General features: G+C 47.0%; 1 protein-coding gene and 1 long non-coding RNA gene across 3 annotated transcripts; both read left to right on the plus strand.

Annotated features, from left to right (window-relative positions):
* The first annotated feature begins 1,086 nt into the window (after positions 1-1,086).
* Positions 1,087-31,501, plus strand: PDE6D (phosphodiesterase 6D). Its single transcript, XM_061637540.1, has 5 exons — positions 1,087-1,362; positions 18,413-18,501; positions 24,014-24,139; positions 28,214-28,319; positions 30,803-31,501. The coding sequence occupies exons 1-5, from the start codon at positions 1,310-1,312 to the stop codon at positions 30,882-30,884; spliced, it is 456 nt and encodes a 151-aa protein (XP_061493524.1). The 5' UTR covers positions 1,087-1,309; the 3' UTR covers positions 30,885-31,501.
* LOC133389593 (uncharacterized) lies at positions 1,457-18,404 on the plus strand. 2 transcript variants are annotated; one of them, XR_009764140.1, is made up of 4 exons: positions 1,457-1,557; positions 16,068-16,271; positions 16,776-16,919; positions 18,304-18,404. It is a non-coding gene; the product is annotated as an uncharacterized LOC133389593 (long non-coding RNA). The 2 variants fall into 2 exon arrangements; XR_009764139.1 differs by lacking the exon at positions 18,304-18,404 and having other exon boundaries at positions 16,776-17,323.
* Positions 31,502-71,326: the final 39,825 nt, after the last annotated feature.

Below are 71,326 nucleotides of genomic sequence, written 5' to 3' on the forward strand. Positions count from 1 at the left end.
AGCCTCTTGTCCAGAGTACAGGTTCCGCATCAGGACAATCAGATGCTGTGGCATCCCCATTTCTCACATTCCATGTTCCTATTGTGTGCATTGTACAACTCCGGACTCTTCTTTCGCATCTGTGCACATCAGCCTCTAGGCTGAGCTACTGGGGAAGAACAACGGACACGTACTAGTAGTGCTGTCATTAATGACGCAGCTGGGTCAAAGCCGAAAGGAAGCCCAGAGGCTGATTTATTTGTGAAACCAAGATTATTGTGTGCCTGTCAAAGAGCTTGCAAAAAAATTAAATGCAAAGATGCATCACTGAACACTAAAGTCAGGATCATTCAGACCATGGTATTCCCAATCTCTATGTATGGATGTAAAAGTTGGACAGTGAAAAAAGTGGAGAAGAGAAAAATAAACTCATTTGAAATCTGCTGTTGGAGAAGAGCCTTGCAGATACCATGGACTGCAAAAAAGACAAATATTTGGGTGTTAGAACAAATTAAACCAATCATTAGAAGCTAAAATGATGAGGTGATCATACTTTGGACATATATTGAGAAGACCATAATGCTGGGAAAAACAGAAGGAAGTAGAAAAAGAGGAACGCCAAACAAGAGATGGATTGATTCCATAAAGGAAGCCACAGACCAGAATTTACAAGATCTGAACAGGGTGGTTTATAACAGATGCTACTGGAGATTCATAGGGTCGCCATAAGTCGTGATCGACTTGAAGGCACATAACAACAAACTCTGAGTAGGGCTTAGCCGAATTACAACCAACATAAGGGCACACTCAAGACCGGCCAAGATGAGGGTTCTCGGCATAAAGTGTGGACGACGCCCACATGTCTAGCGGCGCCCGAGCGTTGGGATACTCTTCTTCAGCCACCAGGGGGCGCTCCAAGCTGCAGGCACCAGCCGCTAGCCTATTCCTCCTCACCCGCTTTTTCGCCTTTCGGCGAAGATTGTCCTGCGGTGACACCCGACGCCCGTCGCCAGGGGTCCGTTGCGGGGAGGGCGTCTCACCCTTAGCGACCAGCGGAGCGCTGTTGCCGCCGCCTATTCCTCAGCCGCGCTCTCCCTTGGATTGGTCGCCGGCGCTGCCAATCGGGCGCGGGGAGGCAGGAGCGGCGGGCGGCGATTGGTTGGCTCTGCCGGGCCAGCCGGGACCTCCCCGGGTGGTTGGTTCGGCTGGGGAGCGGCGGGCGCGCTCTCGCCTCCTCTAGACGACCCCCTCAGGCCTGCGAGCGAGCGAGCGAGCGAGGGAGGTAGCCCGGGCCGGGGGGCCGCCGCGCCCTGACGTGAGGAGCGGGACCATGTCGGGCCAGGAGGAGGAGCGGGCCAAGGAAATCCTGAGGGGATTCAAGCTGTATCCAGCCTTGCTGGCGGCGCCCGAGGGCGGGGGGGAGGAGAGGGGGAAATACGGTAGCGAGCGAGGGAGGGAGCGGCAGTCGGGGAAATACGGTAACAGCGACACAACCGGTAGTTGAGGTGGTGGGGTTTGTGGCTGAGCGCGAGAGCAGTAACTACGGTAATGGGAGTGCGCGCGGGTGTGAGAAATACGGTATGTCTACTGTGTTTGGAGGAGAAAGATGCCTCTTAAGGCTTGATCGGTTAAACACGGTATCGTTACTTGGAGGCTGGGGAAGGGACGTGTGGGCGTGTTCTCTAATTTCTATAGGTGCAATATTGGGGTAAATATGGTATCTGTGGGGGTAGAGTTCAGTGAGTCTAATAGAGTGTATTTGGGTGTAATTGTGGGGGTGGTTGGCATGGGAAGTTGGGGAGAGCAGAAGTTCTTGTTCTCTGGAGAGCTCTTGGGGTGGCAGTGGAGCCCTTCTGAGTGATCTTGTGTCTGTAGCGCGTCTTCCTTTTCATGCCAGCCCTGCATATTTATTTTGAGCAGTGTGAGATGGAGACTTAACGTTTTCCCTCTGTCGTAGATGAGCCTCAGTTTGAGTCTGCTAGAAAGGGGTCTGCAGTAAGCACAAGGCACGTATTAGCATCTGCTTGCGGCCAGCATGCCCTGTGGCTTGGCAGGTTTGCCAGGCTTCTAGATAGGAGGGGAATTGTAGAGTTGGAAAGAGCTGGAAACTCTGCAGTTCCAGCCCTCTCCCCTCCTAAACTCAGGGCAAGGATTCTATAGATGTGAGCCTCTACAGGATTAACCCACATAACCCAGATCATAGTGTGCCAAGACCAGGAGTGGGTGCATTGCAGTGAAGGGCTTGCAAAGAAATAGCTTGAAAGCACATGAGCAAATAGCCTGACTGCAGATCGCTGGGGGGGGAGTCGCTAAGCAGCCTGATCTGGGCAGGAGGGACTAAATCCTGCTCTGAGAAGTGATGATTCATTAACCCCAAAATGTGTAGGTCTAATTAATACTGGCCTTGGGCTGCAGTTCTAGGTATACTTTTTTAGGAGTAAGCCTTAGCAAACTCACCAGAACTGACTTTGGAGTAAGCAAGGACAGGATTGACCTGTTAGTACTTACGGTCTCTTCTCTTCCTGCCCTGTGCTTGTTGACCTTATCATACACCAATGAGAGAAATGCAGAAAACAGCCTGTATGATAATTGGCTGATTATTGGGGCTTGCAAGAAGCTGTGTAAGCAGTGACAATCAGCTGATTGTCGGCGCTTGGTAACTGCTGCACACAGGGCTTTCTAGGTACTGCCGATCAGCCGGTTGGTGATAGCTGCAACCCTCCCCCTTTGTCCCAGCCACATCTTTACTTGCCCCACATATATTACAGCAGGTGGGTGTGGCTTGGCCAAATGGGGGACCTGGTGGGCCTAATTAGGGTTGTGGGCTGGAGGGTCCCCATTCCTGCTGTATGAGGTGCCACTTGTTTTGGATGGCAGTGAAGTAAAACTTCCAGCTCAAGGAGGTGCCATGCGATAGAACGAAGTGTCTGTAATTGGGAGAGCACTTGTAGGGATCAGTACTTCATCTCATGGGAACACTAGTCAGCGTGGTTTGTGCTGCCAAGAACGCTGGAGATAGACTAGTTTGCTTTTAAGTATGGACGCCGCACTTTAGGGCAGCCTGGGAGACTGTTATCACATGCAAAGTGGACTTAAATTATCTTACTAAACTGGGGGAAGGTTCAAATGCAGGTTTCCTGGCTGAGGGGAAAAATATGATGCCCGTTTGAGAACTCCTGGACTTAATTGGCATGCTTTGCACAACTTGCTGTCTAGCCCAATTGTGTTTGTAGTGGTGTGTCTTTGTTTGGTGTTCGTGATTAGAAAAAAGGCAGCTGGAGCAGTGGAAATAGTTCTTCTGTAAGGGCAGAGATCAGTATCCATAGGGAATGGCTCAGCAATGCTGGATTAAGAACTTTCCTGAGAAACTCACACAGCCCTTCACTTAAGGCTAAGAGTTTTTATGCACTTCCAGTTCGATGCTCTCTCTCTCTCTACATATATATATGTATAATATATAATATGTATATATTTGTTTGAACACTAGCAATCCCACATTTCATTGAAACTGTTTGAGAAATTGGCCTGTTTTTTCAATAGTGGCTTCCATTTGTAGTATGTGTTCTAAAACAACTTGGTTGAGTACATGAAGGCAACTAGGCTTCTAAATAGCCACTTGTCTGGCTCCTTGTGATGAATTAGAATTGCTTGCAGGTGACCAAGCAGAAAAATGTCTCAGGAGATCTTCGTTTTTTAAAAGTAAAATGATCTAGGTATATGTTGGTTGATGGACCAGTAAAATGTTAGTGCATTCTAGCAACTCTTGACTTTATCTGCAAGGGCATCCCTCAGTTTTTAGTAGAAGTGGTTTACCCATATTCTTATCTGATTATAAGGACTAAATGCTAGCTTTTAAAGGAAAAGGGCTGTATCTATCCATGTAATCCCCTGGATTCTACATAACAGGCTGCAGTATGGTTGCCAATTTCTAGAGCCATTGTTTCTAGGTGTTTTTCAGAGATTACAGGTTAGAGATCAGTAGCTACGAAGGCGGTGTGGCAAGACAGGCTGAGATGATTCATGGTTGGCAAGAATTAGAGATTTGATGAAGGTTTAAGGACAGTGTCTGAGGTTCCTCGTGAGCAAAGTGCCTTGAAAATAAGCAGCTCCAGGGGAACCTTCTGTATCGGGTCATTGGGGGAAACTTCTTGCATCTGGGCTCCTGCTGGGAGGAAGGGAGAGATATAAATCAAATAATAAATAAACAAATCTGCCACCCCCTTTCTGACAGTGAGAGTTGCTAAAGCCCAAACCTTACAAATGCTTTGTTTCCAGGTTTGATTCCTTCTCTGTGATTTTAATATCGGAGAATACCACAGTTTTTCCTAGGCCAGGATCAGTGTCGTTCTTGCAGTATGCGCACCTTGGTACTTTTAGTTGTGGTGGAGCTGTCCAGCAAAGGTGTTTCTGATAGGGAGCCTCGGTCTGAAGCCAAGAGGTAGCTGTGCTCTTGAAGAGCTGGTCATATTTCAAACACTCAGCTTCTTTGCTCTGAGAGAAGGGATAGAGCCACATGTATATTTTCCATAGTTCAGCTGTATTGAACCAGGGCTCTCACTGGGCTTTCCCATATTCCCTTCGATCAGGGGTGGGGAACCTGCAGCCCTCCAGCAGTTGCTGGACTGCAGCTGCCATCTCCCCTGACCATTGGGCCGCGCTGGCTGAGGCTAATGGGAGTTAGCATCCAGCAACATTTGGGAAGCCACAGGTTGCTCACCCCAACTGTGGATCTTTGTGCTGGTCCATCCATCTTCTTCCCTTATTGGTGACAGAGCTCATTGCTGGGAAATGTGAAGTTGTGAGAAGAGCATAGGCAGAGCGCCACTGCACAACCACACACCACACATCTGACATAAGAGCTTCCAGGTCACAGGGTGCAAGTTTCAAGCAGGTATGATTCTCAACAACTCTCTCTAGAAATTCAGTGATGTCAGCCAGCCTTCATTTATTCGTTCTCACCCAGTTTCTTTGGAAGCAAGTTGCTTCAGCAAGCTGGGCTTGAGGGAGGAAGATTTCTGCTGTTTCTCCTCAGCCCTCACTGGAGCCTTTTTCAAAGCAGGGGATTTCAGGAAAGGTGGGTGGGAGACTGCAAAGAGGGCACATTATTGGACTGCCCTCCCCAGCTCTGCGATTTCACCAGGATCATAGCTTCTCTTTGTGTAGATGAGGCCACAGAAATGGCTCTCTGTAGCTGTCTTACATTTCTTCCTGCTGACCAATCTTCCCTGCAAAATCTGGGGCAAGTTTGCACTTTTACATCTAGCCAGGCAGGGCTGTGGAGATGGAGTTGGAGTCTGAGTCGGAAGCAATTTTGGGTGGAGTCGGAGTCGGTAGAAATGTACTGACTCCGACTTCAAAATAAAATTAATATTTTAATATTAATATTAATTTATTAATATTAATACATTAATATATATTTGCCATTTATGAAGGAGTCGGAGTCGGACAGTAGAAAAATGAAGGAGTCGGAGTCGAAGGTTTGACATACCGACTCCACAGCCCGGTAGCCAGGATCCTCTGGTGGTTGATTTGGCCACCTTCTGTGAGATCTGTTGGTTCTGTAGCCAGTTGGCTGATGCATAATCCTCGTACTTCTGTTTTGTACTGTGTGGAAATCCTGAATTATTTTCAAAGTATAGCCATAAGCTGTGCATGCTACAGATGTTAAACAAGACTGACAACTGAAAAGATTCCTAAAAATGAATTTGTCAGCCAACAGCCTCAGGTGGGCAACCGCTTGCATGTGTTTATCTTTCCAAGTAACTTTGTGTTTAGCTTCTGACTTGCATTTGGGCAACCTCCAGTATGAGCAGCAGTAGTAGTCATAATAATATTTAGTTTTTATAGAGCATGTTGGAGTATTGAGTGTCATGTAAGTTGTATTATGGTTAGCCTTACAACAACCCTACAAGATAGTTTGTTGTTATCCCCACATGGCAGCTAGAAGGTGAGGCTGACCACACGTGGCTTGCAAATGAGCTGATGACAGAGGCAAGAGTCAACGTGGATTTGCAGCTCAGCCTCTTTGGGCCCAAATGGCAAGTGTTGGCAATGGACCCACATGGCAGAATTTGGTTGCCACTGAAAATCCCTTCCAAGTGGAGGGTGGGAGCGAGAGTTTGAGTGCAGTGTGGGCAGATGGGAGGAGGAGTACTGAGCCTTCCCCCTGAAACTGCCTCTCCCCATCTCCCCAGCCTCTTCCCCAGGGTGGGCCTCCCACGTCTGGCAGTAGCTCCTGCTGGGAGGAAGCCAACTGGGGAGAAGTGATTTTGGGAAGAAAAGGATGTCAAAAGTCTATTACTAATGTGCTTTAGGTTCCCCAAACACGGAAAAAGGGGGATGGCAACTGCACCAATGGGTATGTTCCTCATGCTTTTGGGGGGTGGCTTATGGGGACACACACCCTATCAATGGATTTTCAGCTGTGCTTCTTAGACTTCAGATGTGCAGCAAGAAGAGGTGCCTCAACCCAAGCAGTGAAAGAAATCCCTTTTGCTTTTGCAAAAAGTCCTCAAATTTGGGGCAACTTTTAAGTAGAGCAGGCAGAAGCTTGTCATGTCCACGTGGGGAGTCTTAATTGAAAAGCATGGGGGTTTCATGGATTTTTTTTCCCCAAGGGGGCATTTGGGTCTCTGCAGGATTGAGCCTTTTAAATGAACTTTTTTATTATTTGAAAAGGAGAGGATCCGACCACGGTTGAGTTCAAGGCAAGCCCTCCCTAAAAAGCAGCTCATAGGAAAGCTGAGCCCTTAATCTGACATAAGTCATCCACTAAAGTGCCCAACGGAGATGCTGCTACTGACTGCTATGAGCATATGCTTGGTAAATAAAGCAGATAGTGCTGTTTCCTAAAATATTCGCAAAAACTGGATTAAGCAGATTGTGCCAACTCCTTGTTCCCAAGCACAGATGCACCCAGAGTTGCTCACTAGAGTTGCTTGAGGAGGTTTAAGGCCGCGTACTCCAGAAGAATGGCAAAGGCAGACAAGGAAATGGCTTGATGACATGGGGAGGTAGAGACTGGCTTCGAGCAGAGTCTTTTGAATGTAGGGTTTTGGCAGCTAGCATGGGATATTTGACTGGCACTTTGTTTCTGCACTTGGCCCGTGCAGTGTGGTTCTTTGACCACACAGACGGAGGCCCCCATCTTGTGCTTTTCAGTGAATCCTGGCAGGCTGCTCTTTGCTCTTCCATGCCTCTCATCTGACTGCAGGGGACTCCCACTGTTGCCAGGATCTTTTGACCTGTACCTTCTTTCTGTCATACTGTTGCCTCAGGTCCCATCCTCCCTTCTTTCATCCTCTACATTCCTGAGCAGCAGAAATGAAGGTGTGCCCACTTTGCTGGGAAATGAGGCCCATGCGCTCCTCCAGCCAATGTGCTGCTTCTGGAGAGATCAGCAGCGCAGAGGAGCGGGCCCCCATTTTTCAAGAAGATAATCTTTCCTGCTGGGAGGAAGAGCGGGATATAAATAAAAAAATAAATAAAATAAGAACTTTTTGCAAGGCTACACTCGCTTCTTTGTGTAGGGCAAAAACACTAGTGCCACCATAGAGGTAGCCTGGACCGGCAGGCTGATTTGTCATGATGCTAGACCTGCATGTACTTTGGGGATGGGGAAGGAGATGTACACAGGTGCTATTTGAAACAGTTTGTGGCATCTGTAAGCTATCTACCAGATGAATAATTATTTTGATCACAGTTATGGTAAAAGGTATAAATAATATTTTCTCAAGTGCACTTCCAAATGGGCATGCTTGCTGTTTGACTGACTTGTAAATCGAATCTGTGTTGCGAGAGAAGGGAGAGCATAAATGACTCTGTAGGCTACGCAGAATAACACTTGTTCAGTGGCAGTACCTTGAGATTCCCTGTGGAATGATGGATAAACAGATGGTTTGTGTGAGAAGCATAAGCGAGCGCAACAGTCGCTCCCACCTGCAAGTGTCTTGCTCTTTCACATAGGATATTGCAAGGGTGGATGAGGGTAGAGCAACAGAGCATTCTTGGATGGACTTGTCATGTAGGGCTAGGAACATGTGGAGGGCTGCAGCTCCTGCCATCTCTGACCATTTGCCATGCTGGCTGGGGCTGCTGGGAGTTGTAGTCCAACAGTAGCTGTAGGACCACAGATTTCCCACCCCTGCCTTTCCATGTGTGGCTGTCATTTACACATGGCAAACCTTGTTGCTATACGGATAAGACTTGGAGTGAGGCAGTGAGAGCTAGGGTGTGAAAGCCTGATAGCGTCACTCCCCTCTGCCCCCTTTACTCTAGGGCAGGAAGGCCTGCAAAATGGGTCTTTTCTTCCTATAGGTGCTGTCTGCTCAAGGAGACTGTTGGCAGAGGGGGACTCTCTTGGGCTGTAGTTTCCTTCACAACTCTCAGTGTCTGGTACGTAAAACAAGAGGCCACGCTGTTCAGGAATGTGTAAGGCAGCCGTGTTGGCCTGGCACCAGAAACAGCTGACATGGGCCGGTTCATAAATAAGTACTACAGTGCTCTGTCGCCTTCTTGGGAACAGTCTTGCTATTGACGTGTTGTTTTTCCTCTCACAGAAATACTTAGCACCTGCAGCTGTTAACCTTGCAAGAGCTAAATGTCTCTGTGTGTGCCATTAGTTTTAAGGACAAGATAAGCCTGCCTTCTTGATTGTGATGGCTCACTACATCAATGCCTGGCAGATGACCTTTGTCCGTGGTGTACTTTAGCAGCAATGTTTGCTTGAACTAACTCCTTTGGAGCACCACTTGAGAGGCAAAATCCTGATCTCCCCTACCTCACGTTTAAATATCTGTAAAAGCATAGAGTTGTCAGTACATTAAACTGAAACAACTTAAGTAAACAAGACCTGAGACAGGGAGGTTTGAGGGTTTTTTTTAGTGTAATGTGGGGCTATGTAGGTTTCTTGCAGTGCCACAAGGAGGCTCCAGAAGTTGTATGAAAAATTAAGACTAGTGTGCAACAGCGTAGACCAGCCCTGAGTTCTGATCATTCTGTGCCTTAAAGTGTGTGTTTGTCCGTAAAATATCCTACCTTGCAGGGAGAGTTCTCGGTTCTTTTCTGATAAAAGGCTCAGATACAAATGATCTGTGCTTATAAAGTCTATGGGGTACTGCCATAGGAGAGTGACAGGTGGTTAAATTTCATATGGACTTCAGTTTCTAGTTTTCTCCCTAAGCTCTAAAGACTGGCCAGATTCTTTGACATCAGCTGAGCCAATGGCAGCAGGTGGGCCTGTGACATCAGATGCAAAGCCAACTACCTGATGCGCTTGCAAGAATAACCCAGGCACCCTGTGACACCCCAACAGATCAGGCCACGGTATCGAGACAGTCACAGAGATCAGAGGGCCAGGCTGCAGTCACAACAGTGATTACATTAATAAGAAATTACGTTGTGCTTTGATTTGTGATTTCCACCCGGCCTTTCTGCACAAATTGCCTAACATGGCTCACAAAATGCATCTGCATGCAAAGTAGATGTTCTGCCACAGAACGTACAGTCCTTCCTTGAACAAGCCTTTTAAGTGGAGACCTTATCCCAGTCTGCGTCTGTGTTGGAATTGCTTTTTGAGATGTTTTTAAAGGTTGTTTTTTTTTTAAGATTTTTTTTGAAGATGTTGGTTTTACTATGTTTTTAAAGATGTTGTGTTTTAATATGTTTTAAAATCTTTTGTTTTTAAGATGTTTTAGAGTGCTCTTAGTGTTTTTGTTTGCCGCCCTGAACTCCTTCTGGGAGGAAGGGTGGGATATAAATTTAATATAAATTAATAAATAATAAAGTAGTGTGGGTTATTCTCCTGTAGAATTTTAATATTTTTAAGTGCAAAGTATGCCCAGCCCTGCCATACTATCCAGGTTGATAGTCTTCCTTGACAATGTTAGGCGGTAAAGCTGGGAGAGACAGCTTGTCGTGCCTTGCTGCTTCATCAGCAAATAGAAGCCAGTTCCGACATTGGCCAAGATTTTCCTGGAGTGCTTGCCTCAGTCCTGATCAGAATTTTTATTTTGCTCGTTAGATGCTGCAGCAGCCAGGGCCCAGTGTGAGTCCGCTGTGAAATTTCAATAAGATTAAATCTGTAAGAGACCCATCTGCATTCTGTGGGCTTCCCGATTTATTGTGGGTAATTGATTGAAGGTGCGTGTTGAATGTATGTAAGTTCCATCCTCTTGGAATTATCCTTCTAATACACTGGTTTAGCAAGATGAAGTGTCAGACTTTATCCACTCTGCCTTACTAACTGTCAGTATGAATGGCCAGTCTGTCCCTGGAAGTGGGGCGAGGGGGGAGAGAGGCAGACATCAAAGCTGGGGGGAAGGAAGTGTGATCCGATCCATGCAGGCTTAATAGCTACTCTGCTGCAGCGTCACCACTCTTTTTGGCGTGCTTCCAGAAGGCTATCCTGGCATTTTCACAGAGAAAAGCAACTCCAGATGTCAGGCCCTCACAGGATATTTTAAACTTCTTGTTTCATCATTTGTAAGGGGGGAAAATCATCTCTACCTGGTGATGTAGTGGCTCTTTGGCCTGTGTTTACCCAGATGATTATTATTATTTTATGATGCAGATCCTCCTCTGGCACCTCTTCCCATGGTAGCAACGTGCCACTCTTCAGTGACACAAGCAGCTGTCTCTGGTGAGACTGGCTTTTGCCTTGCTTTCTCTCCCAGGCGCACTGAAGATCCCGTGAAGGAGGCTATACGCTTGCTTTGCTGTTCAGGAGCAGGGGAGCCATTGCATTTATGCCGCCCTGGGCTCCTGCCAGGACGAAAGACGGGATATAAATCAAATAATAAGCATAAATAAATAAATAAAATCATAATGGAAGATCCTGCTAAATAGTGGCAGAGACAAAATTGTACCCGAATGCCATATGATGAGAACAAAAGGATGAGGATTGGCTGGTGATGGTCTGTCTCTACTGGGGGAGATGGTGATTTGGTCCTTGATGTGGAACACAGGGAGCTGTTCTAGGCAGAGTCAGGCCATTGGTTCATCTAGCTCAATATTGTCTACACTGACTGGCAGTGGCTCTCCAGGGTTTCAGAGAGGAGTCTGTCCCAGCCCTACCTGGAGATGCTGGGGGTTAAACCTGGGTCCTTTTGCATGCAAAACATGGGCTGTACTACTGAGTCATGGCCCTTCCTGAAAGGGCTTAGGACTAACTTGTATATGCCCCGAGACGACAGGTGACCCAGTGCAGGTTAGCCGTGCTACGCTAGGGAAATCTCTTGGTGTTTTCTAAAATCAGCAGAGGGTATTGTGGCACTTCACAGACTGGCAGACTTATTGTGGCATACTTTTTTTTTTGTGGGCTGTAGTCCTCTTCATCAGATGTATGAAGTGTTTTCCTCGGTTGGCAGGCTAATGTACAGAGAAAAGAATGCGAAGCAGTGAGTTCCATTTTGATGATATTTCCAGGAAATGTCAGAAGCTGCAGTCGCAAGCATACACAAGATAAGCACGGTGACAGCAATAATTGGTGGTAATACCGTCTTTCTAGTTATGCTTTGATAATTTAACACTGTAGTGTGAAAGAAACCCCTGCTCTATAAAGCCTAAATCTGATTTGCTGATAATCGTTAGCTGGAAAGGGAGTATAACTGTCAATTACTACTGTTGGGAGTGAGTCTTGTATACATTTGGGTTCTGGAGATCTACTGCCGCTATTAACATTTCCTAGTCCAGAGGGAGAGGGAGAGAACCAGCTGAGGGCAGCACTTTACATGTCTGGCAAAGTCGCTTCTAGTCCACAGAAGGTTATATGACCATAAATATCTTAATATTTCAAGATGCCACGAGTCTGTTGTAGAAAGATCAACACAGAATTTAACAGAGCTATCCTTCTGGAATTGGCCTTGTGTTTTCTGGCATCTTCTGGACAGCCATAACCTAGCAGCTTATAGGCTGCTTTTACCTTTGTGGTAAAAACTTTCTCCACAATTTCCTTTGGTAGTAAAGTAGGAGAATTTTTTTCAAATTGGAAGCAATAAAGACTTCTTCCTTCAAAGTCTCTCTCTCTCTCTCACGCACGCACGCGCACGCGCGAGAGTGAAATAGAGAGAGAGAGTGAGAGTGTGTGTGTGTGGGGGGGGGATTTGGTGTATAATGTCCCAGCTCTACCCAAGAGCACATACTCCATGCTTGTGAAGTCCCCACTGCTAGGTGAAGTGCCAGCTTCATCATACAATGAGAAGTGGCTGGTTTGAGTGGCAAAAGCGATGCTACACCTGCCTGCAGAATAGAGTAGGCCTCCTCAGGTCTCAGCAGTTGCCTGTCCCTCTTCAAGGCCCAGCTAGATGCTGTCTCCTTCACTGGGAAAAACTTGCCATTTTGGTACAGTATTCCTTTCTGCAGCAAACTCTACCTTGTGTTTGACTGCCTTCCAAAATGTGCACACACTTCTTTGCCATCACTTTCCAGTGGTGTCACTGGAGCAAAATGCTTTCCTGTTTCCTGGCCTTCCACATGATTAATTCCTGGGAAGAATGCAATGCCTTTCATTCCCTAGAAGTGCCACCTCTTCCTGGTCTGATTGTAACCTTTGAACTCCCCTGGAGGGACGTGGCTGATGAGATCCAGCTAGGATTGCTGCAACTTTCTGGAGTAGCTTTCTTGGCTGCAGATGGCTACCCAAAGAAACTCTCCCCTGCCAGAGTCTCTAATTGGGCTCTTTGATGCCAGGAACGTTGAAGTTTTGAAATGGGTTGGAAACAGCTTTGGAAAAACTCTTCTCTCGAACTGCAGGGAGGAAATGCTGAGAAACTCACCCAGCTAGGGTTGGGTCTGGCTGTCTTGTTGCTAACACTGCTTACAAAGAGGACTGGGGGGGAACACACGGGTGGGTGTGCTGTTGAGTGCATGGTGAAAAAAATTAGTAGGGGAGAACAGTCCTGAAAACCGAGGAGGTGGGTAATAGTGACTTTCTGGATTTTGATGCATAGCCAGAGCTGGAAACTGGTGCCCTAGAAATTAGAGTCTGGCACTGAGAAAATTGCGAGCGTTTTACTCCATGCACTGAGGAACCTGTATCTCAAAATTCCGATGCTGGCTCTCAGAAAATTGAGGGTGGCACCTTAAGGCTTGGAAGACATAGTCCTCTTATGTCATCTCCTTTCCACTTCTAATATGCAAGGTTGGAAAAATCCCAGGCATCCAGTCACCTAGGCCTCTTATAAACATCTTTGGTTTTTCTCTCTTCCCCCCCCCCATCCCTAGCTCTGCTAACATGCATGTTGTATTTTCTCTGTATCCATCTAGGTTGGGTTGTACCGGGATTAATGGTCAGCCTTTAAAGGGCCTGGTTGAGGGGCTAGCTGGGAATCTGTTGCTCTGGTTTTGGCTGAGTATTAAGGGCACACTGGTTGACTCTGACCTAGATGCAGAGGACTTTAACTCTTATTTTTTGAGCCCAACGGGGCTTTTGCTTATATTTCTTACTTTCAGCAACAGTCCTTGCCCTCTCCCCATAGGACCCCCATGAAAAGGGATTTCAGAAGCAGCTTGCATAGTCCTGTGTAGATTCTAGCCTCTGTGAAGTTCCAGTAAATAAAGAATGCAGAAGAGAACCTTTCCTTCTAACATTGAGCAGTTGCTTTTATTTATTAAATTGAAAGTTCTCATGCTTCCTTCAAGCACTCATGTTACATTTTTGGAAACTGGTAGATCCAGCATGGTGTAGCTGTGGATAAGGGAGAAATTGAGTTTGCTTCACATTTTAATATGAACATCCCTCGTTGAGACCTGGAACAATATGTGAACAGGTCTCCTTCAAAGTTCCCACTTCTCTAAATTTTACTGCGCAGTTCTCTAAACCCAGAAATCTGTACACAAATAAGTGATTAAAGTACAATTAATGTGTTTAGAGCTGTTCCAATTTCCTTCTGAAATTCAGCGTTTGCAGCATTTACTATTTCTCTCTGCTTGGTCTCCTCTTACACTCTAATAGTGGGTTAATAATGACGACTGTAAAAACTGCTTTGCAGGTTAGGGACTGGGTACAAATGATTACTGGCCAGAAGGACATTTTCTCTTCTCTTCCATCCAACTTCATGCCCTGGGCTTTCTGAAAAAAATTGTAATTCTCCAGACTTAAATGTAAGAAGAGAGAGGCTATTAGTTTTTCCAAGGCTCATGTGATCTCAGCTTTTTCCATCTTCCTCTCCGAAATTACACAACTCTGCCTCAAGCCCATTGAAGACACAGTTTGACTGACTCCCTGCAGTTGTGCTGTAGGCTTTCATACACACTGTGATTTCATAGGAGCAAACACCTGTGCACACTAACTTGAGGGTAAGTCCCGTTGAACTCAGTGAGAGTTATGTCTGAATAGACAGGTACAGGATGTCACTGTTAAAAGGTTTTGGTCCATGCCTCTGAAATCTTGATCTCAAGCTGCATACTATGCAGAATTATGTGATTCTTTCTTCCACCTTTTTTATACCCAAAGAAACCTAGGTGTCCTGTGTCCAAATGGAAGAAGTAAGGGGACTGCTTAACCTTTTCTGTCTCAAAATCTCCCTCCCCAACCTGTGTTGCCCTTTCACGGTGGGAAGGAGAGATGGACCCCCCATCTCTTCCCCTGAAAGTGCACCTTGGGGAGAATGACTTTGAGCTGGGAAATGGCTAAGCCATCTCTCCCCACTTGTCCTCCTTCTGTTTGGACACAGCCTGCCCAGGTTGCTTTGGGCTTAAATTAACACAGCAGAAAGAATTGCAGAGTGCTGCGTAATGTGAGTTTGAACTGAGTTGGAGTTTGAGATTATTGGAATAGGTCCTTGTCCCTGCCTATGACTAGAAAAAACAGAATACATTGTGTATAATAGGGTAAAATTGCAAAGCAAAATTAATTGAAATAAACAAAATTAATTAAATTAACAATTTGATAATTAACACAGTTAAACAGAATTAATCAAAATAAACTTGCTTAGTTTGGATCACAGAATTAAGCTCTTCTTGCCCCAGAATGTGAACTGTCTGGATGCAGAACTGAATGCAGGTTACAACACAACCCTAGTCATCCTGCATTAAAAGGGAGTAGGAATGGAGCCTTCATAGACCAGGAACATAAGGCTTGTTTGGGAAAGTGCAATCAAGTGTGTCACAGAGCAAGTTTGTATTTTTTAATCAATTTGTCCCATGTGGAGATTAAAATATCTGAACAGATGAAGCTACCTTATCTCGCCTACTGCTATCCACTTTGACTAGCAACATTTCTCCAACCTCCGGGGCAGGGGTATTTCCCAGCACTGCCTCCAGGGTCCTCAGAGATGACTGGGATTGATGTGCTCTACCCCCTGAGCTATGTCCCCTTGGCAAGTTTTCTGGTGCACGTTCCAGATCTTCAGCCAGAGAGAATGTGGGGCTTGAAACCATGACTCCTCATCCCTGCAAACATAGCCAGAGTGGTAAGCCTCAACCACTGACCCATGGGGTTTAGGGCCTTTTTTGTTTTGAAGGAGAAGATGCTGCTAAACCTAGGCCACTGATGATCGTGTGGCTGTGGCTGCTCCAAGGACTTAGGTCCATTTGCCTTTGCCTTCATTGCATTTCACAGACACCGTTCTGTGCTTCAGCGACAGCAGGCCAGGTCAAATCAGGCTGCCAGATGTTACAGCCTAAGCTTGTACAACTGTAGCATTGGATCACATGAGGCAACATCTGTGTTTGAAGAATATATAGACATCTGTATCATTACTGTAAAAAACCCCACAAAAACCCCTGTCCTTAATATTTCTTTGCATGATCTGATCTCTCTTTGCTCTGGTTTCTCTTCTGTTGCTTCATCTTTTCACCATTGTTTTTTTAAATTAAGGAGTTCTTTGTCATAATTTTTTTTTAAAAATGCTGTAAGCAACGTTTCTTGGAGAATTAAAGGCCTGGAAATTCTTTTGTCCTCCCTGATGAAGCTTTCAGATCCTTGCAGAATTATTCAGACTGTTGTATTGGACAACTATTTGTATTGGGAAGCTGCTTGTAGGTTATTGTGTGAAAGGGACCACAGCAGTGAAGTCTATGGCCAGAGGAATGAAAATAGGATATCATCCTCCCCCGAACCTTCATGTTATCATCTCTGCCCCGTCCAGGAAGCTCCAGGAGCTGCAGACTCTCCAGCTGCCCTGGTAGGGAGATGCCCCACCCCCTAGAAGCCAAGCCACCTGGCGCTACTTGCCCCCTAGCTGTTAGGAAGCACCTTTTGGTAGGGAGGCGCTTTTCCCCCCTGTGGTCACCGTGGCACCTCCAAGGAGCAACTGTAGGAAGAGTCACACCTGCAACATCTGAGGCCAAAGGTGGGGACTTTTCCTGTAATTCTCTCCTCCCCACCCCTCCTGAGCATTCCTCAAACACTGCTGCCCTTTAGAGTAATAATAAAAATGGCTTATTGACAACTGTTTGGAGGCAGCATAAAAAGTGTTTTAAATGCAGCACCTGCTTTGCATGCAAGAAGGTCTCTTGCCCAGTTCCTGGAATCTCCAGTTAGCTGATGCCCTCCACCTCTTGAAGGGCTGCCTGTTACCAAACAAACTTGCCCAGCAATTAATACATGCAGACTCTGAAGCGAGGTGGTTGTCAACAAGAGATGAGACTGTGTTGGTCCTGGGGCCTAACCTCTGGAGCTCTCCCCCGCTGCCTGTTCATTGGGTCCCCTGCTGGTGACTTCTAGGAAGGCACTGGAGAAGCTGTTTACTTCTTTAGCTTTTAATGGGACCTGATGATGCTGCAGAACTGATTTGACTGTTTTTCTTGTTTAAACTTTTGCTGTGTTTTGTATTGCTTTTATGTCTTTTCTATAGTTAGCCACCTTGGGAATCCCTGTGATTGAGGCTGGGATTTTAAAATGTGCGTATTGCATTAAATGTCAGCCTGGAAGGCACCACAGCAAGACATTTCCCACTGCCTTCTGCTGCTCATCCCTGCCTGGGCTTGAAGAATTGGAGGTGACTTGACCTTTTTCTACAGACACCTTTTCTCTGTTGGATGCTGCTTTTACTGTGTCCCCTGAAGGAGGCTTTCATACCCAGACTTGCTTCCTTTCTTGACTCCCAGGTGCAATTTTTGTCCTCCTCCTCCATACTCCTCTGACAGTCTTCTTTAAAACAGAGCACTTGCGGTCAAGCCATATCAGTGTGGCCTCTGTGACTTAATGGTACTTAATGCCCTCTGGATTCTACCTGCAGGTAGGTCCCTGCTGCTCTTCTGCAGATAAGAATCTGTTTTTAACAGCAGCCTTTCTCCTACTCAGATAGAGGAATCCCTAAGCCAATTAAACACATTAGGGGAGGCATGTGGCTCTGGTTCAAGATGTCTGATGTCTGCATTGCAGGGCATATCCAAGTGCCCAGCCTTCCTCCAAGTTAGGTAAGCTGCTACCTAGATCTGCTAGGTGTCGCCTGCTCTGTCTGCCATTCCTAGCCACTAGCTTTTGAGGGTTTTCTTCCTTTTCCACACATTGTCATTGGTCACTTGTATGCCCCCAAATCCCCTTTTGCTTCTGGTCTTCTCAGCTGCCATAGTCTTCTTTTTCAAAATAATTGCAGCCATTGAGAGATGTTTCTCCTGTCAAAGAGAGAGCAGTGGTGTAAATCCTCTTCACTAAACACTGGTGCTTTCCTTAAAAAACAATCTTCGACTGAACTTTTGGGAGGCAGCACAGTTTGGTAGTGGAACCCCTGCTTTGTATGCAGAAGACGCCAGGTTTGTTCCCTCATCTCCAGCTACAACAATTTCGGGTTTGGAAAGCAGCTGTTACTTGGAGTTGAATCATATTGGGCTGTATGGATTCATAGTCAGACTTGGTGTAAGGTGGCTCCATATAAATACTTCATACATTTTTCTGTTGCAAAAAAAAAGGACTTGTCATTTGAGGGACAGGAGAGTTGCTGAACTTTGCAGTGACTGTCTTATTTGGCTGCTATGGGAGAGCACTCTCCAAAAGTCACAGTGTCCATGACTGGGAGGAAGGGCTTTGCTCAGTGACAGAGCACATCCCTTTGCACGCAGAAGGTCCCAAGTTCTGGCATGTCTTCAGTGGGGGGGGGGAGAAGAAGAGCTGGGCAGTGAATGGAGGGCCCTTCTCTGCCTGGAGATCTAGAGCCAGTCAGATAATGCTGGGCCAGATGGATAAATGGCCTGAGGCTTCCTGCTGCTGCTGCTATTATTATTATTATTATTTATTACTACTGCTAGCAGTAGTAGTAGTAGTATATTCCACCCCTCCTCACAGAAGGAGCCCAGGGTGGCAAACAAAAACATTTTTAAAGCATCTTATGAAGAAGCTTCCTATGTTCATAGGAGCTGAATATTGCCATCCGTTTTCAACAGGATGCCAGTTGCTGCTTGGTACCGCAAGAGACCTTGGTTCCTAGAATAAGGGTGTGCTGGGTAGAGTTCTGCAGTGCTGCTGCTTTTTCCTTAATTGCCTTACAAACAGAAATTGGATGAATCTCCGCGATGCAGAAACAGGGAAAATTCTGTGGCAAGGAACAGAAGACCTCTCCGTCCCTGGAGTAGAACATGAAGGTACTGTTGGGCCTTGATGTGTGACTGGAGTTCTTGGTATATGTATGTGTGTGTTGGAGAGTGTGTGTGTGTGTCTAAAGGATGCTGAAATACGAAGCAGTTTCACCACTGCTTCATGGGGTGCTGCTAGTCCTTTATATAGCACCATTAGCGTGCAGGATGATTCACAAAAGCAGTGCAAATCTTTTTTTAAAAAAACCAAAGCCTTACAAAACTTATAGACCTGAACTCAGAAACGCTTGCTTAACAACCCTCTAAGTTTTCATGGCGATACACAGAATAGTCAGAGAGAATAGACAGTTCAAAGTGTAAAAAGAGAGAGAGAGAAGGAAACTGGATCCCTTTGGGACTTTTTTCTGTCAGAGTTCTCATAATCTGTTGAAATTCATTAAAAATCAGCCATATTCACAGAGTACCTGTAATCCTATTACTGACCTTGCCCCATACTCTGACCTTCATCTTCTGAAGTTTAAAAGTTTTAAAAAATGCCTAGCTGATTTTTTAATTAATTTTAAGAAATTTAGCATTGAACCCAGTGATGTCAGGCATGCTCAGTAAGAACCAACTGTCAGTGTTGTAAAAGCCAGACTCAGAGCGGCTGGGCTTGCCTAATTGGGGGATCACACCCACGCCAGACCTTTATTTCACTTTAAACAGTAATGGCTTCCCCCAAAGAATCCTGGGAGGTGTAGTTTATGAAGGGTGCTGAGAGGAGGCTTCTATTCCACTGACAGAGCTCCAGTGGCGAGAGGGTTTAACAGCTGCTCTGATTGAAGGCCTGTGAGGGGATGCTAGAGTTGGTGGAAAGAGAGCCTTGGGAGAGTTACTGGCCTAGCAGGCATATCGCTTATGCCTTGTAATGTGCAGTTGCAGAGAATTCTCTTGGAGCAGATGATCCTATTCGGTTGCTAAACCAAGCCAGGCTCAGACTGGTCATTAGTTGATTGGAGGCTTGCCGCTGAGTTAAGAATGGCCTGCTCACTTCCCACCTGGAGATAAAACATAGTTCAGCATCACCATTTCCTTTTGGGGCTTTCCTTTTTTGATAGTTGCTGAAATAGGTGCTGTTTAAATGAACCGTTAATGTATTATCTCAGCGGCAGAGCATCTGCCTTGCATGTAGAAGGCCCCAGATTCAATCTCTGACATCTCCAGTTGGGACTGGGGAAAAACCCCACCTGAAACCCTGGAGAGTCACTGCCTGTCAGAGTAGACAGTTCTGAGCTAGAGGGACTGGTTGACTCAGTATAAGGCAGCTTTCTATGTTCCTATTGGTTTTAAAACAACAACAACAACAGAGTATAATATGGGTGTGTGTGAGCAGTGCTTTAAATTCAGTTTGAAAGAGTTGGGATTCTTAAATTTGAGTTTTGGATGTTGAAAACGCAGCCAGGCTTGAAATGATTTATTCAAAACTTTGCCTGGGGCTTTAGCCGTTACTTTTCCCTCCCACTTTCCTACCCATTGTGATGTAAAACTGTAGCAGCAAGAATTCTCTGGGTAGAGTTCTGGATATATTCTGGAGCTTTTGAAGATACCCATCTTCACATGAAAGGAAGGAAAGGTATGAAGCGGGGGCAGGGAGAAGGATAGGAGGACTGTAGAGGCACAGATGGGGTCAGAACTTTTGGGAGGCAGCCCAGATTTGTGGTTGTTGCTGATGTTGCACCTTCTCCGACTTGCTCGCCCTCAGCTTGTCAGGCACTTGGAAGTAGCAAACGTCTCGCCTCCAAAGTCCAGAGCACAAGATCAGAGCAGAACCTAGCCTCTTTCATACCAGGCTAAGGATCCTACTTGGTGTTGATTGTGGCTTAAAGGAGGAGTGGCGGAATGTGCTGCAGGAGTTAAGCAGCCAGACCTGTTGCATCTGCTTCAGTCCTGCTTGAGAATAAAGCTATATCTTGCTTCACTAGAAAAGGATGGCTGAGTTGAAGTTTTGGCAATGTGCTTATTTACATTTAGTTGTTTGATTAATCATTAGCTTGAAAGGCAGGTGATTTATCAACTAAAATTCTGTCATTAGCAGACAGCCTTGGTATGACCAGCTTCACAAACAGCTCTTTCTCATCCTTAAACGTTAGTGGCCCAATAGACAAGGAAGCTTTCCTCTACAAGCCCCATTGAAATGAAAGCAAGCTGTGCAAAGATGCATTTCAGTGGGACACATGCAGGGCACAGTCCTTGGGAATTGTGCTCTACATAGTATCCTTATGAAAAGGCTTTTCTGGGGTTGATTATTGAGTGGGAAGAGCGCAGGAGCTAGTTCTAGTGCAGCCTTTCCCAACTTTTGGGTCCCCAGATGTTGCTGGACTACAGTTCCCATCGTTCTTGACCATTGGCCATGCTGGTTGGGGCTGATGGGAGTTGTAGTCCAACAATATCTGGAGATCCAAAGGTTGGGAAAGGCTGTGCTAGTGTGTCACAAAGCACAGTGGGGAAATCAGATATGGCTATCTAGCATTCAGTCCAGCTGTGTCCCAAGCAAAATGAGTGTATCACATTAGCATCTCAGGTAATAAAGATGGTGTGGCGGAGTTAGCCTGGTTTAACAACCATATGAAGAAGCCTAGGCTGAGAGAAGAGTGATGAGCTCAGGGTCAGTTGCTGAACTTTGTAGATGAGTGGAGATTTGGACCCAGGCCCTCCTGACGCAGACCCAACCTTCAATCCGCCACTACCTGGGGTGGGCTGAAGGCAGGCTTCCATCTGCTGTTGTGCAATTGGCCAACTTCTGGTGGACTGGCCAGTGTCTGCTGTGGCCGCAAGGATTCTTGTAAAAAAAATACTGGGATTTAATGGACCTTGAGCTGACCCTGCAGTTCTTGAGCAAGGGTGTGTCTCCAGGAACACACACTGCAGGTCCCCAAGAGAGGCCTGAACTGTGACGAGATCTTGAGTCTGCACTCTTGCTTTGTATGCTTGGCACATGTTGGTAGACCAAGGGACTGTCAGCCAGTTACCATCCACCACTGAAGTAATCCTGGCCACTGTACCAATCACATTAGGAAGAGCTGGCTTCTCCAGTTTTCCAGTGACTTGTCTCCTCCTCCTGTGCAGCCAGTATTAGCATTTTGATCCCTACTTAGGATATTTGTGGGTATGTCTGGAAATGTGAAGCCAGATGGGAGGCAATGCACTGACAAGCCATTAATCTGCCTTTCTGCCTTCTTTTTCAAGATCCACTTTAGCGGATCCCTTGGCCTTTTTTGCACAGTGGTTTTTTTGCAGAAAATCACTGTGTTAACCTGCTTAGTGAAAAAATGGACAGTGAAAAAAGAGGATAAAAAAATCAACTCATTTGAAATGTGGTGTTGGAGGAGAGCTTTGCGCATTCCATGGACTGTGAAAAAGACAAATAATTGGGTGTTAGAACAAATTAAACTGGAACTATCACTAGAAGCTAAAATGATGAAACTGAGGTTATCATACTTTGGACACATCATGTGAAGACCTGATTCACTAGAAAAGACAATCATGCTGGGAAAAACAGAAGAGAGTAGAAAAAGAGGAAGGCCAAACAAGGGGTGGATTGACTCCATAAAGGAAGCCACAGACCTGAACTTACAAGATCTGAGCAGGGTGGTTCACGACAGATGCTCTTGGAGGTCGCTGATGCATAGGGTCACCATAAGTCGTGATCGACTTGAAGGCACATAACAACAACAACCTGCTTAATAACTTAACATGGGTTTGATACTTTCCGAATTGTACTTCTGCCAAAAAGCCATTAAACGACATGGGAACAGACTCGGCAACAAAAATAACTCAGTAATACTTTTTGCCCATACCGGGTGGGAAGCACTGTGCTTCAGACAGTTCCATCCCTTGTTTCTGAAATGCTTCCCCTTTCAGAACTTGATAGTCTGAATCTCCCATCTCCTCCTCTTCCCACATTCCTGTAGTTAAAACTGCAGTTGATGTAATGTTCATCAAAAGCACATCACTGAGACCCCAGGTGGGTAGCTCTGGCGGACAGTGGCCTGGCTCCGACTGACACCGAGGCATTCTGAGTGACAAAGCTGAAAACATCTTGTGTGCTGGTTTCCAGGGCTTGGACTGACACAACTCCTTGCCTGTCCTTTCAACATGTACTCAGAATGGAAAGGCTCATTTTGCAGCCCAGACCACATGCCCTGGAAGTGTTGCATGTGCGGTTGTCAGACATGGTGACCTGTTTTTGTGGAGGGAAACCCATGCTGATAACAGTGGCTTTCATCATTTCTGCCCTCAGGGACCCCTGTCTGCATCCATTTGTCTGGCATTGGAGCTGTCTGTTGCAGAGGATTTGTGGGAGGGATCTAGAGGGCATGCAGTTTGTCTGGAGGGGCTGACCAGACCTTTGGGGCCTCGCTATCACCCGCAACTGAGAAAGGGGCCCTGGAACAGGCAGCAGTTGCAACTGTCAGACTTGCAGGATCTGCTTGGGTTGTGACTGGAATCCTCAGGTCCACCAACCCACGTGCAAAATTGTTGTGGGAGAAGGGAAAGAGCCAGATGCGAAATGGTGGCAGAGCCAAAATGACTACACACCATGAGCCATGAACTCAGTGACTTACATATAAGAGTATAAGTCCATCTCTCAGTTTCTACAGATCAGGGGTTATAATAACCTTGAGCGTAGAAAATGGGGAGCAGTTTGTTGCTGTTTTTAAGCAGCTGGAAATCAAAAATCCCTGGTGATCTACTGCAAATAAATTCCAACAGTCTTATCAGTAGATCTGGATTCTTCTTCGGCACCAACCCTGCCCTAGAACACATTCGGCGTCCCCCACAGAGGCTGCATGTTGCAGAGGACACTAATGGCAAGCCACCTGCCATTCAGGGAAGTTTGTCTGCCGTGATTGATCTTCTCATTTGTAAGTTTCCAAGGGGCCTTCAGGTTGCTCCAAACACACTCTGATAGGGGACCTTGTGACTCTCCAGCTAGTTGGACTCCAACTCCCATCAGCCTCAGCCAGCATGCCCAATGGCCAGGGATCATGGGTGCTGTAGTCCAGCAGTAGCTGGAGGGCCGCAGATTCCCCATCCCTGATATAGGGCAAAAGCCTCAAGTGGATCCTTTCAGGTTTTTGCATTGGTTAATAGCCTGCTTGGCCAACATACTTTTATTTAGTCATTTGTGGCACTTCAGTGGCTTTCTTTCAGCTTGCATGTGCTTCCTTTCTTGGACACCTCAAGGTGTTTCTTTCCTGACACAAGAGACCAGATGAGTGGCCTGTCTGAATGTGCTTGGGATTACCACTAGGGTGGTTGCATGTAAAAGAGGCCAGGGCTCCTGCACCTTTAATTGCTGCAGATGTAGCAAGCCAAAAAGAAACCCTAAACTCTGGTCTACCCAACAATTAAAGGTGCAGGAGCCTGGCCTCTTTTGTGTCTGACCACTCTAGTTACATGTGGTTGCTTCACGGAAGTGGGAAGTTCATTTTTGTCTGTGTGTGGACCCCAGCACCTTTGGCAGCAGTGGGGTTTGTCTTAACTGCTTGAAATGATGATCTAATCTTCTCTCTGCCAGCTCGAGTTCCTAAGAAAATTCTGAAATGCAAAGCTGTATCTCGGGAGCTAAACTTTTCCTCAACGGAGCAGATGGAGAAGTTCCGGCTGGAACAGAAAGTGTATTTCAAAGGACAGTGTCTGGAAGGTACTGTACTGCTCTGACGGTAGCAGTAGGTGAAATCTAGCACAGGGAGGGGAAAGCAGACAAGAGTCTGGGTGAAAATGCTTCCCTGTAACAGATAAAGTTGTCCTTGGAGCAACTCAGCAGGCAAAATATCTGCCCGCCTTTCCATAGGTCTCCATTTAGCATATTCTTTGGACCACTTTTGATGGGTTGGCATCTCAGCAGGCCACTAATCCCTGTATATATGTGTACATATATATATATGAACGTAATTGTGATTAACCAAACAGAGGTTTTTATTGTATTAACAAAACGTTTCAGCTTCCGCCTTCATCAGCTGCCGACATACAGATGCTGTTACCAAGGTGGCAGTTACAGAGCTTTGAGGATGGAATGCTCAGAGGGGCTTCATTGGCAGAAGCTAAGTAGTGGTGGTACTGTCCTCCAGGTTCAGGCCATGTGGTGCCAATGTGTCCAGAGAGTATATCCAAAAGTTCTCCCTTTTGGTCAGTGCTGCTGGATCTGCTGGCATCTCTATCGCTGTAATGGAAAAGTCCAACAGGCTGTGACCCTCAAAGCTCTATAACTGCCACCTTGGTAACAGCATTTGTATGTTGGCAGCTGATGAAGGCGGAAGCTGAAACGTTTTGTTAATATAATAAAAACCTCTGTTTGGTTAATCACAATTATGTTGATATATATATATATTAGGTGATTAACGGAATTCTTATAGGGATCCAGAGCAAGCTTGAGTGAAGTTCTGTTTGTTGCTTTCAAAACTGTCTTATGTGTACATATATATATATATATATATATATATATATATATATTCTATTTTATGTATTTTAATTGTATTTTATGTATTTGTGATTTTACTGCTTACAATTTTATTATGTACATTTATTTTTGTAAGCTGCCCTGAGTGCCCTATTACAGGGTAGAAGGGCGGGACAGAAATAGAAATGTTTTAAATAAATAAATAATGAATAGGTGATCTTACCGAGTGGGCACCATGGCCTTCTCTGCTCCTCTCTCAAGACTGGAAACTGAGCCATATGGATGACCAGTCCGACAGGTCATAGCCACTCTGCAAATTTCCATATGCACGGCATTTCACATGGGATCACATCAAGACACTGCTCCGAGGAACTTGCAAGTCCAAATGTCAGCTGCGCGGCAGATGCCGAAAGGAACAGGTGGGGGTAGGGGGCAGAGTGCCTGGGCCCCATGACCTCGGATGGCTTGTGGTGGCTAGCCGAAATGGATCCCTGCCATCAACCTTGCCTCTCCCTCCCCCAGACCTGGGGACCCTTGTCTTTGATATTCTGGAGGCGAGTCAACCAGCAGGGCTTTGTGCTGGGGCAAGCAGTTGCCAGTTCAAAAGGAATAGTCACCACTGGCAATCTGGCGAATTCACCGAGGAAGGGCCATAGTTCAGTGCTTCTGCTTTGCGCGCAGGTCGGAGGTTCCATCCTGGCATCTCCAGCTAGGACCGGGAGACTCCTGTCTGAAACCCTGGAGAGCTGCTGCCAGTCAGTGTAGACAAGACTGAACTGGATGGATCAGTAGTCTGACTCGGTATAAGGTAGCTTCCTATGTGGATCCTTGCCGTAAAGGTTTCTTCCTAGCCTGTTTGCCCTCTGTGTTAGTCGTTTATATCACCCAGATCGCTTTCAAAGGCAGGGAGTAAATATACCGTATATTCCGGCGTATAAGACGACTTTTTAACCCTGGAAAATCTTCTCCAAAGTCGGGGGTCGTCTTATACGCCGGGTGTGGTCTTATTAGGGTTGCCATATTGCCCGGATAGCCGGGTTTTACCCGGATTCTAAGCATGCCACCCGGTGCCCAGCTAGCCCCTTAGGTGGCACAGATTCTCAGCTTTCATTTAAAAAAAAAATTAAGTTTCTAGGTGATGCGGTTCTCGAGATATATATAAAAACGTCTGGCACCCCCCCCCGGTTAAATCTTTTTTTAAACTACTGTATAGCACTTCGTAGCTTTAACCCCGCCCGTTCAGGATTTCAGCCAATCAGTGAAGTGTTTGTTTGGTGGCAGTGTCTGCAAAACATTGCGAGGCCAGAAAATGGTGGTTTCCCCTCCTGTTTATCTGAAAATCTCATAAATTGGGTCGGTATATACATTTCAGTTTTTCCCCCTGTTGTGTGTAGGAGTCAGATCCTGGGCAGTGTTTTGAAAACCTTCCCAATAGTTGCTTTTGGGGGTAAAAACAGTGCTAATCCCATATGTCCAGAGTAAATCCTATTGAATTCAGTAGGAATTACTTTTGAGTAGACATGATTATGAATGTGCTGAAAATCAATGGGACTTTGGAGTGAATGTAAAAAAGAATTGTGTTTTCTCTTTCTGCCCCCCCCCCCAGTCCTATTTTAAAGCAAGTAGGCAGGGCTTACTTAGGTATTGCAGTTTTATTCTGTAGGAAACTAATACTGATTTTTAAAAAACTAATACTGATTTTTCTGCAATGACCAATTGGTTTGACAATAAACTATTATATGGGCTGTATGTATTTATACATCTGCAGTGTGTGCGTGTGTGTATGGAGTCTTTCCAACACCCCTGTGAGGTTGGAAACCAAGGCAGCTCACAACAAGAAATAAAGCCATTTAAAATCCAATAACCATAAAAACAAGTATAAACAGTTGCAAAACTGTGTAAAGTGGCATGATTCTGAATTTTGGGTTGTGTGAATGAAGTTGCTTATCACTTGAGGTTGCATTTCTGTCCCTGTTTGAGTAAGCCCCATTGAATACGCTGGGACTTGCTTCTGAATAAATAAATTTAGGATTGCACTATAAATATCTTTACAGTTTGTGTAAATAATAAATATATTTGATAGTTATGCTTATATAAATATTTCTTCATTTATCATATTTTTGGTTTTTGGTTAGGAATCCTGACTGGTTGTGAGATGCTTAGTTTTTTGCCTTATAGGAATCTTCTTGTGGTTGGTATGGTATTACATTTAGGAAAGTGTTACTGCCTTCTGTATTTTTTTTTCCTATTTGCATTTCACTTATCTTTAACCTCACTCCGTTACAGCCATAGAAGCAACAGCAGCATATGCAAGATAATTAACTCCCATTAGTGATAAGAACAAGAATTTATAATTATTATTTCAATTAAAACAAGAGGCTTATCAATACTTTGAAGAGGACCAGATATTTATTTTCTTTCTGAGCCCAGGACTGGGTCTTTCATGATGCCCGGTGGGGGGGGGGGGAGCAGGAGAGTAGTCGATAAGACAGACATCCTGGCATTGGTAATCTAATTAGCAAGGTATGTGTGGGGTTGTTGCACACTTCCAGGCTCAGTTTCATTTTGAGTATGGAGGTGGAACCTGTGTAGATGTGGTTATCAAAGGGAGAAGAAATTTTGAGTTAAGCAAAGCTCTGCTTTTATAAAACCTAAGAAACATACAGTACTTTGAATGTCTGAGTGCCTGCACCAGTGGAATACTGGAGGAACTTGTAAAACTTGCTGCAACAGTATTTAGAACTGAGCATGTGGTGTGAAAGACTCCTTTTCCTAACATTTTGGCTTGTTTTTCTCTGATTGTGTATTTTTATTGTTTTATTATATTTGTAAGCTGTGCTGAGCTCTGTTTTTAACAGCAAAAGGGCAGGATATAAATTCTCTTAATCAATCAATAAATACTCCATAATGTTGGAAACTAGAGTCTAGGCATTTAATGTTGCTTTTAAAAAAAAGATTTCTCACATCTTTCCCCAGTTTTTGGTGATAATTCCTAGGCACAAAAACAAAACAACTGGACAATCCAAATATTAATATTTATAAGTTTATAAGTGACAGTTTTCCTGCTAAGTACCTGCATGTCATAAGCAGGGGTAGTCTTATACGACGAGTATATCCCAAACTCTATATTTTAACTGGAAAAGTTGGGGGTCGTCTTATACGCCCAGTCGTCTTATACGCCGGAATATATGGTGTGTGTGTGTGTGTGTGTATATATATATATATATATTTAGGCTGCTTCTCTGGGCAAAGGCCTGCCTTATGGTTTGCATGATAGAGATCTTAAACGCAGAACTGTCCCCTTCCTTCTCTTTGCAGAATGGTTCTTTGAGTTTGGCTTTGTGATCCCCAACTCAACAAACACTTGGCAGTCCTTGATAGAAGCCGCTCCAGAGTCGCAGATGATGCCCGCTAATGTCCTAACGTGAGTTGTCGCATGTAACCACCACCACCCGCCCTGGGAAAGATGGATCCAAGAACTGCCCTAGAGTATGCCTGGGCGATTGTGCCAGGTGGGGGGGAGGAGGGGTCTGCTTCTGACATAGTCAACGTCAGCACTGCTAGTGTTGAGGCTGTGTCTGTTCCATGGCTAAAGGGGGCAAAATATGCCACAAGTGATTGAGTCTAGTGCTCTGTGCCACAGAAGAATCTTCTTCTGCTAAGTCTAGGTCGAGGCAAGGATCTGTGCAGGGTATGGAGCACCTCCATCCGCCCCCTGGAAATCTTGCCAATCTGAGAGTTCCCCAGGTGTTGCTCTTGCACTCCTAATCATAGGATTTTTTCCCCAACGTTAAGGCCTACAAACTTGCTTCTTAAAACAAAAACCTTATACATAGGACTGATATGTTGCTTCTTCACATAAATTATCCCAGAAATCCTTACAACAGTCTTGTGAGGTAGATCAGTGCTGAGTTGTGGAAGTGGAGGCTGGGGTGAGAGAAGGCCACCTGGTGAGCTCATCAGACCCACGGTGAGACTTGAACCAGGGGCTTCACAACTCCAGCTGCTGGCCATCATGTTACACCCACTCTTTGAGGGTACTAAACATATGCTGAGTTCTGTGCTCAGTACATAGTATGTTGCATTGATTCTGTGTCAATGAAGTACGCTTCCAAACAACCTGTCCCACTCATCCTGATTTGTTTTCAGGGAGATTAAACAACATCAACTATTTAATGAGCATTCACTCTGATTGATTATCAGGGAGGCTAGGTGATATTGTGACAAAGGAAGTGTTGTACCACACTTCCCAGGGCATTTTCCTGCTACTTTTGTTATTGCAAAAAACTTGAATTTTTCAATATGTGATTGAATCCCAACCGGAAACAGCAACAGCCTGGTAGTGCCCAAAGTGTGGTGGAGCTCAACCTTTTCTTGCCCAGAAGATCTTTCTAGCTAAATGTCACCCAAGTGTGGGAATATTGCTTCAAATGGTGGTGAGAACTATGGATTATATGCAAAGCTTAAAATCCGCATGGCCCTGTCTACAAAGCTTGGGCTTCAGGAGGATGTATCCATGTGCCTCTCCAAACATGGCTGAGAGGAAACGAAGTGGATCCTGTCTGTGCGAAGCTCCAGGTTGCTCCTTGGAGACCTCTTGCAAGCCACAGGTGATGGGTGGGCTGTGCTCAGGTCCTGCTTGTGGGTTTCCCATGGGCGACTGGTTGGCCACTGTGAGAACAGGATGCTGGATTAGATGGGCCACCGGCCTGATCCAGCTACAGGGCTTTTCTTATGTGAGTGGAAACTAGAACATAGTATCGGGGGGGGGGGGTCCTGACATCAAGGAATTGGACAGATGGGGGAAAATACTGTTTGTTTGTTCTTTTTTATTAAAATTTACATCCTTCCCTCTCCTCCCAAAGGAGCCAGGGCAGCAAGCACATTAGTGATAAAACAATACAATTAAAAGTAAAATAAAGACATATTTAAAACATTTAAAACAATTACAAACATAACAGAGGCTCAGAAAAGTTGTGGTGTAGATATAATGTGATGTGTTGGCCTGTTTCAGCATATAATATCCTTGAAATCCTGCATGTCCATAACTGAGCTTAATCAGCCATATCCCAAAGGGCAACGCAGCCTTCAGCTGCAAGCAGGACCTCCGTGGGTCTCTCAGGGCTGAAGGAGTCATGTTGAAGAGAGCTGTATAGGTTGTTATTTTGTGTCTGTCCCATTCCTGTATAAAATGAGGGCTGGAGGGGGGAAATTGGTTGTGTTGAGGAAAATGACACCTCCCTGCACCTTTCCTGTTCTGGATGTGTGTGGGCCACGTGCTTGAAACCACAACATTTGCTACCACCATCCTGTTGAGGGTGGCTCTTCGAAACTAGGGAAGGGGCCACACCTCGAGGGGAGAGCGCAGTTAAAAGAGTCAGATGGCAGGTGAGGGGGAAGGCTTATCACTCCCTGAGCCCCTAGAGGTCTGCTGCCCCTTGGAGTAGGCCAGCCTTTGGCCTGGGCTCCTACTGGGAGGAAGGGCGGGATATAAATTTAATAAATAATAAATAAATAAATAGTAAATTTGTAGTCCAAAACACATGGAGGGCACCATCTCCCATCAGCTCCCGGGCTGGAGGTTGATGGGAGTTGTAGTCCAGAACCTACATAGGGCACCAGGGTGGAATAGGCCGGCTAGCCTGACCAGGCATAAGACGTCTTTGGCGTTTCCTGTGTTCCACACAGGGGGATCTGCATAGGTCTTTTTGTTCGGTTCCAAGTAATTTCCACCTACCCCAGTTAACCCTGCTGGGCGTACTTTCGCCTGGGCAACCCTCAGTAGCAATGGCTCTAGCGGGGCGTTCAGTCACGGGTGCAGTCAGTGCATGCTCTTGTGCGCAGTGGCCCTCTTCTTCTTTGTCTTGTGTTCCTCTGACCCCTCTCCCTTTTCTTTTCCTTCTGCAGCGGGAATGTTATCATAGAAACCAAGTTTTATGACGACGACCTCCTTGTCAGCACGTCCAGAGTAAGACTGTTCTACGTTTGAGAGAAGGCCGGGGCAGGGCTTGCACCCGGTGTAGTCCACCCCACCCCACTGCTGAATCCCCAGCCCACCCAAAAAGTGTCCCTTGGAAGACTCTTCCTCTCTCTTTCTTCCTGGAGGCACTGAGCCCGGGGACCAGCTCAGTGAGAGTTGTGACCTTCGCCCATTCTCTCTGCTCTCCCCTCCTGACTGGATGAGGCTGAGCTGCAAGACTCGTCACCATCTGCTCAGGACTGGGGGTGGGGGCAGAGGAGGGATGAGGACTTGTTTTATTAGAGACCCAAACGGGCATGAAGGATCAAGACTGTAAATTATGTTTAGGTTTTTTAAAAAAATCCTGTTTCTTTGTACCCAGAATCCCCTCCTTGGCTGGCAGCATCACTCCTCCTTTCTCCCTTCCGTTTGTTGCTTTGGTTTTAAGTTAACTCACTTCTTCTCCCTGCCTCTTCTCCCCCCCTTTTTCTAAAATTCATTCCATCTCTCATTTCTGTGCAGTTGGTCCAAACTCCATCTTGCCCCTAGCCATCCCTTTGCTCCTTAAACTTGTAAAATAGACTGATATTATTACATAATGTAATTAAAATAAAAATTTCTGAATTAAAAAGCAAACATTCCTACTATTCTAATGGCCAGGTGAGATTTTGATCCTCTCTGGCTCGTACTCTCATTGTGCCCAACTGCACCCAAGCGCAAGGACGTGGAAGATGCCTCATGGTCTGGAGGCTTGTTTCGGATGGCAGGGTGTGAGGAGAGGTGGTGGGTTTTCTGCTAAGGGCAATGTCAGGGGCGGAGCCCAAAGGAGGAGAGAACTGCCCTTCTAGAGCTCAGGGCAGTACAGATGTTCTCCTCGTTGTACCTTTGTTACTTTGGGGTTTTGTCGCTGTTGCCTCTCATCTCCTGAACCAGGCAGCAGGCCAGGAGAGGCAGGAAGGAGTGACTTTTTGCAAGCCCTGCTGCTTCTCTCTCTGCATCCCCACTTCCTGTTCACCTGTGTCCACAGGTTGCTTCCAGCTGTGTATGGGAGGCAAAGAGCGGGCAGTTGTGGTGACAAAGATGCCTAGGAAGGATTCCCGCTGCTAGCAGGATTGAACCCATGAAGTTCTCCCAGCTCTGACTTTGTGTGTAGATTCCCACACTACAGACGGTGTGTGCATGTACTAGGGATGGGATCCATTGGCTGGTGCCACTTTGGGAGTATTCCGTTGACCTAACAGGTCGGTATCAAGTCGACTTTGTCCACTAGCAGCTGCTTTTACTGACCTGCTTTTCCCCACTCGCAAAAAATGCTGATAACAATATTTTGAAAGGAAATACAGATGAAAGAAAGGAATTGTCAGTAAAATCACCATTCTTAATATTGATATTTTAGAGGCGGATTTTTTAAAAGCAAATCTATTTTCGAAAATAGCCATAGAAAGTCACTACCTAAAAATCCGATCTGCAGCGGTAGAGAATAAGTTAAACAATGGAAAGTCCAGATTGGGCTGAACTCTAGCCCATCCCTAGTGCACGCCCCTACCCTTCCTCCCTCCCTCGGTTGTGTGGAGAAGGCTCAGCATTCATCGGACTGCAGGAGAACAGCCCAGAGCACGTTCACAGAGTTAGCTACGGCCTGTGCAGAGCTTAGCTCCTCCGTGCAATCCTTCCGTGGTGTGATGTGGTGGAGAGGGAACAGTTTTGAATGTGCTGACTCGGCCTTGTGATCCTGTGTTGTGAAAATGAGAATGTCAGGGCATGTGGCTTTTGTATAGCATTACGGAAACCCTTTCCTTGTCACACCGTAAGCCTTGGGAAGTGGCCTGCACATCCATCTGCTTTGCAAAGTGCATATGGGGTAAAAACATGCACTGGTATGGCCATTCCCACATGGTGACATCTCCATGGGCCTGAATCTGGCAGGGAGTGTAGCATTGGTTCATTTTCGATATAGCCCTAGCCTTGCACTCCAGGTATCCTTCCCCCACCACATGTATTTTCTGATGTCCTCCCAGTCTGTGCCTTTCTTCTGAGAGACTAAATGTGTGCCAGTAGAGTCCTTGCACCCTCAGGCAAGAGATGGCTGGCCCTGCTTTTTTGCTGAATTGGGAGGGGTGTTTCCCTTGGCTTCCTTGACACACTTCAGAGAGTTCAGAAATAAAGCTGGATGTGTCATATGCTCTCAGAGCAGAATTCCTGGGAACTCTACGCCAGTCAGCACCTTAATTGCTGAGGTTTATGTGTTTAGGGAACAGGAGAGGGAGGTGTTGCTGTAGAGTTACTGTGAGATGGCTCAGACTGAAGAGGCAAGCCATTCCTACAGTTGAGACCCAGGCAAGTGCCACAGAGAGACCACCTGACGCATCCCTTGAACCCAGTTTCTAGTTTGGTTCTCTCACTCTATCACATGGAGACATCTGGGTAAAATGCGAGGTTGCCGGAGGACAGGCCACCCCCAGTGCAGGAATTTGGGAGCCTGCTTGCCCCATTTTGTTTTGTCCGTTTCCTTCCCCAAAAACTTCCACCCCCCTTTCTCATGCACTCAGAGTCCCACACCATGTCTCTATCTGCACCAGGCAGCTTTCTAAAATGGGTGAGACTGGCAGTATACTTTTATCCAAGCGAAGTGGAGACACCCTTCAGCTCCTTTACCTGAACACTTTAAATGACTCACTCCTGAAGGTGTGCACCCGTTGTGTCTCTGTATGCTGCTGTAAGAAGCCAGGCCTGGAACAGTGACAACTGGCCTCCTGTGAAGGCTTCTTTCCCTGAATCGGAAGTGGCTGAATAATCAGATCCCAACCACATCTGCCGCAGGGAGACTATGGAATTCTTCAGGAGAGAAGAATGTGCCCTATCCCAGCATTGCAACAGGATAAATATGCAACTCGCCCAACATTCTCCACCCCACAAATAAAGTCTACATCTCAGGTGGTGCAATGACAAAGTGGGGCCAGGTGGGCTGTGTGTGTGTGGGGGGGCACTTTCTCCTTGAGTAGGCCAGAAGTAGTTGAAGCACTTCAGTTGGTGGCTAGAGGGCAGCTGCGTTGGGAGTATTGATCAGAGTGCCCGGGGCCAACATCTGGGGAAAAGCTATTCTTGTGAGACCCACTGAGCTGTTTGGGGGAGCGCACAAGGGCAGCCCTGCCTCTAGCCAGCCCCCATCCCATTGCACAGAGGGTTTCTTGAAGGCCCCTGTTACACAAATGGAGGGGAGGGGGCAGTTCCTTAGCAGCAGGGCATGGGGGTGTGTGCGGTGCATTGCGCCCTCAGCCCTCTGAATGCTGGTTATTCCACAGCAGCAGGGTGGATGGTGCCCTCCTCTGTGGCTTCTGATAGGCATCTGCGTAAGTCTTCCGTGCTCTCATCGGTTCCTATAGAAACTGCCTCTGGCGCGACTTGCATCCTTAGAGGGCTGCATTCTTTCCACACACCTGCCGTTGCCATGACGCTGCTGTTGCAATAGTCCCCTAAGAGGTTTGGGCAGGAGCAGCTGTTTGTAGGCCTGGGTCACTGGCTGAGCTCCAGAAATAACAGCGGGGGAGGAGGAGGGAGGGGGGCCATAGCTAGGGACAGTTTCCTCAATTGTGCCACCTTTGTGAATTTCTCCGGGGCATCTGGCCGGCCACAACTTCCCAGACTGGGTAATCCGCAAGGTAGTTGTCGCCAACAGCAATCACATTGGTCTACTTTGCAGAGGTGTTGTTAAGTATGACTAACATACCTCAAAGCACTTCTCTTAAATGAATGTTAAGAAGAAAAGGATCTAGCTTTGCCTGCCTGCCTGATTTCTCGCCCAGGCAAAGGCTGCTTTGGAGGAGGAAGCTCACACAGCCTCAAGCGCACCCAGAGCCATCACTTCACTTGTGGGCAAAGGCCCCCCACTCTTTTTTAAAATCCCTCTGGGGAAGTGGGCCAAGTAAGTTCTTCCTCACACTGAGTGTCCCTGCATGTGCTTGCACCCCTGAGAGACATCTGGCTTCTCTGCCAAGTGGGTGATGAAAAATTACTGCAGCGGGGTCGACTCCGCTTTTGGCTTGCAGAGGGTGCTTGCAGCTCAGCTTGCTTGCAGCATGCATGCCTGGCTTCCTGGAATCGAGTCTTTCTTGAGGCCTCTCCAGAGCAAAATTAACCCTCTTTCCTAAACTGAATCTGAGGTGCAGGCTATCCTAGCAAGAGCTGGGGTTTTTAGCCTGGCTGGGAGTCCAGAGTCTGTGAGTTCAAATCCCCGCTCATGTCTCCTGGGTGTCAAGGGCCAGCTGAAAATCACCCCCACAGTGAGTGGCTCAGGGGCTATGTGCCCTGCCAGCTGTGCAGCCATGGGCAAGCTGCAGAGTCCCAAGGAGCCCGGTTGCCCCCCAGCTGGCAGTTGCAGACAAGGAAGGGGCTGGCTTGTGCAGCTGTGGCAAGCTGAGCAGGCCCTCGCCAGCTGAGGAGGACTAGCCTGAGAGGGAGGCAATGGGAAACCCCCTCTGAATGCCACTTGCCATGAAATCCCTATTCATAGGGTTGCCATAAGTCGGGATCGACGTGAAGGCAGCTCATTTCCATTTTTCCGTTTTGGAAATAGCAGGAAGGCCAGCGATTGCAGCCGGCTGACAAGGGTGCTGCCCGCTAGTTCTGCCTCCCCTCTGCTAAGTCCAGGGAAGGGGCTGTGTTTCTAAGGGCTCTCCTTTAACTCTGCCAGCCATTTGGCTTCTTCCCCTTTTGGATTTCATGGCAATTGACTCACGGTCCCTTGGACACGGATCCCAGTTGTGGTGTGTTTCTCCTGCCCTCTTGCGGCAACCGGGGAAATGGCTTGTGCCTAGTAGAAGTGAGTTTTGCCCTGTCCTTTGGGGACGACGGAAGTAACTGGACATAGCGAATTAAAGCTTTGATGATAGAATTGTTGCCATGTAGGACCACCCAGGAAGAGCCCTTGAAAGCATCTGCAGCATGGGCCAGTCTAGCCTCCCCCAACCTGGCGCCCTCCAGATGTTTTGGACCAAAACATCTGGAAGGCACCAGGTTGGGGAAGGCTGCCCTAGAGGCTTTGGGCAAAGACAAACTTTGCCCAGAGTCAAAGCCCCAAGAATCCTCTGGCTGGCAATCTCAAGACTTAAATTGTGCCTCCTAATTAATATAATGATCCACAATGCAAAGATCTGTGCTGAACAAAAGGTGTCAACAACCCTACCTATGGGCACATTATATCCACAGCAGCAGCTGCTGCTGTAGCCGCTTGGCAGTCTCCAGTGCAGTGCGCTGGCAAGGAGAAGCACCTGGAGGAATGCACAAGGGAAAAGGTCAGCGCCTGTGGGACATCAACCCACCTGACTCAGCCAAGACACACCAAGGATTAGTCCTGGAGCCTATTGGCACTCACTTATGGAACATGCAATGGCCACAATGATACTATACATTTATTACAGCGACCCACAGTGATGTGCTTTCAATGGTTACATCATTACGATTTTGACTACAGGAATGTGGGAAGGGGAGGAGACAGGGGAATCAGACTTATCAAGTTCTGAAAGGGGAAGCATTTTAGAGACCTACAATTCCCAGAGTTCTTTGAGAAGGCGGAATGCCTGTTAAACCACTCGGAGAACTGTAGCTCTGTGAGGACGATAGGGGTCTCCTAACAGCTCTCGGAACCCTTCGCAAACTACACTTCACAGGATTCCTTGGGGGGAAGCCATGACTGTTTAAAGTGGAATAATAGTGGAATAAACGTACAGTGTGAATGTGGCCCGAGTGATACATAATATGGGTATCATTATTTATTTATTTATTTATTAAATTTATTAGTCGCCCATCTGGCTGGTTGTCCAGCCACTCTGGGCGACGTACAAGATAAAAAACAATACATTAAAACGTTAAAATTTAAAACCATAACAGTAAAAACCTAACCCACCCCAAAAGCCTGCCTGAAGAGCCAGGTCTTCAAGGCCCGGCGGAAGCTCATCATAGAAGGGGCATGGCGGAGGTCATTTGGGAGAGAGTTCCACAGGGTGGGGGCCACTATTGAAAAAGCCCTCTCTCTAGTCCTCACCAGTCTAGCTGTTTTAACCGGTGGGATCTTCTGAGGTCTTCTGAGGCTGATCTTGTTGAGCGGCATCCCTGACGATGCTGGAGGCGCTCCTTCAGATAGACTGGGCTAAAACCGTGTAGGGTTTTAAAGGTCAAAACCAACACCTTGAATTGGGCCCGGTAAACAACCGGTAGCCAGTGCAACTCCTTCAGCACTGGAGTGATGTGATATTGCCGGCGGCTGCCTTTAATCAGACGAGCCGCCGCATTCTGTACCAGTTGCAGCTTCTGGACCGTTTTCAAGGGTAACCCCATGTAGAGCGCATTACAGTACTCTAGGCGAGAGGTGACCAGGGCATGTACCACCGGTGGGAGCAGATGGTTGGGAAGGTAGGGGCGCAGCCTCCGTATCAGATGGAGTTGATACAGCGCCACCTGGCTCACAGCCGAGACTTGAGCCTCCATGGACAGCTGGGAGTCAAGAATGACCCCCAGGCTGCGGACCTGGTCTTTCAGGGGCAATCGTACCCCATTGAGCACCAGGTCCACATCCCCCAGCCTTCCCTTGTCTCCCACAAACAGTACCTCGGTTTTGTCAGGGTTCAGCTTCAGCTTATTCCTTCCCATCCAGCCACTCACCGACTCCAGGCACTTGGACAGGGTTTCTACAACCAACCTCGGTGAAGATTTAAATGAGAGATAGAGCTGCGTGTCATCCGCATACTGATGACATTGCAGCCCAAATCTCCTGATGATTGCCCCCAGCGGCTTTATATAGATGTTGAACAGCATCGGGGAGAGGATGGAACCCTGTGGCACCCCACAAGTGAGAGGCCAAGGATCCGAGACCTCATCCTCCAATGCCACTGTTTGGTACCTACCAGAGAGGAAGGAATGGAACCACTGCAATACAGTGCCCCCCATGCCTAACCTCTTCAGGCGATCCAAGAGGATAACATGGTCAATGGTATCAAAAGCCGCTGAGAGATCAAGGAGGACAAGGAAGGAGCATTCGCCCCTATCCCACGCCCTCCTCATATCATCCACCAAGGCGACCAAGGCTGTTTCAGTCCCATGTCCAGGCCTGAAGCCCGATTGAAATGGATCCAGATAATCATGCAAGACTTACAGCTTGTCTCTTCCTCTTTTCATTTTTGTAAAAGGTGAGTTTTCTCAGGATGTAAATAGGAAGGTTCTCTTCCATGGTTGAAGCACCACACGCCCTTGGTCAACTCATACCAACTTCAAAGAGAAAAGGACAATGTTTACCTAAACACACATAAAAGAATTGCATAATGCATATATAGGAACGCAAGCAGCTTCCTTGTATTGAGTCAGCCAGTTGTCCATCTCGCTGAGTACTGTTGACACTGACAGCACAGCCAGGGTTTCATACAAGGGACATCCTCAGCCTTGCTTAGAGATCCTGCCAGGGATTGAAACTGGGACCTTCTGTATGCAAAGAGGATGCTCTGCCACGGCACTATGGGAGAGCTAGCACTCAAATGCCCTGCTTGAGCTCTGCAGAAGCCAGGATGGTGGCCTCAACTGACCTTGTCACCTGAGGCACCAGAGCTGCTCTGCCTTTCACAGGCAGGCATCAGAGAGCATTTTGGCAGGTGCCACTCTCCTCACCCTGGTTGGGATGCTGCATCCCCCCAAAATGCCTCTTTCTACATTTTTTTTAAAAAAAGGCTGCTCTCTTTTGCATCTGGAGAGAAACCTGCTGACCTCTTTTGCATCTGGTCCGCCTGATATTCCCCTTCAATTGGCTGGCTGAGTTGCCCCAGCAATGCCTTGTCCTTGCCTCCAAAGTCGTCCAAGTCCTTTCTTAATTGTTATTTAATTAATATTACATTGAAATCCTACCTTTCTGCCAAGGAGCTCAAGGTGGTGTTCTCCCCCACTTGTTATCCTCACAACAGCCCTGTGAGGAAGGTTAGCCGCAGAGGCTGCTCTTTTTCCTAGATACAGTCTCTGCCCATGATCTTTCTCCAAGGCTGCCATCCTCTCTCCCCTTGCATCCTGCATGCCTGGAACCACCTCCCAGGATCCTGGCATGATACAACCTTCCTTCTTCAAAATCCATCTGAGGCCCACTGTAATGAATTTGTTAGGCACTTCTAGGGTAAAATCTTTAGCATCTGCCAGGACTTAGACTCCAGTGTTATAGCAGGTGAATCAAGCGAGGTATCCAGAGCACAGCCTTGTTCTGATTTCTTGGATGAGTTTCAGTTGGTGCAGCTTGAGGACATTGACAAGGTGCTTGGACAGGTTCGTGCAACCACTTCTGTGCTGGATCTTTGCCCTTCTTGGCTAATAAACTAGCAGGGATGGAACAGCCGGCTGGGCCAGGGAAGTGAGTAATGCTTCTCTGTGAGAGGGGGTGGTCCCTGGCTGCCTGAAAGAGGTGGTAGTGAGACCACTCCTGAAGAGACCCTCCCTGGACCCAGCAAATCTTAATAACTATAGGCTGGTGGCAAATGTTCCATTCCTGGGCAAGGTCCTTGAACAAGTGGTGGCAAGCCAGCTCCAGACACTCTTGGATGAGACCGATTATCTGGATCAATTTCAGTTGGGTTTCAGGCCTGGTTTTGGCACAGAAACAGCCTTGGTCACCCTGTATGATGACCTTTGTCAGGAGAGAGACAGGGGGAGTGTGACTCTGTTGATTCTCCTTGTTATCTCAGCGGCTTTCGATACCATCGACCACGGTATCCTTCTGGGGAGACTGGCTGAGTTGGGAGTGGGAGCGACTGCATGGCAATGGCTCCACTCCTACTTGACGGGTCGGCTCCAGAAGGTGATGCTTGGGGAACATTGCTGGGCACCCTGGACTCTCCAGTATGGGGTTCCGCAGGGATCAGTTCTGTCCCCCATGCTGTTCAACATGTACATGAAACTGTTGGGTGAGGTCATCCGGAGCTTTGGAGTGCGTTGCCATCAGTATGCTGATGACACACAGCTCTATTTCTCCTTTTCATCTTCTTCAGGGGAGGCTGTCAATGTGCTGAACCAGTGCCTGGCTGCGACAATAGACTGGAAGAGGGCTAATAAACTGAGGCTCAATCGAGACAAGACTGAGATGCTGTTAGTGGGTGGTTCTGATCGGATGGTGGATGTCCAACCTGTCCTGGATGGGGTTACACTCCCCCTGAAGGAGCAGGTTTATAGCTTGGGGGTTCTCCTAGAACTCTCTCTGTCACTTGAGGCTCAGGTAGCCTCAGTGGCATGGAGTGCCTTCTACCAACTCCGGTTGGTGGCCCAGCTACACCCCTATCTGGACAGGGATAACCTGGCTTCAGTTGTCCATGCTCTGGTAACCTGCAAGCTAGATTACTGCAATACGCTGTATGTTGGGCTGCCTTTGAAGACGGTTTGGAAACTGCAGCTTGTGCAAAATGCAGCAGCCAGATCGGTAACAGGGACCAGACGGTCCAAACATATAAAACCGATTCTGGCCCGCTTGCATTGGCTGCCTGTATGTTTCCGAGCTCGATTCAAGGTGCTGGTTTTAACCTATAAAGCCTTACACGGCTTGGGACCACAATACCTGATGGAACGCTTCTCTAGAACCCACCCGTACACCACGTTCAAGATCAAAGGCCCTCCTCCGGGTGCCTACTCGGAGGGAAGCTGGGAGTCTGGCAACAAGGGAGAGGGCCTTCTCAGTGGTGGCCCCCAAATTATGGAATGATTTCCCTGACAAGGTGTGCCTGGCGCCAACACTGTTATTTTTTCGGCGCCAGGTCAAGACTTTCCTCTTCTCCCAGACATTTTTTAAACAGCATTTGAATAGCATGTGTTTTAACTTGCCTATCGGTTTTTACGGGTTTTAATTTGGTATGGTTTAAATTTGTATACTTGTTTTTAATGTTTTTAATTGTTGTAAACCACTCAGAAAGCTTCAGCTATGAGGCGGTATATAAATGCAATAAATAAATAATAAAATCCTCCTCAGAAATCCATCTTTTCTGCGAAGCTTGGCACAAGCCGCTAGTTCCTCTGCCTGGCTGCAACTCAGCCTAGGCCCCATCTAGACTGTACAATTAAAGCACTACCATTAAAGTGGCATGATCCTCCCAAAGAATCCCGGTAAGTGTCGTTTGTCAAGGGTGCTGAGAACTGAGAGTCCTGTTCCCCTCGTGGAGTTACAATTTCCAGAGTGGTTTAAGAAACAATCCTCCTTCTGAACTCTGGGAATTGTAGCTCTGTGAGGGGAATAGGGGTCTCCTGGCAACTGTCAGTTCCCGTGATCCTGTGGGGGAAGCCAGGACGGTTGTAATTTACTGCTTTACAGACAGAGTGCAGACGGGGCCTCAGCACATTTATCTGATACAACTTTGTCTCTTTGTCCCAGCGGAGTGAGTACAACACCACATCACCTGAAGCAGGTTGCAGTTATTCCCACCTGCTGCCTTTCCCCTCCACATCCTGCCACCTGCATCCAGGGCTCTCCTCACACACACCCATGCCATGCTCAGAGGAAAGCGGTTTTCAAAGTGCAGCATTGTGGTTGAAGTGGCCACAGAGAGGGCCTGCACAAAAATGCAGGCAGGTGTATTAATCCATTACTATACATATACACACCAGAGAGCAACAGTACGTAGCACAACACACAATTTATCAGGATCAGGATATCCTGCATATTGTTCTCTGGGTGTAAGGGCCATTGAATTCATTTTGGAGCTTACTTCTGACTGCAGAGGTTCCACTTGTAAAGCACACTGAGCTCTAACAAAAGGTCTTCAGCAAGACAATCTTGCAAAGTAGTCTTACCATTTAAACTGCTAGCTTGAAGTAGGAACCCCACCAAAGAAAAGGAAAGCAGTAACCAGCCTCTGCTTGGCTATTTTTCTCATTCTCTGCATTCCTCTTTGCTAATCTGTCACAAATAAACTCAAAAGCCTCATTGTCACTTCATTTACTTGCCAGAGCAAGGAGAATCCATCAAGTTTTATTTATTTATTTATTACATTTATATACCGCCCCATAGCCGAAGCTCTCTGGACGGTTTACAGCAATTAAAGTTGTTGTTATTACTGCAACAGACCAACCCAGCTCTGCCTCTGGAAACCTATTTATGCACCCCACCCACCCACCTGAGCTGCAGAGGAGGAACTTGAATTCCTCTTCTGTGTAGTTCTGTATATTGAGATTTTGCAGTCGTAAGTTAATTACTTTATTAGCTAAGATGTGATGAAAGGGTTGTAATGAATCGATGTTAATATTGATATTGTTATTTAGGGTTGCTTGGGTCCAGGAGCTTTTATTGAACTGCTTTCTATACTGTGGCTTCTGAGCATTTGCAAAGGAGGGTTGACGAAGATCCTGCCAAGTTAATTTACGGCTGGAGTGGCATAAAAACACTTGTGGCTCGAGGCCAGATTTCCGGTATTTATCCCACTCAAGGTGTTAATTAGCTCACTAATGCCAGGATCTTTATCAACAATGCTTTGTGAAGGGCCACTGCAATTATTCTGCATACACCTAAGCTTTAATGGAATGATCACAGTCTATATTTCATGTGTTTCATTTCTCTCTGACCTCACTGCTAACTTTTATTTCGTTCACACACATGTACATTTATATATACACGCAGACGCCCCTTCCAGCTCAGGGTGACATTCCATGTATTTGATAACATGGACTCTGGCCCAATGAAAAGTGAGACAGTCCCCGCCTTCAGGCTTACCATCTCAAAAGAAAGGGCACAAAAGGAAAAAGGCATGGGGAGGGAGGAGAAAAAGCAAATCCAGGCACCAGTTCTTAGCTACAAAGTTCTCGTGTGACCAGCTGGAAAAGACGGAACAATTCAAGGAGAAAGTTGCTAGTCCTTCATGAGAGCCGATGGAAGAAGCCCAGCTTGCCTCCTCTTGTCTCCCTCTGCTGCAGCCTGATGGAACGCCCCCTCACATTTGTGGAAACCATCACAGACGGTGTCCAATGAACTTTACAGAAGGAATAGCACATTAAAAAAACAACCGCCAGCCACACAAGTAGTCAGAGAGTGACTCTTCCACAATGGCACCCGGTTGCATCTTGTGCCCTGCGTTGGAGGATAGCAGGCCCAGGTTCAGCACACCACATCTTTGGCAACTGCTGAGCTTCAGAGTCTCTACAGAGTCAACTGCTGTGGGCGTCCCTGGGGGGCTGCCCAGGGAACAATGCCCCAAAGCAGGGTTGCTTTCAGACACTGCATCTTGCTGTGGGGCCCTCAAACCTGAAGCCAGCCTTGGAGGGGACGGCTTGCTATGAACATCTACACCCATCTCACCTGTGGCTTAAAAGAAGTAGCTGGATCCGGCCAAAGGGGGGCATCTAGTCCAGCATCCTCCTCTCACAGTGGCCAACCAGAAGCCCACAAGCAGGACCTGAGCGCAACAGCACTCTCTCTTATGGTTTCCATCAATGGATGGCTTTCAGAGGCATTCACTGCTGCTGAGAGTGGAGGTAAACCATTGCCATCATGGCTAGTAACCTCTTCCCCTGTAACTCCCCCTCACTGGGGCACAGAAAAGGGGAAGGACCATAGCTCAGTGGCAGAGCATCTGCCTCACATGCAAAAGGTCTCGAGTTTAGTCCCCAATGGCATCTCCAGGGAGGTCTGGGGGGACTTTGCTCTGAAACTCTGGAGAGATGCTGTCAGTCAGTGTAGCTAATACTGACTAAATGGACCAGTAGTCTGACTTGGTATAAGGCAGCCTCCAATGTTTCTATTGACTATGGAGCAAGGACTGAGAAAGCTAAGCCTCAGTGGCCGTTGGAAGCAATGGGTGGTGACCACGCTCAGGCTAAGTCTGTGGACACCTCCACTTGAACTTTCCAAAAGGCTAGCGGAATGTTCATGCAGCGGACGGCACAAAGCCAAGTCCCACTGTGGTGGTCTGTCAAGTTTGTTTTTTACAGTAGTTTTAAGACCACTCTTTTCCCTTTTGGGGGCCTTTTACATGGTATAGAAATGTTCACCATAAATAATTCACTAATAGGCAAAAAACCTTGCGGTTTAAGAACGTACCTACAGCCAATAGATATTTCTATCAAACTTTTAAAAGCAGGGAAATGCACCAGGGGAGCAGGAGACCTGACCTCCTCTCTGAGATATTGTACTGACCTACAAATTTGTCAAAATGCAAACACAATTTGGGTTAGTCTTTCACAGTCCAATACACTTCCTGTGTAGCTTGGAAGAATTTGGTAACATGTGCCTCTGAGCATATGGTGAGTGGTGGCAACACCTGCCATCTCCAAAGATGGAGAATTACATTTTTGTATGTTTGTTGGTGTTCTTACTTTGCTTCTTTTCTGTGCTACTACTGAGAGATTACCGCATGCCTGGCTGGTCTCAAAGGTAGAGGGGCATGGCCTGACAGTTTTTTTTTTTAAGGTGGCAACATTTCCTCCGTAACTGCTTTCAACCCCATGACCCAACTCCAAAAAGTATAAAGCTGGTTCAGCTCGAGGACGTGGACAAGGTGCTTGGACAGGTTCGTGCGACCACTTCGGTACTGGATCCTTGCCCCTCTTGGCTAATTAAAACTAGCAAGGAAGGAACAGTTGGCTGGGCCAAGGAAGTGATTAATGCCTCTTTACGAGAGGGAGTGGTCCCTGGCTGTCTGAAAGAGGCGGCAGTGAGACCACTCCTGAAAAAACCTTCCTTGGACCCAGAGGATGTCAGCAGCTACAGACCAGTAGCCAATGTTCCGTTCCTGGGCAAGATCCTGGAACGTGTGGTTGCTGACCAGCTCCAGGTGCTATTGGATGAAACCGATTATCTAGATCCATTTCAATCGGGGTTCAGGCCTGGTTTTGGCACTGAGACTGCCTTGGTCGCCCTGTTTGATGACCTATGTCGGGAGAGAGACAGAGGGAGTGTAACTCTGTTGATTCTCCTTGACCTCTCAGCGGCTTTTGATACCATTGACCATGGTATCCTTCTGGAGAGGCTTGCGGAATTGGGAGTTGGAGGCACTGCTTGGCAGTGGTTCCGCTCCTACTTAGCGGGTCGTCTCCAGAAGATAGTGCTTGGGGAACATTGCTCGACACCGTGGGTTCTCCAATGTGGGGTCCTGCAGGGTTCGGTTCTGTCTCCCATGCTTTTTAACATTTATATGAAGCCGCTGGGGGCGGTCATCAGGAGTTTTGGAGTGCGTTGTCATCAGTATGCTGATGACACGCAGCTCTACTTCTCCTTTACATCTTCTTCAGGTGAGGCAGTCGACGTGCTGAACCGTTGCCTGGCTGCGACAATGGACTGGATGAGAACCAACAAACTGAGACTCAATCCTGACAAGACTGAGATGCTGTTGGTGGATGGTTTCTCTGATCGGATGGTGGATATATACCCTGTCCTGGATGGGGTTACACTCCCCCTAAAGGAACAGGTGCGTAGTCTGGGAGTCATCTTAGACTCTTCCCTCACACTTGAGGCTCATGTAGCCTCGGTGGCCCGGAATGCGTTCTACCAACTTCGGTTGGTAGCCCAGCTACGTCCCTATCTGAGTAAGGAGGACCTCACATCAGTGGTACATGCTATGGTAACCTCGCGTCTGGACTACTGCAATGCGCTTTACGTAGGGCTACCTTTGAAGACGATTCGAAAGCTACAGCTAGTGCAAAATGCGGCGGCCAGACTGCTAACAAGAACTAAGCGGTCTGAGCATATAACACCTGTGCTAGCCCGGTTGCACTGGCTTCCAATATGCTTCCGGGCCAGATTCAAAGTGTTGGTACTTACCTATAAAGCCTTATACGGCGCGGGACCACGATATCTGTCGGAACGCCTCTCCCGATATGAACCGGCCCGTACACTACGGTCTACTACGAAGGCCCTCCTCCGGGTTCCGACTCATAGGGAAGCCCGGAGAGTGGTGACAAGATCTAGGGCCTTCTCAGTGGTGGCCCCCGAACTATGGAATGGTCTCCCCGAGGAGGTGCGCCTGGCGCCGACACTATCATCTTTTCGGCGCCAGGTTAAAACCTTTCTCTTCTCTGAGGCATTTTAATTCCTGTTAATTCTAAATTATTATATTTTGATTTTAGACTGTACAGTTTTGTGTACAGTTTTGTGTTATTTTTATTGTATTTTTAATGTTCACCGCCCAGAGAGCTGTTGCTAGTCGGGCGGTATATAAGCTTAATTAAATAAATAAATAAAAATAAATAAATAAAGCAATAATAAAGGAAGACATGCCTTTGTCCATGTGAAGAGGGCATCATCCCCTCCCACCACTTAATAGTCACAAGTTAGAGGAAGGGCTGTAGGTGTTGTGATAGAATCAGAGAATAGCAGAGTTGGAAGGGGCCTGTAAGGCCATCGAGTCCAACCCCCTGCTTGATGCAGGAATCCAACTTAAGGCATACCCAACAGGTGCCTGTCCAGCTGCCTCTTGAAGGCCTCCAGTGGTGGAGAGCCCACCACCTCCCTAGATCATTGGTTCCATTGTCGTACCGCTCATAACAGTTGGGAGTTTTTCCTGATGTTCAGCCGAAATCTGGCTTCCTGCAACTTGAGCCCATTATTCTGTGTTCTGCGCTCTGGGACGAGCGAGAAGAGGGAAGAGTGTTGTATGCAGAAGATCCCTGGTTCAATCCCAGCAGTTTAAGGTAGTGCTGGAGGAAACCCCTTATGGAAACCTTGGAGAGCAGCTGCCGGTCAGTGTCGACAATACTGAGCTAGATGGGCCAATGGCTTGAGTCAGTATAAAGCAACTTCTAATATTCCCAGGCAGGTGTCTCACCTCCTGGTTTCATCAGCTGAATTCTCTCGACCATTCGTGGCCACGAGATGGCGCTGCAGCACAGCAATTCTTCTTCCATTTCCCGCAGAATCCGTGCAGGAGAGTGGAGGGAAGAAGAGGTTGGGCTTCTGTCTAAAGGGGAAACAGCAACAAGCCCTCCAGGACTGGAGCATGACTTAGAAATGCCACCCCATTTGTTTTCTGTTGAGTTCATAAGTAGAGTGCACTGTCTAAAATTAATCTCCACTTTGCTCATATTAAATGACCGCAACACTTTATTATATTGGCCATTTATTATTTATATAGTGCCATCAGGGGACAGGTCTCTGCCCTGAGGAGCTTGCAAGCTACAATTCAATACAGGAAGGCGGGGGGGGGGGGAATTGGGACCTGGAAGTTCTGATTAGGGCCAGAGATTTTTATATTTTCAAGAGGAGAGCAGCCATTGTTTCTGGGTCCCAGCATTCCTTGCGGCAAACCGAGATCTTTTTGCACCCGGCACAATCTAATCCTAAACTAATTAGTTCTGCAAAATGCTCCCTTCGCACTCCCTCTGAAGACTGCTGCAAAACTGCAGACTTCAGCTTTTTCATCATGTGCAGAAACATCTTATTCTCTCCCCTTGCTTTTGTCTTCTCTCTCTTTTTAAGAATGTAAGAATTGCCCTGTTGGTTCAGGCCAAAGGCTCACCTTTTTTGCTTAAGATCAAGCCAAAGGAACAGCACTGTGGAACCCCAACACTCCCTCCCTCCTTTGCAACAACTTTGTCATCAACAGTAACCCAAAACACACTGAAGCAATGCATACGCCCCTTAGGATGCAATCTGATGCATGCATACCTGGTAGTAAGTCCCACTGAACACTGTTCTAGCAGAAGCTTTCGTGAACTAGAGCTCTGATGAAGTGGGAGCTAGTCTGCCAAATGAAGGCCATCAAAACAAATGTGTTAGCCTCTGTGCACACGTGCAGCCGTTGAAACACACAGGAGTCCTTATTTCACAGTGATTTGCAATTGTACACACCTTTGTGCAATAACGTCATCTAAAGCAGCAGCTACTATCCATGTCGCCTTTACACACAGATGGATGTGTTTTCAAACTCGGCTCCCCAAGTCACAGTGTTTCCACGGACCTTTTAAATTATTTAGTTTTTGCCGCCTTTCGAAAGAGAAGGGCTGGAAACTGGTGTGTTGACATACTGATATACAAGGAGGTGACTAAGCGACTGTCCCGCTTCCTGTTTTGCCTGTTCCGACCTGGACAAGTTGGAGGGGGAGTGGCACAGCCCTGCAAGGTCAGTTTGCCCCAATAGGACCTGAAGAAGAGCTCTCTGTGGACACATGTAGGCAGCAAGCCCTGGAGAAGGGCACTCTCAGCCAGTGGTGTAGTTGTCCAGGATCCCAGGGGATCTTAGACCTCTTACTTTTTCGGGAGCAGGGTCCTAGCAGGGTCCCTGTGTCTTCAGCATCCCATGAGACAATCAGTGTGAAAGGGGAGTGTGTTGGCCACTGAGAAGAGTCTTCTAACATGCTTCCTTGTCCTTTCCTGCTGATTGGAGCCAAACAGAGTGAAAGGGGGTGAGTCAGCCGCCGAGAAGACTCTTTTCAGCAGCTAACACTCCTGTTTTGTGCTTATTGGCTCCTAGGGATGTCTGTTGTTGTGGGAGAAGGCATTAACAAGAATCTCATTCTCAACTCGGCAGCAAAAGAAGAGGGAGGGGTTTGGCTGTGGCTGTCATGAAGGGACCCTGCACTTCTGAACTTGCCACTACACTACTGCTCTAGGCACAAAATGGATGATATCTGTTCCAGGAGAATGCACTTTAGATTGACAAATAGTGTGGGACAAGGACGACACGGGGATGATGTCCTGTGCAGAGCACCCCAAAAAGCTGCTTGCTTCAAGCCCCAAATGCACATTATCACGCAGTGTGGACATGCCGTTTGTCTTCACAGCGCCACAAGACTCTTTGTCTCTCTCCCTTCCCACCCCTGCCTCCGCTTTTGTGACTTTTGAGTTCATCCTAGGGATGGGGAAATGGTGGCCTTCCAGATATGGCTGGACTCCAGCTCCCAGCAGCCAGCATGCCTAATGGTCAGGAGTGATGAGTGCTGCAGTCCCATAGCACCTGGGGGGCTTCAAGGGCGTCATCCTTGTGATGAAGGTACTTTGCTGTGTTCCCCACATTGCTGGCTGGCTGTGAGTCCACCACATTTGTACACCATGATGGATGCACCAATAGGTGATGTCTTTTTGTGGTTAACACATAAGAGCTTTGGTGTTTCTTCTTGGTGTTTCTTCTTCTTCTTTTAATAATAATAATAAAATAATGGTAAGCTGGATCGGTCTCTCACCAGCCACCCAGTGGAACTGTGCCAGGGAGCTGCATCCCTCTGCGGGGTGGGAAGCAAAGCAGGTGGGGGAGAAATTCATTGGGTTTCCCTTTTAACGTGAATCTACCAAATTCACACTTTCCAAACCAATAAGCAACCCAAAACATTCATCTTGTTTGACAGTCACTCTTCTCCAGATTTTGCAACACCGTCTTCCAACCCAACAATGTGTACAGCAATGCATATGTTGGTGAAAATAATGTACAAAAGTGTGTTTGACCAGGGGGAAACAGCTTGCAAAAATATATACGCTAGGCAAAAATGCATACGGAAATGCATATATTCACATGAAAATGGTGTAAAAAAAAAAAGGTACATGGATGTGGAGGCAAACTGAATTCAAGATTGGAAAAATGAGGAACTGAGAGGAACTGCAACCAGCAGGTTTGTCGATCTCCAGCCAATATGCGTGTGCCTGCTACTAGCCGTGGAGGCTGGTGGCTTCAATGCCGGTGGCACCTTGGACAGTTCCTTTAAAGTTCGGACGTAAACCCAGAGCAGATCCACTACTCCGCTGACACTGGAGCCACCAGCCTCTTCCACTGGCTGCTAGCCCTGAGGGCTTTAGGCAGAAGCGAGCGGGACTTCGACACTGAGGGAGTAGAATTAAAATTATCTTGGATCGTGTTAGATCTTTTTCCTTTTAAATATATGTGATAGGTAGATAATATGCAGCCTTTCTGCAATTTCATGTTACTCTTAATAAAATATAATTTTGCACTGCCCTTCCCTGCAAACGGATCCCAAACTGTCCTGACATACTTATCATAGTGGCCTCCGCAGCTTAAGATCTGATCCAATGGACACAATGATTCTGGAGAAAGCAAGAGGTCACTCAGAGCGCAGCTCAAGGTGATGATAGCAGGACCCAACCCCAATAGCCGTGCTGATTGCCTAGGAGGGTGGTGCAGGTTAGAGGACTGCATAGGCACACAGGAGGACCCAGATCATCCCTCCCGTACATTACGCTCAACATCCAAGGCCCTCTTCCGGGTGCCTACTCCGAGCTTCGGAGGACAGCAACACGGGAGAGGGCCTTCTCAGTGGTGGCCCCCAAATTATGGAATGATGTACCTGACGAGGTGCACCTGGCGCCAACACTGTTATCTTTTCGGTGCCAGGTTAACACTTTCCTCTTCTCCCAGGCATTTTAGCATGTGTTTCTGAATTGTTTTTTTTTTAAATGTGTTTTTAAATTTGTATATTTGTTTTTAATGTTTTAATTGTTGTAAACCACCCAGAAAGCTTCGGCTATGGGGCGGTATACAAATGTAATAAATAAATAAATTTTCCTCACCTAGCACCCAAACTTTCCCCTTTTTTTCTATTTAACCATTTCCCCCCTGGGTTAGTTACTGCCAGTCTCAGAGCCTCGCTGGGGAAATACGACTAAAACCCTGTGTGATACATTTGCTTTCCATTAATTCAGACCTCCAAGGATGGTGCTATGTTTATTCTCAAGGCTCAAAAAATTGCTATAACCCAGCAACTGAAACAAACCAAACCATAAGATGGACCTGCTGTGTACCAGGTCAAGCATCTTCTGTGTCTAGACCAGGATTGTTTTCCCTGACTGGCAGGAGCACTCCAAGATAATCAGGCAACCATTCCCAGGTGCCCAGTACCCACTATTCCTTACTTAAAGGGCTTCCAGATTGTCGCTATCTTCAACTGGGATTCAATCACAAACCACAAATTCAGGTTGGAAAAGTATAGCTGATTGGGAGGCCTTGCACATTAAACTCACTTCCCCAAAAGATTGGATTGTTTGCAGTAAGGAAAGTGACGGAAAGTGTGGGATAACCTTTGCCTCTTGATGCAATGGCATCTAACCTCCCCGCAAAACATCAAAGCTAAAATAGCCAACAGCATCTCTTCTCTCTGCAAACTGATTAGGATGGACACTTAATAAACAAATTGTCTCCGGAAGCACCTTTGGAGATGGAGAGGCTAAGAGACAGCATTTGGGACTTTCTGTGTGTGCAAAGCAGGTGTCAGTCCACTCCCCCAAAACGGAAATTCTTTTTTGGGGGGGGAGGGGATCCATGACTTTAAAACAGTCATGGCTTCCCCCACAGAATCCTGAAAACTGTAGTCTGTGAAGGGTGCCGAGAGTTGTTAGGAGCAGAGCTTGGAAAAGTTACTTTTTCTGAACTACAACTCCCATCAGCCTCAGCCAGCATGGCCACTGGATTAGGGTGATGGGAATTGTAGTTCAAAAAAGTAACTTTGCCAAGCTCTGGTTAGGAGATCCCTATTCCCCTCATACAGGTACAATTCTCAGAGTTCTCTGGGAAGAGGGACAGGCTATTAAACCACTGTGGGAATGGTAGCTTTTCTGAGAAGAATGGGGGTCTCCAAACAACTCTCATCACCCTTGGCAAATGACAGTTCTCAGAATTCTTTGGAGGAAGCCATGGCTGTTTAAAGTGGAATGACAGTGGAATAAATGTCTGCTGTGAATGTGGCCATAACCTAACCACTGCATAAGCATTGTGCAAGCAAATCAGGACGAATACTCAATAAGCTGGTCACTGACCCTCCCAGCATAACCTACCCACACTACAGGCAACTTACCCTACATGTAAATCTAACACCTCACCGTTGACCGTTCGTATATTACGGATGCTGTCCTGGAACATAGCTGGCTGGCCTGCTAAACAAAATGTCCCAGACTTTATCAACTTCTTAAAACACCAGGATGTAATCTGCTTACAGGAGACTTGGCATACCAACGACCTAAATATTGATGGCTTTAACTCTATATCCTTACCTGCAGTCCCACAACCAATTCTATCTAAGGGACGTCCTAAAGGAGGGTTAGCAATCCTGATCTCCACAGCATTAAATGCCCATTGTAACAGGATCCCATCTTGCCACAATTTGGCCATGGCTGTCCATTTGACCTTTGACACGCTATCTTTCTTACTAATTAATGTTTATATTCCCCCAGCCACCTCTAAGGCATCTAAAGAGCAAATATGTGAGGACCTATATCATTTCCTTACAGAGCTGGAGGCACGATTTCCCAAAGCCCTGGTAATTATCCTGGGGGATTTTAATGCTAGGATTGGCCAGAACAATGAGACCCTCTTGGCTTCTAACCTATGGGGGGTGAAGTTAACGCACATCTAGTTCCTGAGCCAGAGAGAACCTCCAAAGATCACAGCATTAACTATCCGGGTATATGTCTGACTCGCATTACCGGCAGTCATAATCTCACCATCCTTAATGGCCTAAGCCCCCTTGATGCCTGTGCGGAATATACATACATTTCAAATAGAGGAAGTAGTATGATCGATTATGCGATCATTTCGCACCATCTTCTGAATTCAATAATGAACTTTTCAGTTGGCAATAGACTAGACAGTGATCACCTTCCTCTATCTCTCTCATTGCGATTAAAGACGAATGGCCGGCTAGTGGCAAAATGTAATCAGGCTGTCAACCACTTGCTCCAATATAAACGCCCTATATGGACTCAGACAGTTGCCTCCAAAATAGCGGAATTTATAACATCTCCCCTGGCGAAGACCTTACAGGAGTCTCTTGAGAACTCCCCCAATCTTCCCCAAACACTAAATATATTTGATTCCTTGGTTGAGATATTTCAACCATTATTAGTACCTAATAACACTCCTAGACGAGTAAATGCCCACTCAGGCCCACACAGATGGTATGACCAAGAATGTTTAGACCTAAAGAGACAACTAAAAAAGATATATATTCGTTATCGCCACCAAAATGCCAAAGCCTTGCCTGAGGCTTATTACACGACCAAGCGGGACTATAAGGCTCTTATAGTTACGAAAAAACGGCTAGCGCTACACAAAGAGTGGGAATCCCTGAGACAAGCAGCCCAAGATAAAAATCCCAAAAGGTTTTGGTCATTAGTCAATGGCGCTACCAGACCCTTCAATTCAGCCCCTTGTAATATCCTCCCCAGTGTTTGGGAGCAACATTTTGCGGACTACCAAAAAGATCTGCAGCATCCCCTCCCAGTGCTCCCTCCAGCAGATAATTATGAACCTCTTTCTACATGGCCACCGGTCTCACAGACAGAAATAATTGACTTGATCAAAAATCTAAGACCGGCTAAAGCACCTGGTGGTGACAATCTTCCCCCAGAGATTTTAAAATCACATCCGGACCAGTGGGCACCCATTTTGGCCAACCTTTTCACCTTGATTAATAACAAAGGACACTTCCCACAGTCTTGGAAGGAAGCCATTGTTGTTCCCATCTATAAGAAAGGACCTAGGAATGAGCCCGCCAGCTATAGACCTATTAGCCTACTTTCGGTGATTGGCAAGCTTTACGCCACTTACCTTAAGAGGAAACTGTCCAACTGGATGGAGGAGGAAAACGTGATGGGATGGGAACAGACAGGCTTCAGGAGCGGCAGTTCGGTAATGGACCACTGCCTTCTATTTATTTATTTAATTAATTAATTAATTTAATTTATATACCGCCCTAAGCCCGAAGGCTCTCTGGGCGGTGTACAAAAAGATAAAAAACAAGCAATATATAAATACAATAAATACAATAAATCAAGAAAACAAAACAAACAAACAATAAAGAACCAAACAGCATCCAAAAATACAAATAATGATGAAAATACCATTAAAACACACTTTAAAATGCCTGGGAGTATAAAAAGGTTTTCACCTGGCGCCGAAAAGATAGTAGCGTCGGCGCCAGGCGCACCTCATCGGGAAGGCTGTTCCACAGTTCGGGGGCCACCACAGAAAAGGCCCTGGTTCTAGTCACCACCCTCTGAGCTTCTCGATGGGATGGCACTCGGAGGAGGGCCTTAGATGTTGAGCGCAGTGTCCGGGTAGGTTCATATTGGGAGAGGCGGTCCACCAGGTATTAAATCACCTAGCCGAAAAATACAGAAACCAGGTGGGGAGTGGCCTATACGTTGCCTTCATTGATTTGAAGTCGGGGTTCGATTCTATTCCGAGGGATATTCTGTGGGCCAAATTGGCTAAAACATCTATTGACAGGAGGCTGCTGTTTTTGATACGCAATTTGCATTTGAATACTTCCCTCCGGTCCGCTGCGGCCCTAAGGGAGACCTCTCCAATTCAATTACTACGTCAAGAGGGGTCAGACAGGGATGTGTGCTGGCCCCTCTCCTCTTCAATTTTTTTCAGAATGATTTGGCTCCCAAATGCCTCTCGCCGGACCTATACCCGCCCAAAATTGGAGGAAAGAGCTGTCCCATACTGCTCTATGCGGATGATGCGGCTCTGCTCTCTTTTTCTACAGTTGGCCTTAAACGCCTGATTAGGATTTTCATGACCTACTGCTCAGAGAATTCCCTCACAATTAATTTCTCCAAAACCAAAATCCTAGCATTTGCAAAATCCTCTTTAACCCCTGTATGGAAAATCAACGGACATATTATTGAGCAAGTTAGATCCTATAAATATCTAGGCATTGTATTTCATTCCTCCCTTTCCTGGGTGCCACACATACGTGTGTCAGTTGCGACGGCACGGACAGCGATGAAGAGTATTATACGCTACTTCTATAAAAATGGGGGACAATACATACCGGCAGCCATCCAGGTGTTTAGAGCTAAAATACTACCCCAATTACTGTATGGTGTCCAACTTTGGGTACATGCTTTCAATCCTTCGGTTGAATCAGTATTGTCTTACTTTCTCCGACGGATCTTTGGAGTCCCTAATTGTGTGCCAAATGCTGTTTTGAGAGTAGAGGCGGGATCCAGCTCGGTCGAATGCCGAGCTTGGTCCCTTGCCTTCAATCTCTGGATCCAAATTACTGTCAGGCTTCCTGTCGCTCCTTGGGGAAGATCGGTACCTCCCCACCTGGATGAACTGCTTTCTAGAAAAGCTTCCTTATCTAGGCCTATCCATAGAATTTCTCGCCTCCCAAGATCCCAGTAAAGCTAGGCAGATTATCAGGTCCCGGCTTAAGGACATCGACAGTCAATCCACAATGCAAGCTGCAGCTAAAGTCTGCTCCCCCCTCCAACACAATCTGAATGTTAACTTTCCAAAACATGCTCCCTATTTAGACATCTTAACGAATCCTAAATACAGAGCAGCCTTCTCTAAGGCCCGTTTCAACTGCCTAGAGTCAGTCCTACTGGAGGGCAGATTTAAGGGGATTCCACTAGCACAACGCCTTTGTCTGTGTAAAGAAGGACATGTAGAAACACTTTCCCATGTTCTCTTGGATTGCCCGTTATACGCTGAGGAAAGGGACCGATATATTACTCCCCTCATACAAAAGCACCCTCACAGATCCCTAGAGCAGTGGATGACATGGTTGCTAGCCGGCAATGATAGTCCCCATTTGATTGCTGTGGCTAAATATTTTAATGCGGCTCAGAGCAAATGACCCTCATTTACTCTTAACCTCTCTTGCAGTTGATTTAGTGCCACTCTAGTATTTGAGTGTGAATTTTATTTTAATTGATGCATTCTTGTAAATTTTATCCGTTTGTTGGGTCGCTGACCGCAGTAAAGAATGATGATAACAAGCTGGTCATCTGGAGGAATCACCAGAGTGGAAGCAGCACCCTGCTTTAGAGGGGGAGGTTGCCCTCACGTAGGTCTCGTTTCAGCCACCAGAGGTCTCCCATTGTTCAGAAATAGAAAGGTAAAGGGCCTGCCTTCAAGTCGATCAGGCTTACGGCGACCCTATGAAGAGGGTTTTCATGGTAAGTGGTATTCAGAGGGGGTTTACCACTGCCTCCCTCTGAGGCTGAGAGGCAGTGCCCAAGGTCACCCAGTGCGCTTCATGGCTGTGTGGGGATTCCTAGCAGGCAACCATTTCAACTCGGTTCTCTGCTGATTTAAATGTTTCTGAAGTATAACAGAAGAGCAGATGCCCCCTGAGAATTGCTTCTCCAGGTCACGCAATTGGGGTTTTGCTTCCTGGGCGCCCCACGGGCACCAGTGCTGTCCATTTCTTACTCCAGTGGGGTGTAGCCCCATGCCATGGGTTGCCCATGGGTTCTGTGCTACCCAGGACCCGGCAACATTTTTCCTCATCCCACATTGCTCGGAAAGTAGGGCAGTGTCTGATCTGAACCTGCGACACAAACCTGGGAAGCTGCCCTTATACAGAGTCAGCCGCTTGGTCAGTCTAGCTCAGTAGTAGGGTTGCCAGGCTCAGGGTCTGAGAATGATTCTGTATCTTTAAGAGAAGAGACAATTCAGCCAAGTGCAGGTTTTCTTGCAACACTGTAATGGGAAAAACCACAAGGTGGAATTCTCCCTTCTCCCTGCACAACTTTTAAAGATACAGAAGACCTCTTGGTTGCCAGGCCCGGTGATATTTAATATCTAGTAGGAGGAAGTTGAGGAAAGTTCTTTAATTAGGAAATGTTGGTGAAACAGTGGATGTGTGCACAGGGCAAATGTAACTCACCCATTTAGAAGCGGTAGAAACATTTCACAATAGTCAAGAAATCAGAAGGCGGCTAGGACTGGGGAGGGCAGCTATGAGAGAACTAGAAAAGGTCCTCAAATCCAAAGATGTATCACTGAACACTAAAGTCAGGATCATTCAGACCATGGTATTTCTGATCTCTATGTATGGATGTGAAAGTTGGACAGTGAAAAAAGCGGATAAGAGAAAAATCAACTCATTTGAAATGTGGTGTTGGAGGAGAGCTTTGAGCATACCATGGACTGCGAAAAAGACAAATAATTGGGTGTTAAACCAGAACTATCACTTGGAGCTAAAATGTTGAAACTAAGGTTATCATACTTTGGACACATCATGAGAAGACATGATTCCCTAAAAAAGACAATAATGCTGGGGAAACCAGAAGGGAGTAGAAAAAGAGGAAGGCCAAACAAGAGATGGATTGATTCCATAAAGGAAGCCACAGACCTGAACTTTCAAGATCTGAACAGGGTGGTTCATGACAGATGCTCTTGGAGGTCGCCAATTCGTAGGGTCGCCATAAGTCGTAATTGACTTGAAGGCACATGATAACAATAACAGAAACATTTGTAAAAATAGGAATTAGGAAGCTGCCTTATATCAAGTCAGACCATGGGTCCATCTAGCTCAGTATTGTCTACACTGACTGGCAGCAGCTCCCCAGCGCTTCCAGACTGGGGTCTCTCCTAGCCCTACCTGTAGATGCCAGGGATTGAACCCGGGTCCTTCTACATGCAAAGCAGATGTTCTAACCACCGAGCGAGGGTACGCTAATGAGCAACTCACACTTCTTCTTGAGCCTCATTAAAAGCCCTGATAAAGGAAGCGGGGAACAATGGGTGAAGCAGGGGCTGAACTAACCACGAATGGGCTAACAGACGATGTGGTGAAGTTGGCACGAAAGTCCTGCCTTTAGAAGTCACCTCCGCCCTCCTGGATGCAGAGGATAAATTGGGACAGCAGAGGCCAGACTTGATACTGGTCCACAGAAGAGGAAATCCCCCTCAGGACTGGCTGGTGCGGCTATAAAGTCTGAGGACATGAAGATGCCGCAGAAAGGAGGGGGAGGGAGAGGGTCTGGTCGGGCAGAGCGCATGGACTGCCAAGGGGCCTGGCTTTCGCAGAAGAAGTTGGGCACGAAATATAATGACGAGATGACCTAGGAGAGGGTGGAGAGCCTTTTTCCGCTTCAGGGCCACATTTCCTTGTGGGAAACCTTCCGGGGGCCACATTCCGGTAGTGCCCGTGGCCTGGCACCCACTTCATCTCCATCTTCCATCCAAGCAAGAGGCATCGATCACTGTTCAAGGACACATGCCAGCCATGTAAAATCACTAGCCACTGAGGGGGGTGGCCTGGGGATGGGGGCTGTGGCCTGTGTAAAGCCCCAAGGGCCAGACAGAGAGACTTGAAGGCCTGCACATGGCCCCTGGCATGCACACCGCACCTGCCGAAACCCCTCTTCCACACAGCTGTTGACAGTGCAGGAGCCCCGGCCTCTTTTGCAGGGCAAGTGCCGCATCTCAGTGGCAGGGTATCTGCCTGGTACGCAGCAGGTCCCAAGGCCAATCCCCGCCGGCATCTCCAGGTGGGGCTGGGAATGTCCCCTGCCGGACACGCTGGAGAGCAGCTGCCAGTCAGTGTAGACACTACTGAGCCCAATGGACCAAGGGTCTGCCTTGGTACGAAGCAGTTTCCTGTGCTGCAGCTGCCCCCCCCCCAGCCTCACTTCCGGCTTTATCGCAGCCTTCCCAGCTGTTCCCCCTGCTGCTTCTGTGCGGGGCCTCTCCGCATCCAGCTCCCTTGGATGCCAGCTGGCACATGGCTCAGCCGAGGAATGCTCTGCAGCTGGGGGTGGACAGCCCCCGGTGCCTCCTGGCATGGCAACCCCTTTCAAACCCTACTGCAGCTTGGGCCCAGGGCTTCTTCAGGGCTGCTTCTGAGCCTGTGACCCAGCCGGCCCCCTGAGCTCATGGTGGACGGAGGCGGCTTACTTTGTAAGCCTCTAGGTCAGGGGTGGAGACCCTCTGGCCCAGTGGCCAACTGTGGGCCCCAGGCCCTCTGCCTGGTGCTTAGGACTGTCCCCAGGACACCCCTTCTCTCCCCAGACAACTCTTCTCAGCAGCCTTGCTCCAAAGCAGCCCTGAATGTTTTCGCCTCCTAAAATGCGTCCTCCCAGCTCGGATAATAGCTTGCCTCCTTAGATGATGGAGAGGAGTGGCTGAGCCTGTGTAGAAACCAGCCTATGGTGCAAAGGTAGCATTCACACTCACTGCGTCACTCACTTTTGCCTCTGGCCGTGCTGGCCACTGGCAAGTGGCCCCCCAAAGGTTGCCCAGATGGGAATGTGGCCCTCGGGCTCAGTGGCGGCAAGGTTTTAGTCCGAACTTTCAAGGAGCTGTCCCAAAAGCTTTCAACTGCTTGAAAGTTCAGACTAAAACCCGGAGCAGATTTCACTGCCCCACAGATGTCTCTGCTGGGACTGAGAAAAAGGTTCCCCAGCCTGCTCCGAAGTGCGTTTGGCAGGGGCAGGGCAGGGGCCATTCCTGGTGGCAATGCCCATTTGCTAACCTGTGGGACTCTATCCCTGAGCTTTTGTTAGCACTGTGATGCTCGGTAAAAACTTTGGTTTACTATGTTTTGGCATCCCTGGCTTTCTGTTGGGATTTTATTGCTGTGATGCTGTTGTTGTTTTTGCAGGTCAAACGATCTCCTCCGATGATTAAGGAAGGCCATACTTAAGTGGCCCAGAACACCTTGGTTCTTTGAGTGGCTTGACTTGGGTGCCTTGAAGGACATAACTACTGATGATGAATACGTTAGTGGCAGCAAGAATCCTTGTCTGCCCCCCACCCCTGTGGCAGAAATCTACTGCCCCTGCTCTAAAATAAAGGCTAAGAAACCTCTGGGAAACTGCGGAAGTGGCCAAATTGATGATACCTTAGATGGGTTTTGCCGTAAGGATAACAAGTGGTGCTCTGCTGTCAGTTTTTCTTCTGAGTCAAACCTAAAGTGATGGAACGTCACTTGTCACCTTCAGCTCCCAGCTAAAACCACTCCAACATATCACCGGTGATCTACACCCATCACCCTGGACAATGAGACGTGCTTCCCACAAGCCCTGGGTCTGCCTTTTCTTACAGACAGCCCCCTCATCTACAATAGCACCAACAGGGTGACAATTGCTGGGGCCATTAGGCCCTGCAAAATGCCCAGAGGCCAGCTCTGCCCCCATCGTCACTCAGGCACCAAAGCACATCAGCCACAACATGACAGGATCGGCCACTTGCTCCTGTTTTCCATTGGAGGTGATCTATGCTGGTGCCTGCCACCAATGCCTCCTTTGCTGTCTACCAAGGGCAAGCAGGTCAACCTCTATGCAAAAGAATAAACGGGGACAAATTGGACGTCAGAAAGGGCAGAGAGTCGGATAACATTGCAAGAATTGGCCATTCTTGAACTGCAAAGGAAGACTCCAGTGTGAAACTGCTGAATTATGTTTGATTCTGTGGCCTGAATTGAAATAAGGTTTTTTTTAACCTCACTGCAGGAATTAATTAGCATGCCAATGCCAGAATATTTGCATTTCTGCCACTTGGATTATTGCTGTCCTGAATGGTCACAGTATTTTGCGTGAGTGGACTTTTTAGATCTGTTGTACTGATATCATATTTTCTCTTGTGGCTTTTTTCCTGCTTTTTTGTTGCTTTTTATTCTTTTGCCAGTTTTATTTTGGTTTAGATTTTATGCTTATACTTTTATATCATGGTTTTCATTTTTTTACTTGGCAGCCCAGAGAACTCTTGTTATGGGCCAACTATACATAGTGTTATTTAATATTGGTAGTTGCTGTTAATAAATATTCTGCGCACATTTAAGCTTTAACTGAATGGTCACATCCTGTATGTGGGCACGTTTAGCCTGGAGAAGAGAAGACTGAGGGGAGATATGATAGCACTCTTCAAGTACATGAAAGGTTGCCACACAGAGGAGGGCCGGGATCTGTTCTCGATCGCCCCAGAGTGCAGGACACGGAATAATGGGCTCAAGTTGCAGGAAGCCAGATTTCAACTGAACATCAGGAAAAACTTCCTAACTGTTAGAGCCATACGACAATGGAACCAACGACCTAGAGAGCTGGTGGGCTCTCCAACACTGGAGGCATTCAAGAGGCAGCTGGACAGCCATCTGTCGGGAATGCTTTGATTTGGATTCCTGCATTGAGCAGGGGGTTGGACTTGATGGCCTTATAGGCCCCTTCCAACTCTACTATTCTATGATTCTATGTACTTTTTTACATTTCATGATAATTTGATTCCACCATTTCCTCTGTGCGTGTGCACCCACACACACACACACAACCTCTCTTGGGCTAGTCACCATCTCTCGGCCTAACCTACTTTACAGGATTGTTGGCAGGATAAATTTAAGAGGGGGAGAACTCTGTTTACCACTTTGATCTCCTGGGAGGAATGGTGGGACATACATGTAGCAATAACTGAGGAGTGCGCTGCATGAGTCTGATGAAGTGGACCCTAATCTACAAAAGCTTAAGCCATAATAAATGTGTAAATGAAGCAAATATTAGCAAGCCATCTTAAGTCTCCAGCGCTGTTGAGATCCTCCATAAAAGAAGCCAAACCCAGATAGATTTGCCCCTGGAACTCTGGAAAGCATAGAAGATACAATCATATTTTTGTTTAACAACACCATGCATGGTTTTTGTAATTTATTTATACTGGATGGCACTTCGGTTTACAAATGGTCTGGCATAAACACACAGCATGCTCTCTAAGGATGACTGTAAGCACTCTGGGCAGGGACTGTGTCTGTTCTCTGTCTTGTACATCATCTGACATGCTGGTATCTCCCCAACCTGGTGCCCTCCAGAAGTTTTTGGACTACAATACCCGAGCTGATGGGAGTTGTAGTGCAAAACATCTGGAGGGCTTCAGGTTTGGGGAGAGCTGGTGGTACTCACCAGCAATATCGTAGTGGCAAAACCAGGAGTGCAGGGTTCCTTTGTGATCATCACGCAAAGCCCTCTCACAGCCACACCCCCAGGATTCACTGTCTCTTCTGCAATTACAGAATTATAGAACTAGAATAAAACTACCATGTGCATAGGCTTCACTCTGCCCCTGCCGCCCTCAGTGTCTCTCCCTCTGGGGGCCAAACATTGCCAGAAACATTTTGATTTTAAATGAAATGGACTGCCTTCAAGTAGATCCCGACTTTTGGCGACCCTACGAATAGGGTTTTCATGGTAAGCGGTATTCAGAGGGGGTTTACCATTGCCTGCTTCCCACCCAGTGAGTTTCATGGCTGTGTGGGGATTCGAAACCTGGTCTCCAAGGCCGTAGTCCAACACCTTAACCACTACACCACACTGGCTCTCAATTTGATTTTAAGAATTCTGAAATGAAGCCAAGTATGGGACTAAGATTTGGGAGACCAAGGTATTTTGCCATGAAGCTCACTCCTAGCCCTAGGAGCCAATCAGCATGAAAGCAGAGGTGTGACTGACTCCCCTCCTTTCACTCTGATTGGCTCCAATCAGCACGAAAGGACAAGGAAGCATGTTGTTAGCCAAGTGAGAAGACTCTTCTCAGTCACTAACATGTTCCCCTTTCATGCTGATTGGCTCATATGTAGGGACCCTGCTGGGACTCTACTCTCCAAAAAAGGAAGGGGTCCATGACCCTCTGTGATCCTGGACGACTGCACCCCTGCTCAATGCATGTTAGGACATGATCCATCCCAGCGTTCCTCAAACTCGGGTCCACAGGTGTTGTTGAACTACAACTCCCATCATCCCTGTGAGTTATGCTGTGTGGGGACGATGCCCCCACCCTGTGCCATGATAGGAGCAGCAGGGCCCTGCTGGAGTCTTCCTCTGGAAAGACGTTGCCAAACGCTGCATCTTGTCAGCCTGTGACAGGCAAGGGAAAGGAGCCCGAGGTAGACCTGTACAAGCCCAAGTCCTAGGCAAAGGTGAGAAGATTAACCAGGGTGAGGGCCGTAGCTCAGTGGCAGAGCATCTGCCTTGCATGCAGAAGGTCCCAGGTTCAATCCCCAGGCAGGGCTGTGCAATCGACTCCCTGCCTGAAACCCTGGAGAGCCGCTGCCCGCCAGTGTAGACCTCCAGGTGTTGTCGCATGACAGTTCTCATCCTCTCTGACCCTCGGCCATGTTAGCTAGGCTGATCGGACATGGAGCCAAATGCCATCCAGAGGGCCACAGCCTCGCTCTCCCTTGCGCAGGCACCGTGGAGCTAGGTGCCCCAGTGCTCTGGCTGCTTCCTCTGTAAACCGCCCCGCCACTTTTTTTGGAAAAAAATAAATCCAAAATCCCTTTATTACATGACTGATCAAAAATGTCACCAAATAGTGCACAAGCTTTTGAGTCCACTGGGACTCAGACTGAATGTTAAGCGAAGTGAAAGGACAGGTGGGTGTGCGCATGTGTGAGAGAGAATCTGGCTTGGTATGAGCCATGCACATCTGCATTTGTGTGTGTGTGTGTGTGTGTGTGTCTGGAAATCACATGGGTGGGTGTTCTGAAGAGTAGCTGGACTACCACACTGAAAGAGACACACCAGAGTGAGTGGCTCTGAGCCTTTCCCCGGCTCTTACTGATTTCATTATGAGTCGCCTTTTCAATATAGCTCAAGGCGGTTTACAGACCTACCATACAAACAGCTAAAAATACTTTTAAAAAGCAGTACAGAGCAACAATGAAACATCTAAGGCTTTTCATCCAGCTGGGAAGGGTTGTCGTAAGAAAAATGTCTTCAGTTTCTTCTGGAAAGCGCAGTCAGTGTGTGCCTGTTGTATTTCAAATGCAGAACCGGAGCAGCCACACTGAAGGCCCTGCTCTGAGCTGCTGTGGAGAGGCGTTGCCGATATTTTAGGGACTTCAAGGAGAGGCTCTCCTGCAGAACTGTAGTGACCTGCTGGATAAATATATTCAGCCTTCCCCAATAGTCATGCGCTGCTGGCTGGGGGCTGATGGGAGTTGTAGTCCAAGATGTTGGGGGGGCACCCTTGGAGCCTCCAACTGAATGAGAACAATGAAGGGCTGCCAGTGTTTTTTGTTTTTAGGGGGGGTCTCCAGGAAATGCAGATGTTGGAGAGAACAAAGAGGAAAGGAGACCACCCATCAACGGGGCTGGCGACAAACTCTCCCAATGACATCCCTGCAGGGCTGGGCCTTCCCCAGCTGGTGCACATCAGGCCAGCTCCTCCTCCTCCTCCTGCTGCAATGACGGCCCTCATCTGATGTGAGAGACCTGCTGAAAACACATACAGGGTGCATTAAAGAGCACAAAGGGGAGGGGGGAGCCCAGCTGTGCACCGCTGTCAGAATGGAGCAAAAATATTCCAGGAAGGAACACAGGAAACTGCCTTCTACCGACCCAGGCCATGGGTCCAGGTAGCTCAGTACTGTCGACTGACTGGCAGCAGCTCTCCTGAGGTTCTGGCGGGGGTCTCTCCCGGTCCCACGGAGACATGCCAGGGCTTGAACCTGCCACTGAACGACATCCCTTCCCTTCCCAGGCGAGATTGCGCTGCTGCTCTGCAGCCTCAACACAGGAACAGAGGAAGTTGTCTTTTGCAGAATCAGACCATCTAGATCAGTATTGTCAACTCTGACTGGCAACAGTTCTCCAGGTTTTCAGATGGGGACATAGAGTGAAACAGCCGCCTTGAGTGACAGAGCTTGTGAGGTATCACGAGAGGACGGAATGCTGTCAGCTATTTACTTTTGTATTTGAAGTGCCACTGACAGAGGGCCACCTCTGCAGTGGAGGTTGGTGGCCTGGATGTCATGAAGACAGTGAATCCACTCCAGGTTTTACTTGGGACTTGATATCATCGATCAAAGGCCCTTCTCCGTGTCCCAACGCATAGGGAGGCACGGAGAACGATAACTAGAGCTAGGGCCTTCTCAGTGGTGGCCCCCGAACTATGGAACGCCCTCCCTGACGAGATACGCCTGGCGCCTTCTTTGATATCTTTTCTGCGCCAGGTAAAGACCTACCTCTTCGCCCAGGCATTTTAAAAATTTTAAAAATTTTAAAATTTGAATTTAAAATTGAAAATTTTTAATTATGTTTTATTGTGTATTTACATCCACTTGTATTTTAACCTGTTTTATTATGCTGTACACCGCCCTGGGAGCTTATTGCTATAGGGCGGTCTAAAAATGTAATAAAATAAATAAATAAATAAATAATCTTGGGCAGCTCCTTGAAAGTTTGGTCTAAAACCCGGAGTAGATTCACTGCCCTAGTGACATCCAAGTCGCCAGCTGCCAAAGGTCCTCGGTTTAGTCCCTGGCATCTCCAGGTAGGCCTGAGAAAGACTCCCTGGACAGCTGCTGCCAGTCAGTGTAGACAACATTGAGGGAGATAGACTGATAGTCTGACCCAGAATAAGGCAGCGTCCTGTTATCTTAGCATTTTGTTTTTACACTGGGTAGTAATAATAATAATAATAATAATATTAAATTTGTGTGTCGCCTATCTGGCAGATAGCCACTCTAGGCGACGTACATTAAAATGGGATAAAATACAATAGTATCAAATGCAGTCACATTAATCTCAATAAATAAAATACTGGACAGTCATCAGTACATTTATAAAAACATTTACATATACAGCATATAATAGATGACAAAATCATGGAGATTAACCCATCCCAAAGATCTCAAAGGCCTGTTGAAATAGCCACGTCTTCAGGGCCTTGCGGAATATATCCAGGGAAGGGGCATGTCGGAGATCAAACGGGAGGGAGTTCCAGAGAGTGGGGGCCACCACAGAAAAAGCCCTCTCCCTAGTACCCACCAACCTAGCTGTTTTGGTTGGTGGGATTGAGAGAAGGCCTTGCGTGGCTGATCTGGGTAGGGTACAATTTGGATTTTTCTCAGACAGCCAAATGTCTTGGTATATAATAATTATGATATTGATAACCATTTACTGTGGGAAAGCTATTTATTTCTATTTAAACTATTTAAGGATATATTTATTTCTATTTACATATATTTATGTATTAGTATATTTTGAGATCTATATAGTGGTGAGTTAAATCAAAGATATTGCACAACTGAATTTGGCTCCCCCAAAAGAATCCTGGGAACTATAGTTTGCCCGTCACAGAGCTACAATTCCCAGCACCCTTAACAAACTACGGTTCCCAGGATTCTTGGGGGGAAGCCATCTGCTTGAAATGTCCTATAAATGTATGGTGTGTACACAGCTGTAGTTGATGACCTGGACTTATTTTGTTTCTTTACGTGTGTTTGTATTGTCTAATAAATATTTCCTTTCCAAAGAAATGTCTTGGTCTCTCTCTCTCTCTCTCTCTCTGATTGTTGGTGGCCATATGGAATTGCAAGGCATTTGGGGGCACATGACTTTCTCATGTTCCTCACACTGACACATAAGTAATGTGTGGCACATGATGCCCTGGTTGCCACTGTGCCGTAAACACAAATATACCTACCTCATGGTCCCCTTGCAAGTGGAGGCAGCTCACCCCCACATGAATGGGAGCATGCCACGCCGTGCCTCATTAGCCACAGAGACCTACCCGTGTGCATGTGTGAGACAGAGACAGAGCTGCTGCACTGTACACAGAGAGAAAGGCTTAACAGGTATCCCTCCCAGCCTCTGCAGCTTGCATGAGAAGACTCTGGCCATGGTCTTTGCTAAGGGTGCAATGAGGCTTGCAAAAGGGGGATGGGCGCATCTCTTCCAGCCTGCTTAGGATTCCTTCTTCCCAATTTTGAGGGGAACCGCACTTCCCTAAGGCAGGGGTTCCCAAATGGTGGTCCATGGCATCTCCACATTAAATATTCATATTGATTTTCAGTGGCATTTGTATCAACTTTTATTTTATTTTAATCAAATAAACTATAAGAAATAAAACTTACAGTCTATTTGATTGTAGTAGAATGGGGTTGTTAAAAGCCTCTGCCTCTTGCGCCCTTTCCAAAGAATCACCTTTAGGCCTGGGAATGAAGGGTGCCAAGCCTCTGAGCAGTGAGGCAAGACAGCCTAGCAGCACAAGCTATTTGTTGCTGGGCATGAGGACTTTCGATATATTAACTTTGCCATCATGTCCAACAAGCGGCATCCACCCCACTGGTCTCCAACCCCTGAGCTATGAGTTGCCACCTCTAACCTCCACCAAACCCTCCTCCTTCCTCCAAAAAAATCTCAGGACATGACCCTAGCAATCTTATTTAGACCCAACCCTGAGCAGCCTGGCTGCCTCCCAGCCTGGAATCCTGAGAGACACTCCACCCCAACCTGGCCTGAAAATGGAAAAAGACTGCCTTCAAGTCGATCCCAACTTATGGCGTTTTCATGGTAAGCGGTATTCAGAGGGGGTTTACCATTGCCTCCCTCTGAGGCTGAGAGGCAGCGACTGGCCCAAGGTCACCCAGGGAGCTTCATGGCTGTGTGGGGATTCGAACCCTGGTCTCCCAGGTTGTAGTCCAACACCTTAACTTAACCGCTATGCCACACTGGCTCTACATGATTTTTAAAATGCCTTCAGTTTGATTCATTTTGCAAAGAGGCTGCTTGAAACCTGATGGAGAACATAGCTAAGTCATTTCAACTGCGGGCGAGGATGTGGCCAGTCATATGCGTGGCATGGCCTTTGGCAACTCAGTCAATGCAATCCCAAAAGCCATAGTAAAAGTTTGGCCCTCAGGAGAGGAGCCCATTGTTCAAATCTTATCAAGCTAAGCTCATTACCCCGACCATAGGACTCATAATAGGTGTGGAAATTAAGGAAGGCCACCTCCCTGATTCAATCAGTGTTGGATTCTCCTTTATTTATTTATTATTTGATTTATATCCCGCACTTCCTCCCAGCAGGAGCCCAGGGCGGCAAACAGAAGCACTAGAAACACTTTAAAACATCATAAAAGCAGACCTTAAAATACACCAAAAACAAAACATTTTTTAAAAAAGCTTTTAAAACATCTTTTTAAAAGTGTTAAAAAACATATTGTTTAAAAAAGGGTTTTGTCCAGAGAGGTGTAAAAACTGGACTCGTAGAACCGTTTTCTCTTCTGGGCCCTGGTTGTCCAGTTCCACTCTGCTGAATATCACTCTGCCTGAAATGGCCTGCTGAATCAAATGAGGGTCTGACTCCCCTGCCTTTCCTTCACTGTCTCTGGACTCCCGCCGGCCAAAACACCCGATTGCTACAGCTGCTGCAAAATCCCTTTGTGGTGCTCCGCTCCTATTCCCTCTTTCCCCTGGACCTGTGCTAGCCAAAGCAGAGATCCAAGGAGCCATTTCAGGGCCGGCCTGGGTGTTAGAACAAATTAAACCAGAACTGTCACTAGAAGCTAAAATGATGAAACTGAGGTTATCCTACTTTGGACACATCATGAGAAGACATGATTCACTGGAAAAGACAATAATGCTGGGAAAAACAGAAGGGAGTAGAAAAAGAGGAAGGCCAAACAAGAGATGGATTGACTCCATAAAGGAAGCCACAGACCTGAACTTACAAGTTCTGAACAGGGTTGTTCATGACAGATGCTCTTGGAGGTCACTGATTCATAGGGTCGCCATAAGTCGTAATCAACTTGAAGGCACATAACACAATGAGTCTACGCTGACTGCCGGTGGCTCTCCATGGCCTCTGGCAGAGCCCTTAGGGACCTAGGAAGCTACCTGAGACCACTGGTCCTTCTGGCTCAACAGCTTCACTTTCTTTTTCCAGCCCTACCTAGAGATGCTGGGGATTGAACCTGTGGCCTTCTGCATGCAAAGCAAGTGCACTACCACCGGGCTTGCAGCCCTTCCAATCTTTCGCATCACCGGCTACCTGATCTTTTCAAACTGGAGAATCTGGGGTTTGAACCTGGGACCTTCTGCATGCAAGGCAGGTGCTCTGCCCACTCAGCTATGGTCCCGCCCCTTCTCCAGCTCCTCTCCACCCACACGCCTTCTTCTCCCTGGCTGGCTGGCTGCTCACCTCCCAGCCTTGACTGAAGCCATCTCCTCCAGCGGGGGCGAGGGATGGTTCCAGCGTTGGAACGGGAATTAGCTTTGGAAAAACAGAAGCGAGTAGAAAAAGAGGAAGGCCAAACAAGAGATGGATTGATTCCATAAGGGAAGCCACAGACCTGAACTTACAAGATCTGAACAGGGTGGTTCATGACAGATGCTCTTGGAGGTCGCTGATTCATAGGGTCACCATAGGTTGTAATCGACTTGAAGGCACATAACAACAACAACAACTGCTCCCTTTGTTGTTTCTCTGCCTGTCCCGGGAGTTTCAAATTGCTCCAGAGTTCTACTTCCAGATTGCCCACCAGAACTGGGAAAGGTCTGTCTTACTCTCTGTCCCGTCTTCTGGAAGTCCTTTCTCTACAAATTGTAGCCTCCACATCTGCTCCCTCTGCCTGTCTTTGACTGTGTGTGTGACTGTGTTTCAGAAGCCATGCTCTGGTCCTCCCCGCCCAGCTGCGCATGACTGGGGCCTAGTCTGCAAAGTGAGCCCAGAGAGAGAGAAAAGGGCAGGTCAGTGTGCCCCCTCAGTTGTGAGGAACTCATCCGCCTCATCTCCCCTTGTGCCTTGGGTGCTTGCTCCTTCATGTGCGTACATGCTGTGTGTATGTGAGTTTAGTTATGATTAGCTTTATTTAGCTAATTTCCACACATATATGGTTACTGAGCTATTCCTCGTTGAGGTTTTAAATGTGTACAATTTCCTTCTGGGTGTATGTTCAATAAATATCTCCTTATATAAAACCTGTGTGAGGGTAAGTTAATGGGTAAATCTGCCAAGTTGTCTGATTTCTAAAAATCCTAACTCACAAGACTCCTTGAACATATGAATGTGAAACACGTGTCTACAGAGGAGTCTTGCTAACACCAGCCTACCTTTCTTTGTAAATGAAAGTGCCAGCCAGCTGTAGAGTCAGCCCTCCCCAAATCCTGCAAGTTCCGCAATGCCAGCACAAAAGTGAACCAGAATTCTGCAAAAGATTTTTATAAGTATTTTGAGCACTGAGATGTCCTGCTAGAGTACAGAAGTTGCTGCTGAAGCAGATGCAAATCAGCCAGAGCCAAAAAGGGAAAAGTAATAATGAACATGTCCTATTTATTTATAAAGTGCTGCTATTAAGGGTTCAAACTGCTTCATGGTCATTAATTCAATAAGCTTTACAACAGCTCTAGAAGGAAGACCTGGGCTATTATGCCAATATTACAGACCTTGGCACAGTCCTTAACCCAAATGGAGACAATAGTCAAGAAATCAGAAGAAGGCTAGGACTGGGGAGGGCAGCTAGGAGAGAACTAGAAAAGGTCCTCAAAAGCCAAGATGCATCACTGAACACTAATGTCAGGATCATTCAGACCATGGTATTCCCGATCTCTATGTATGGATGTGAAAGTTGGACAGTGAAAAAAGCGGGTAAGAGAAAAATCAACTCATTTGAAATGTGGTGGTGGAGGAGAGCTTTGTGCATACCATGGACTGTGAAAAAGACAAATAATTAGGTGTTAGAACATATTAAACCAGAACTGTCACTAGAAGCTAAAATGATGAAACTGAGGTTATCATACTTTGGACACATCATGAGAAGACCTGATTCACTAGAAAAGACCATAATGCTGGGAAAAACAGTAGGGAGTAGAAAAAGAGGAAGGCCAAACAAGAGATGGATTGATTCCATAAAGGAAGCCACAGACCTGAACTCACAAGATCTGAACAGGGTGGTTTATAATAGATGCCATTGGAGGTCGCTGATTCACAGGGTCACCATAAGTCATAATCGACTTGAAGGCACATAACAACAAAAGGACAGACAGGAGACTGAGGCTGAGAGACAGTGGGTAGCATAAGACCCACCTCAGGCAGCAGATTTTGGGGGAAAGTAGATTGTTTATAATTACATTTTAATGGCGTTTGGATTGTCTGCTTCTGGTTCTAAAGTGTCTTGGGCCACCTCTGTCTAAAATCAACAGGCGCAGGGAGAGGGCAGTTTGTGGCTGACGCAAGATTTGAACCAGGAACTTCTCTCTTCACACACTTGACCACTGTGCCAAAAACCCTGGAATTGCATTTCCTGCAAATGACAAAGTAAAAAAGCAGAACCAGCAACTACACAGTTGTCCAGTCTCTTTATTTCTGCTGTTTTGGCTTTTCCTGTTTTCTTTTCTGCAATCTAGACTCCTTCTGCAGCTCCTGCTGGTACGTGCCCTATATATTCGCCAAGCAGTCCTCAGCTTGGGATATGCCCCAGTTACAAGCTCCCAGGTAGGCTGTGTATTCCCATCATCTGTGATGTTCTCTAGCTTCCAGCAAATGACATTAAGGGGTTTGTAACCGAGCAGATGAGCTAGGCTTGGAATGGGATGATCTGTGATGGAAACCAGGCCGTTTCTCCAGTATAGGAGGAGTTAGTGGTGGCTGGTGGCTCCTTGTCAGTGGGACAGGGGAATCCGCTCTGGGTCTTAGTCCAAACTTTCCAGGAGCCTTCAGCCAGCTCCTTGAAAGTTCAAACTAAGACCTGGAGCGGAGTCCACTGCCCCACTGACATGGAGCCACCAGCCATCGCTGGAGGGAGGAAGCCTCAGCACAGGACCTCCAAACGTCGAGGTGGACTGGTTGTGTCAAGTAGAGGGCACCATCCTAGAGATAGGAATGGGGAAGAAATTTGATTCAGTTCACTTTTAAAGGAGAATTTACCTAATTTGCACTTTACAAAACAATAGGCGAACTGAAAGCAAAAGACTTTTAAGTAGAGAACTCATCTCAGTCTGTGTCTGTGCTGGAGTTACTTTTTAGATTTTTTAAAGCTGTTTTAAAAGAATATGTTTTTAAAGATGTTTTAATATGTTTTAAAGTCTT

Source organism: Rhineura floridana, chromosome 7 (genome assembly GCF_030035675.1).
Source record: "Rhineura floridana isolate rRhiFlo1 chromosome 7, rRhiFlo1.hap2, whole genome shotgun sequence".
Classification (NCBI taxonomy): domain Eukaryota; kingdom Metazoa; phylum Chordata; class Lepidosauria; order Squamata; family Rhineuridae; genus Rhineura; species Rhineura floridana.

What these genes read in the sequence shown, in the direction of transcription:
- PDE6D (XM_061637540.1), top strand. Translation starts at nt 1,310, where the DNA reads ATGTCGGGCCAGGAGGAGGAGCGGGCCAAGGAAATCCTGAGGGGATTC. An exon ending in ATCCTGAGGGGATTCAAGCT is followed by an intron (nt 1,363 to 18,412) that starts GTATCCAGCCTT and finishes CCTTACAAACAG; the next exon opens with AAATTGGATGAATCTCCGCG. An exon ending in ATGCCCGCTAATGTCCTAAC is followed by an intron (nt 28,320 to 30,802) that starts GTGAGTTGTCGC and finishes TTCCTTCTGCAG; the next exon opens with CGGGAATGTTATCATAGAAA.